At 36.0% G+C, this 72,089-nt stretch overlaps 1 protein-coding gene across 1 annotated transcript; it reads right to left on the reverse strand.

The window, feature by feature from the left end:
* Positions 1–38,052: 38,052 nt before the first annotated feature.
* On the reverse strand, positions 38,053–40,402 carry LOC131036331 (protein LURP-one-related 8). The gene is made up of 3 exons (XM_057968186.2): positions 39,944–40,402; positions 39,621–39,836; positions 38,053–38,681 (listed from the first exon to the last, which is right to left on the reverse strand). The coding sequence occupies exons 1-3, from the start codon at positions 40,184–40,186 to the stop codon at positions 38,511–38,513; spliced, it is 630 nt and encodes a 209-aa protein (XP_057824169.1). The 5' UTR covers positions 40,187–40,402; the 3' UTR covers positions 38,053–38,510.
* Positions 40,403–72,089: the final 31,687 nt, after the last annotated feature.

The following is a 72,089-nucleotide window of genomic DNA, read 5'->3' on the forward strand; positions in this document are numbered from 1 at the left end:
CACATCTAGAGTTAGCTACCAATGATATGAAATGTACAAGGGAAAATTATAACATGTCTGACTTACCCTTTTCGTTACTCATATTTTTGTTTTCTCTAGATTTGTAAAGCACTAACAAATTGAACTGCATCAAATTTAAGTTTGTAATAGTCAACATGAGGAAAGATCATAGTGGTGGAAGAAAAAATCATTGTTAAGCAAGAATTCAAGAACATTTTGAAAGCAAGGATAAATGTTTTGATTTTTTTTCCATGCACTTTGAACAATAATAATTTAAGGTATAATCTAAAATACAATATCATTTATGTATGGAACTAAGCATATAAGGCACATACAATTTATATCTTTTTTTACCTCAAGTTCAAATTTCCTTGGACTCTATAGGTTGATTGTTTTAAATTCACTTGTGGTTAGGAAAACTGGTGTTTAAGTATGTCACTCAAATACTTAGAATATAAATATTTATGCAATTTGATATCATGTGTTAAAAGTTGGTGCCTAACTACTGCTACAAAAGAATATGAATGTACCTTGTGGATGGAGAATTTGTTCTAGTTTCAACAAATGAGAGGTGGAAAAAAATGATCATTAAAATAAATATTTTGTTTATTTTCTACAATGAATTGTTGGAGTTGAGAAAATACAACACCACAGGAGCCCAAATGATCTCTGCAAGCTGAAAAACCTGTTACAAGGAGAAGCAAGGAAGCAAATCACAGAAGGAATAAAAACACAGGAAAAATATGCTCCAAAAGATGAGAGCTCAATAATAATCCTTCTTCATCATGCAATGAAAAGAAAGAACTCAACCTTTAATAGGTCAAGAAACCCTAAAAGGGAAAACCCTAGGTTTGCACATAATAATTAATAAAAGAATTAATTATTATGCACCTAAAGTTAGCTTGAGTGTAAAAGAGATAAAGGGAACTTAAATAATTAAACAAATATTGTTTAATTAATCAAGTAAATACCTGAATACTCTAACGCCCCCCCTTAAGCTAGACTTAGGGAGAAGCTAAAACCTAGAACAATTACTGGGTTTTCAGGTGCAGGTGGCCAGGGAGCGGCGCTCTGGTGGAGGACGAGTGGCTCCCTGGTGGCTGGGCGGTGGCAGGCCGGTAGCCGAGCGGAGCTCTGGTGGTTGGGCGGTGGCCGGGCGGTTTCCAGCGGGCGGGTAGACCAGCAGCGGCCATGGTGGTCGGGCGGAGCGGAGCGACAAAGGGCCCTGGTGGCGGGAGTTCCAGTGGCGGGAAGTGAAGCTGCCAGTGAGGACCGGTAGAGGTGCTGGCTGGTCCAACGGGGACCAGTAGGGGCTGCATGGAGACCAGTGGGAGGCCAAAGTCGGCAGGGGTCACATGGAGGTCAACAGGAGCCTGGAGCAGGCCGGAAGGGAGAAGCCGACAGTGGGGGCCAAAGCCGATGAGGGGTCGGTGCCGACAGTGGGCCGAAGGACGGTGACATGGGGCCCGAGGCAGGGGAAGCATCAGGGATCCCGTACTGACACCTGCAGGGGCCCCACAGTACCCTGTGTACCGTGGGAACCCCCTAAAACTTTTTTTTTGACCTTTTTTTTAAAAAAAAATTTAACTTTTTTTTACAAAAAATCAAATTTCGGCCTGCATGCCGTAAAAAGGCAAAAGAAAATTTTTTTGAATTTTTTCTCGATTTGCGTGCTAGGGTCGTACAACCTGAATCTGAGAAAAAAAAACTCCCAGAGGCTCAGGAACCAAAATAGGTCAAATTTTCTATGACCATAGGGGTTTTCAGGCCTTCTAAGCATGATGGTGAGTTCCTTGTAGGCCCAAAGTACTCAGAAAAAAAAAAGCCTATACCTAGGTGCATAAAAAAACTTTCTGAAACCCCAGATTTGCTTCCAATGCAAAAATTCTCAAAACAAGAACAGGTAGTTGCAGATCTGAAGCTCTGATACCATGTTAGAGTTGAGAAAATACAACACACATGAGCCCAAATGATCTTTGCAAGCTGAAAAACCTGTTACAAGGAGAAGCAAGGAAACAAATCACAGAAGGAATAAAAACACAGGAAAAATATGCTCCAAAAGATGAGAGCTCAATAATAATCCTTCTTCATCATACAATGGAAAGAAAAAGCTCAACCTTTAATAGGTCAAGAAACCCTAAAAGGGAAAACCTTAGGTTTGCACATAATAATTAATAAAAGAATTAATTATTATGCACCTAAAGTTAGCTTAAGTGTAAAAGAGATAAAGGGAACTTAAATAATTAAACAAACATTGTTTAATTAATTAAGTAAATACCCAAATACTCTAACATGAATTTGATAGCATAACTGAGTTGATTGACTTATTCATATATTATCTTTCTTACTATCCATGTATTCCTTCTCCTTATACTTTGCATTTTTTTTAGCTAAAGGTTAGTTACAATAGTGCATAATTCTATGGTGAAAAATAGATGGGCACAAAGAATGAGGGTCTAAAATGATCAAAAAGTAAAAAAAATAATTTGAAAAGGAAAGTTAGTTGTATCTTGGGTAAAGATTTGAAATAATTTTAGATAAATTATTAACATGGTGTAAAAATATTAAATGTATTTTTTTCTTATTTTTACAAAAGATAATGCATTTTAATATGTGAATGATAAAAGTAGGTTAAATAATTGATGTACAAAAGTGACATTTTAAAATTTTTGATTGAGACAAATACATGTATGTGTATGGTGGACCTGAAAACTAGTTGATGCTCTGCAAAAAGGATTAGAAAATCTGTTTGATGGCAACACACATAAGAGCACAAGAAACAAACGTTAGTGTTAGCAACAAAAGATTATCCTAAATAGGCATATCAAGAGAGATATTAAGCATGAAATAGAAAGCATATAAACATAGAATAAAATAGCTAATCAAGATGCTCATAGTTGCTCCTCCCTTGTTCCTCTCCTCTCCAAGTCCCAAATGAGTGTAGCTCTCAGCTTTTAGCACTAGCCATGGATGCCATATGGAGATTCAAGATAGTTGAATATGATAAGCAAATGCTATGCAAGTGTAGATAGTGATGCTATGAGAAAGCTCTATGCTAATGCCAGTATAACAACAATACTCTAATGCTTCCTTTTTTTGCTTGAGGAGAAGGGTTCTATTTATAGAAGAAATGGGGAAATGAAGGGTTAAGATTGAGTAATCTTAACAAGGGTTAGGATTGAAAGATATTCAATCCATGTGAGACTTTCAACCCAATCCCATGTTGACAAGTGTCACCATGAGGGGCTTGAGAGGAGAGATAAAGAGCATTAAATGCTTGAGGGGAGATGATGGTTACCCTAGTCAAAGAAATAAATGTTTTGAAGAGACACATGGGTTACATGAGGGTTAAGTTAGGGGTCAAAGTCCTTAACCATGGGTGAAAGTGGAATTAACCATTAATGGTCATGTAAGAGCCATAAATGGTTTGGAAGACTTTAGAAGTTAATTTGTTGAACACACAAAGCATTAATTGATTTTCAAAGACTTTGGAGTCTTTGAGAAGTGACTTCAATTTGCTTAGGAATGTGACAATATTTAGGGGATGGATTAGGTTAATTAGGAAAGGTTTAGAAGAATCTAGAAGGGGTTTAGGCGTGCAAGTGGATTTTGTAGGAAAATGCAAGTGGGAGGAATTTTGGTATTTTCAATTAAAATAAAATCATTTATTTCAATTAAATGGTGTAAGTTGCATTTGGATAAATATTTAAATAAATATTAATTTATTTAAATGAGAAAAAGAAGATAAAACATTAAATGCTTGAAGACTTTGAGGGAAACCATTAAAGGCTTAAGAAGACTCTAGAAGGAAGCCATTAAGTTTGAAGACTTTAAAGCCATTAAGTTTTGAAGACTTTAAGGGAAACCATTAAAGGTTTGAGAAGATTCTAGAAGGAAGCCATTAAGTTTGAAGACTTTAAGGGAAACCATTAAAGGTTTCAAGTGGGTGAGGATAAATAGGATTTTAAATAAATAATTTATTTAAAATAGTTGTGCAACTTGCATTTGTAGGAAAATGCAAGTGGGTGGAGGATAAAGGTGATTTAAATAAATGATTTATTTAAAATAGTTGTGCAACTTGCATTTGTAGGAAAATGCAAGTGGGTAGAGGATAAAGGTGATTTAAATAAATGTTAATTTATTTAAATGTGATTGGTGGGATTTTGGGGGAATTTAAATAAATATTAATTTATTTAAATGTGAGAGAAGATTTAATTAAACAAATATGATTTATTAATTTAATTAATGGTCTGAATTTGGTTAAGTGAATTAAATCAAATAAATTGAATAATTTATTTAATTAATAGGAGAAGAGGGTTAAGATGAATTAATTAAATATATTAATTTAATTAATTATTGATTGATGGTTAAATAATCAAATAAATACTAAATATTCATTTTAATTAAGTGGACAGATTTATGTGATTACACTAGTAAATGAACATATTTAAAATTAAAAAAAAATTATGGACAAATGCAAATGATGTTGAGGAGTGGAATAATTTTTTTAATAATTGTAAAATAAATATTTTCTTAGTTAATTGTTTAGTAGGGTTAAAGAGTGACTCTCAAACCCTTGGTATACGACCTTCGTAATTTAAAATAATAGTTTAAAGGAGTATGAAAAAGACACCAACAGTAGTAGAAAGAAAATATGATTAATATTTCAAAAATAAGCCCACTATTATAATCTATAAATGACATGATCTTGAAATGCAAGATGACTTCACTTTAGATAATAACCTCATCTTTCACATTGAATAAAGTACAACCCCTTATTTAAAAGCAAAGTAGACTTTATCATATTTAATATTTGAAAAAATATATCTATTGGTGTGCATGTACCTTTCTCTTTTCTTTTAATTGGTAGAGTATGTATATCAAGTATGTTGTATAGCTTTTATGAAAGTAAAGTAATATTTTGACATTTTTGTCAATGTAGATCTATCATATATAACATCTGTTATTGATATTTTTATAGTATCTAGCTCTTATACTATGTATAAATAATATTAACATGATTATTTAACAAACAAATTCATTATGTGTATTATAGATATAAAGTTCCTTTAAATTCTTTTCATTAAGTTTATATATTATGAACATTATTTATATCTTTTTAAAATGAAAATATTATATTGGAACTCAATCATACTCTTAATGCAGGAACTAATCAGATAAATTAAATTTCTAAACAATTTGTCTGAATACTTTTACAACTTGCCCAAATAAACAAATCTCTCATTAACTATTACACAACCATTATTAATTTGACTACTACTTATTTCACACACAAATCAAATATGCAACTAATATTATCCACCAAACAAGTTTATATAAATCAAAATCTTTTTTATCTTGCATTCTAAAAACTATATTCATGTAGTTGACCTCATTACTCCTACTTTAAGGAGGTTCACAAGGAAGTAGAACCAAGTTCACAAGTACAACCCACAAAATTTCCAATGTATATTTGTTTTATGGAGTATTGATGATGAGCCTAGATCCTTCAGAGAGGCTCTCTCTTTGGAAGAAAGTGAATCTTGGATGCATGCCATATAGGAGGAGATGATGGTAGTAGACATTTGTGACACTTGGGATCTTGTAAGTTTGTCCAAAGGAAGAAATCCCATTTGATGTAAGTGGGTATTTTAAAGGAAGTTTAAAGTAGATGGTCAGTTAGAGTGATACAAGGCCAAACTAATGGCCAAGGGCTACTCCCAAAGAGAGGGAGTTGATTTTGGTGAAATTTTCTCTTATGTTGTAAAGTTGAGTTCTATTAGATTTTTATTATCTATTGTTCTTTCTTGTGATTTTGAGATAGATAAAATGGATGTTAAAATTACTTTCTTCCATAGGGATCTTGAGGATGAAATTTATATGCAACAACCTACTGGTTTTGTTGTGAAAGGGAAAGAGCGATTGGTTTGTAGGTTAAAGAAATCCTTGTATGCTTTGAATCATTCACCTAGGATGTGGTACCATGAGTTTGATACTTTTATATTAAAGTTGGGTTAAATGAGTGAGAAAGATCATTGTGTTTATATCAAGGTTACTGATGATTAGATACTAATCATGGTCTTGTATGTTAATGACATGTTTATTGGTAACAACAAGGTGATGATCTTACAGAGCTCAAGGGTCAACTTTCTAGTACATTTGATATGAAGGACTTGAGGGCAAAAAAAATATTATTGGGATAAAAATTAATAGAGATCAAGATAACAGAAAGCTTGGTTAATCCACAATAAGTGTGTTGATACTATTTTGCATAGGTTTAATATGCATGATTGTAAGCTATTTAGTATTTCATTTCCAATTAGGTACTATGTTGAGTCTAGACATGTGTCTGAACTCTTATGATGATTATCTTGGGATATGTCTAAGGTTCCTTATGCTAGTGCCATTGGGAGTTTGATGTATGCAATGGTTTTAACTAGACTAGATATAGCCCAAGAAATGGGAAATCTTAGTAGGTTTATGTCTAGTCCTAGTAAATAGCATTGGAATTTTGTTAAATAAGTGTTTAGATATGTGCGAGGTACTATTGATTATTGTTTGGTTTACCATTGTACTAATGATATGATTAATTCATTGGACATACAAAAATTTGTTGATATGGATTGGGAGGGTGACTTGGACTATCAAAGTTCCACAAGTGGCTATGTATTTACTTTGTTTGGAGGAGTAGTGAGTTGGATGAGTAAGAGGTATCCCACACTTTCTTTGTCCATCATTGAAGAAGAGTATATGACTTATTCTCATCCTACTAAGGGGGTGGTATGGTTACATATACTTGGATTGGCATTGGTTTTTATTACAAGACCATGAGGCTCTGATGTGACAATTAGAGTGTTATATGTTTCATCTAGAATCTCAAGTATTGTGCTCATAATAAGCATGTTTCACTATTTAGTATCGCTTTGTGAGAGAGATGGTTAAGAATGGTAAGGTGTTGATAGAAAAAGGTTCACACTTTGGATAATGTTGCAAATTTTTGTATGAAGCCAGTGATTGCAGAAAAATTCTCTCAGTGCAAGAAGCCCATGGGCCTTGATCACTATACTTGATTTTATTCTTATGATCTCTTGAATGTAATTGCAATGTATAATGTCAAATGGGAGAATGCTAGGATAAGGGGAGATTAACCTTGCAATCCTAATCCATTCATATGTCTCCATGTTCCTTGGAAAGTGTTCCATAGGATATGAGAAAAATATTAAATATTTATACTTTATGGCTATTTGTAATTGTATTTTCATGAGGTACACATGAATACGTGATAAAGATAAATAAAAATGGATCAAATGTACACTCTTTTCTAAATCTGGATATTTAGACATGAAGGGTCATGCATAAGGATCCTAAGTTTGAGAAGAGAAAAGGTGTCCATTTGGGATCTAAATAGTCACTGAGAGCTACAGAGTACTCTAAATGTATAAAATCTGAGTGGCCTTGGGTTTGGCACTCAAAAAGTAGTCACTTGAAGAGTTTTATTATTTTATTATATATCTTGGCCATTCATTCTGCAAGGTGTTATATTTTGGCAAGTGGTTTTGGCTCCTTGTTTTATAAAAAAAATGATCATTTTCTCTCTCCCATTTGGCTATAAATTGAAGCCAAGGCATAGTTGTTTGTGTAAGAATTTGCCTATAGGAATCCAAGATCTAGAGGCAATGGAAAGTACAAAAGAAAGAGAGAACAAAATAGATAAGAACAAATTGTATTCTCATCAAGATGCAAAACGCCCAACTACGTACAATGCACATGAACCTTCTTATAAAGGCAAGGCCATAGGGAAATGAGAACACACAATCATGACGTGTAGCCCAATGAGATGCAAGGGGTGGGTAGGGGTAGTTAGGAGAAACAAACCTAGATAATTCCATAGTAGCATTAATCTTTTGGGGAATAAATCGGCAAACCAAAAGTATAAGATTTTTTTTAAGAATTGGAGAAAAATCTAGTAATATATAATATTATTATTATATTATATTATATCAATATATTATAATTATAAAATTATTATTTTAATAATAATAATAATAATAATATATTATATTATAATTATTGTGTTTTTGATTAAGATAAAAACAGGTTTTACGGGAACTCGAAACCCAAATCCAAAAAATAATAGAGAAACAACGAGACAGTCCAGAAACAACAACTAAACATAAACAAAATAGGGGCGCAATCCCACAAAGCCCTACAACATAACTACACTAAAGCACCGAGCCATCTAGCAAAAAAATTAAACAAAAGCTCCTGATTTTTCTCCACAAAGTTTTTATTAATATCTTCTAGTTCCTCCACGATGCTCCTTGTGGTGCTCTTCTCTTGGACCCTACTCCTGGTTCTTATAGATGGGTCTGTAGAAGCCTGTACCTCCGGAATACTGCTAATCGGTTGAGCATGATGGATTTTGATTTTCTCATTCAACTTTTTGATGCCTTCCATGTTGTTATTTAGAGCATTTTTGTTGATCTCAACTGACCCTTTTTAATGGATTATAATTATTATGTTATAATTATTATATTAATATAATAAAAAATTAACAATTTTTATTATAATATTATAAAATTACTATAGTATTAAATTATTAGTATAATGATTATATTAATATACTATCATATTAGTAATATATTAATAATTATTATATCATTATAGAATTAATAAATTATTATATTTTTTTAATCGGTATTAATATACTATTATAATATTAATATTTAAAATATAATAGTATATTAATACTCCAATTAATATACTGTTATAGTATATTATAATATAATAATTATAATGTAATAATAATATATTAATATATTTTTATTACATTAATATAATTATTATGCTATAACATATTATAGCATTATAAAGATTATATGAAAAATCAAAAATAAAAAGATCGATGGCAAGTAAAAATCAAATTGTTGAAAACAAATCAATGGTAGGTAAAAATCAAATCATTGAAAAACAGATTGAGGCAATATAGAGGGCATTCTGTAGGTCTGTGAAGAGTTGGAGCGGCTCAACAACAGTCATGATTATTGAGGGCATTCAAAGGAATTCGACAGTGAAGGAAATTCATCAAGACTCGTTTAGGGTTTTTCACGAGCCCAAGACACGAACCATATTCTCAGAATGACCTAGAATTATTGTGTTCAAATATGAAAATCCTTAAAATTCATCACAGAAAATGGTCAAAGTTGTTGGTTGAAATGATTATTGTGATTTTTTGGGGAAAATTTGGCATTCAAAAAGTTTCACAATTTTTTTCTGATTAATCCGTTTTTTTGCCAAATTTTGCTTCACTGGATAATTCCACTAAAGGTGGATCACCCACCAAAGGTGGAATTTCTCCTACAACCATATTCCCTAGATATATGCAATTTCCTAAGTGTCTCATATGCAAATTACTATGAAATGCATTATCCTAAGTCAACCTAAATAAAGTGTAATTACATGAGACATAAATTACACCAACATTTTGATCATAGTTTCTTTGAGGTTTCCAATTTGTTCCAAGATAATTTGGAGAAGTGAAGTGAAATATATTATTTTTGTAGTCTCTCTTTTGAAGATTATTAATATACTTGCCCTCATTATCTAGTGGATTTTTCCCCTAAAAGGGTTTCTCCATGTAAATATGATGTATCTTTTGGTATGGTTGATTTTATATTTATGTTGAATGGTGCAATCTCATGTTCATTTCAGATTTAGTTTTAGATTTGGTAATCCTTTTAGATGTGTAATCACATAAAAGTTAAAATTGCAAGCTTTCTTTCTTCACCTTGTTTCTCAACAAAATATACAAAACATGTAGAAATATTACAAACATGGGGAAAAATCATCATCACAATGCCACTTTGAGGGAAAAAAATCAAAATAGATAATACACTCCAATTACAAATATTCTAAAATGCCTTTTCAATTGACGAGTCATTATAATATATATAATTTTGCCAAAGGTAACTACTATTATCTTGCGTAGATAAATAATTTGTTCTAATAACTAGTGGGATAACTTACAAAATATATTCAACCAACTAACATTAGCTATCCTAAAATAGAAATGGGTAGATAACAAGATATATCCGAAGTATGTCATCAAGATTGTCAAGATAAGATTCTCCAAGAATGTAATGTATGCTTGATACATAAACATCTTGATAATCAAGAAAATAAATGTGAACTTGTTGAAAAGAATCTAATGAGGCATAAAAAAATAACGCAATATCTTTCAACGTAGCAAGTACAAGAGGAGAAAATTCCCCATAAGTCTATGCAAGAGAACACAAAGCATTCATGGGCATGAGATGGTCCAAGTATGAATTATTTGCAATTTGAGGGTCATTAAAATCTCTATATTATTCTTAGATGTTGATCCACATGTTCATAGGGCAAGCCATGTCAAAATAATCAATGCCAGTTTGATCACATGTTATTTTAATTACCCTGAGTAATTTTCTCTTATTATACATATAATCTTCCTTTTTCTTGGAAACATTAAGTTTAGGAATGTAACCACAGAGGTAGGGAAATAGTTCTTTCCACTCAAGATGTTTTGGGAGCCCTTCTTTTTAAAAAAAAAAAAACCATATGAGGAAAATGCAACAAGGGAAGGATGTAACACACATCCAAACCCCATAACGATTAATGATTAGATGCATAGATTAGTCAAATGCAAGACCAGACATGATGCCCATATAAAAATAAATGACAACACTTTATAAATAGTGTGATTATAATGAACACCCCTAAAATTATTTAATCAAGACCCCAACTTATACAATGTATGCCTCTTTATACAATAATGGTATTACAAAGTTGTTTGTCATTGAAAGTAATAAGGAGAATCAACAATAGTTTAGAGTAAATCCAATCACAACCAAATAAAGCTCATAAAAGTTTTCTTATTCTTATAAGAAATTACAAAACAAATACTTGAAACAAAAATTATATTTATTTCTATAAGAATAATCTTTTAAAAATATGTAAATACATTCTAAATCTGAAAAAACACTAAAATATTATTGAATTAATATTAATAATATGTTAATACAACAAAGTCTAACAATACAAAAATTGCTTATAGAAAATTATTTCATTTTAAATTTTGTATTATATGTGTGTATATGTTTTTCAAGAAATCCCCCAAAAATAAAATAAGAAAAGATATACATTCTCTTTTTTAAATAAACCTCATATACACTTTTCAATCCAAAATTCAAATACTCTTTAAGATTCCTATAGGGCTGACATAATAATTTACTGAGGTCATCTCAACATAATCACCACTTTCTAGGGCCCCACAAAATGAAAATTAAATGGGATACCTAGATACATTTATGTATAAAACAACCAAAACAAAATTCTGATTAATATATTGATATCTACGTTTCTTTTTTATAATTGCCCTTCAATTCACAAGGATTGTTCTTGAGAGCAATGGAAGGCTTTTGTGGTATTTTGCATAAGACTCATGATTTGAATGAGTAATATAGGTTCTAATAGGAAATGTAGTAATTTTAATAATGAAAATTAATATAAATATATAAAATACTATCATATTATTGTGTACAAGTGCAAGATTATAAGGATATGAATATGTTTTAATATATTTAATTATAAAAATATGAGTATTTATAAGAAATATGTAAGAAAGGTCTTATATATGACAATTAGGCGAGTCATCATGGAAGAAATCAAATAAAACATGACTTGTTAATAATACAATATGTTTCATGTGAATGTGACATGTGTGCAAAGTTAACACCTAAGCAAATTGATTTTATACATAGTAACTTTTAAGGACAACAAAATAGATATTTAAAAGTAAATAATATATTTTAATGTCATTTAATAATGTGGATATGTCTTATGTCTTATGTCACATGCCTTTATTGTATAATTCCTTGATACATTATATTTATATTCTCTCAACCAATGGGTTCACAACATGTGGTAGTTTCCTTTATTTTAATAAAAATATGTGAGTAAATGTTCAAGTGCAAATTTCAATATAAAGATAATGTTAACACGTCATAGATCAATGGATCAATATAAATGTTCAATGAGATTGACTATAAGGGTGTGAATGAAAAAAGAGAAGATGCTTGTAGCTTTATTTTACCATTTATCCTAGAGATGACACATAGCTCAAGTAATATTATGTTCAATGGTTTATGCTACTAATGATTTAGCTAAACTCCCTTCTTATTCTCTATCTATAAAATAACTTGAGGCATTCATTATAACCATTCACTTTGTCAAGATGTTGGGTGAGCGAAAAGATATAAGGTGGTTTGCACAATTGAAAACATGCAAGAAAATGTCGAAGCGCATTTAATATAAATATAATTTTAATATGTCATAGATCAACATAAATGTTCAATGAGATTGACAATAAGGGTGTGAACAAAAAAAGAGGAGTTTCTCATAGCTTTATTTTACCATTTTACCCTAGAAATGACATATAACTCGAGTATTATTATGTTTAATGGTTTATGTCACTAATGAATTAGCTAAACCCCCTTCTTATTCTCTAACTATGAAACAATTTGAGGCATTCATTATAACCATTCACTTTGTCAAGATGTTGGGTGAGTTGGAAAATAAATAAGGTGGATTGTACAATTGAATAGTACACAAATTATTTTCCACGAGCTTAATAATTCAGTTTAAAAAATTTATGTTCATTAAGAGAGGCCAAATGCATAATTCAAATTTGAAATTTTAAAAAGAGGGTGCTCTTATAGACTTCTAGCAAAAATGAATGCATGTAATATGATAATATATATAATATAACACTATATCATATTTAAGTTATAATTAAATATGTATTGAACTAAAATTTTAACTCAAGCAAGAACACCTCAACTAAAGTTAGATGAGACACAATTTATTTAAAATGGAATAAATGTTTTTTAAAGTTTAAGATTATTTAATAACAATAAAATTGATAATTTGAACTATATAAAATGATTAGCAAGATATAGAACTTGCTACCAAAAAAATAATTAGCTTGCAATTATTTCAAATATTTATCCTTGGTGATACAAATCTAACTTGATATGTTGGCTACCAATAGTATGAAATTTAAGGAAAAAGTATTATATATTTGAATTACCCTTTCAGTTGCTCATAGTGTACTTTGCTTCAAATTTGTAATGCACTAACAAAATGAACTGTAATAAATGTAAGTTTGTAATAGCTAATGTGAGGAAAGATCATAGTGACGTGGAAGGAAAGATCATAGTGACCTAGAAGGAAAGATCATTGATATGCAAGGATTCAAGACCAACATTCTAGAAGCAAGGATAATTGGTTTTCATGCACTTTAAGCCATAGTAATTTAAGGTATAAACTAAAATACAATGTCATTTGTTTATGGGACTAAGCATACGAGGCACATGCAATTTATTTCTTCTTTTATATCTCAATTTTAATTTTCCTTGGACTTTATAGGTTGAAGGTTTTAAATTCACTTTTGGTTGTGCAAAATATTGTTTGATTACATGTTGCTTAGATACTTAGAATGCAAGTATCTATGCAATTTGATACCACTTGTTAAAAGTTAGTGTCTAACTCTACTATAAAAAAATTGTGTACATTGTCAATGGAGAATTTGTTCTACTTTTAACAAATGAGAGATAGAGAAAATGATCATTAAAATAAATGTTTGGACAATTTTCTACGAGTTTGATAGCACAATTTAATTGATTGACTTGTTAATGTACTAGCTTTCTTACTATCCATGTGTTCTTCTCCTTTGCATTTTTTTTTTTGCTAAAGGTAGTTACAATAACGCATGATTCTATGGTGGAAAAAAGATGTGTGCAAGGTAATGAAGGTCTAAAATGATCAAAAAGTGAAAAAAATAACTTGAAAAGAAAAAGAAAAGCTAGTTGTACAAGGGTAAATATTTGAAATAATTTTAGATAAAATATTAACATGGTGTAAAAATATGAAATATAATATTTTTTTCTAATTTTCAAATATATAATGTATTTTAATATATAAATGATGAAAATAGGTTAAATAAAGGTAATACAAAAGTGGTATTTGTTATGCCTAGCATATCTGTTTCCCCATTTGGTCTCCTTGAGTCAAAATATGGCCCCCTCCTTTTTTATTTCTTTCTGGTTTTACCTTAGAACTTCGGAGTCCCGAGGTCCTTTTTTGTTTTACCTCGGAACTCCAGAGTTTCGGAGTCCCGAGGTTCTTTGTCGTTCCGACCTTGAAACGCCGGAGTCCCGAGGTCTTGGGTCTTTTGACCTAGGAACTCCGGAGTCCCGGAGTCCCGAGGTCCTCTTGTCATTCTGACCTCAGAACTCCAGAGTCCCGAGGTCGTGTTTATTGTTCTCGTATGGACGGGTTTTCGGGAGGCTATATATACGAGTTAATGAACTTTTAAGTTCATTTGTGCAATCGAACTTCTCCTCCCTAGCTCCAAGTCGCGAACCTCCGGTCTTTCGAAGCTCTCTCTCTCTCAACGTTTGTTGGTTTTTTGATTCACCAGGTTGGTGAATCTTCCCTCCTTGCATGTTTTTCTTGTTTGAGTGTCCTTTTTCTTTTTTGTCTTTTTTCCTTTCTTGTTTTGTTTTTGGGTGTGCCCGAGTTTCTGCCTTGGAACCCCGGGTCCCCGGAGTTCCGAGTTTCATCTTCCATGTCCACCTCGGAACCCTGGGTCCACGGAGTTCTGAGTTTCATCCTTCATATCCACCTCGGAACCCCGGGACCCTAGATTTCCGAGTTTCATCTTCCATGTTCACCTCGGAACATCGGGTCCCCGGAGTTCTGGGTTTTCACTTCCATGCCACCCCAGAACCCTGGATCCCCAAAGTTTCATGTTACCTTCTTGCATTCCTACCTCGGGACCCCAAAGTCCCAAAGTAGATTAAGATTTATGTTTAGCATTGAGGACTAAGACTTGGGTTTTGCCTACAGGTTCCAGGGGTTAGATGGACACATCCGCCAACAAGAGGGGCAAAGAAATTGATAGACTGCCAGCCACCATGAAGTACCAATATCAAGGATAGGTTCATGTTTCGAAGCTGGATGATCAAATTAGATGGGTCACAGACACCGAGATGGGACACATAGAGATTGGGGATATTGTAACCCAATTGGATAAACCCAGCCTAGATGCTTTCCATCGAAGAATAAAGAGGTCAGGTCTTGTAGAAGCTACTGTATTCCCACAGTCCCTACAAGCACCAGAGTTTATAATGACCATTGCCCCATTCTACAATTCAGACACCAGGAAGTGCACTAATGTAAATGGAAAAACTGTATCCGACTTGTCTCCAAATATGTTGGGGTTCGTCTTTGGAATCCCAACTAGGGAAGAGGCATTCTTATTAATAGAAGAAGAAGCTTTGAAGGCATGGAACAATAAGGTATCAGCCAGCAAAGGACACATGAATACCAACTGGCTGGAAGAGGAGAGGAAAACAGGGCTCAAGGCTACAGAGATCCTAAGGGCCGACTTCAAAGAGCCTCAGAGGGACTTAATTATCATGCGTAGCAGGGCCTTCAGCAAGCCAAAATGCAAACACTTCCATCCTTAGATGTTCCAGTTTATGACCACCATTCTGATAGGGAAACAATACTTTGACTGGCCACAGATCCTCTCTGACAATATCTGTAGGTAACTGAAAGAAGTGTAGCATACCCAGAAGTTCTTTTTCATGTCTTATGTCATTTGGGTAGCTGCCAGAGCCAGAAATTTCCCAGGCCTACAAGTGGACGGGCAGTTACGAGAGAAAGAGGGACAAAAGAAGATATGGGAATATTATTCCCAACTCACTCTAACAAATGCAAAGACACACTTTAAGAGGGTTAACGATGCTTTTATCTTCACTATAATCATTAAGTTGACCGGAGACACAGGATACTAGATTAGCCCAAAGGCTATGGATATCATCCGGGAGTGGGCGTGTTGGTTCATCCAGAACCCACATTCCACTTACATCAGAGTCAGTGGATTCACAGGGAATCCAATGTTGCTACCTCGTTATTGCAATGATAGGGTGATCCTGTTGGAATATGTAAGACAACTTGTAGGCCTCCAATCACTCTTGTCATCAAAGCATAAGACAGGAATTGATTTCTCGGTGTCCATTGGGTACTTCCCCTGCTTTAAAATACAAGTGGCAAAATTGGCCGAGCAAGAGCTTCAGGATTTGAACCTGAAAGAATATAATCATACTAGGGAGTTTTATGATCCCTACGGGAAGCTTAAGCAAGCTATGCATAAGGCATATGAGGGGCATAGGCCCAACATGGAAGACTTTTGGGCCAATTTGCAGGACAACTTTGAAGTCAGGGAGAAGAAATATAACAGGTTGTCCATACTGTAGATTAGAGACTTTGGCATCGAGACCAACCTCCCTAAAGACCTGAGGGATGATGGAGAGTTACTCGATATAATTTATAAAGAATCGGGGATAGAAAAGAGGACCCTCTCCCCAGTAAAATGGTTTGCAAGCGAGGAGAGTGATATGGAAAAGATTTCCCAAGTGGTCATCAATAGGACTAAGCAATGGTTGAGCCAGAGGGTAAGGTCGAGCATATCAAAGGTGAAACAGAAGGAATCCACTTCAGGGGTACCTCAGACAAGAGGCCATAAGGAGTATGCCCGAAAGACAAGGTCAACCTCAAGGCATAATACCTCCACCGACCCAGGTGAGGAAGATGAGCCACAAGAGAGTACTGAAGACTTGTTAAAGAAACTTCAGGAAAAAATGAGGGAGTCCGAACTGCTGAAAAAGGCTGCAGACTTAGGGGTGACTGATGGGCTAGGCGCGGTTCCACTTGCTAAAGCTCTCCCTCCAAGGATCGCTATAGGCCACACTGAAGAAGAGGGTACCCAGGGAAAAGAAGAGAACTTAGAGGCCACCAAGGAGGTACCTGCTCAGCCACCCTCCATAGGTACAACAGGTCCTTCAGACACCGCTACTGCCATACCACCATTTGCTAATGTACCAACATGGTAGCCTGGAGTGCAAGGTTTTACACCCACTACCGAGAAAGTGAATATTAGAAATGTCGAGTCTGACTCTAACCAGGAGGAAGAGAATCTCGACCAACAATAGCCTATAGGTAGTGAGCAAGAAGGAGGTGAAGCAGAAGATATTCTAAATGAAAGGTTGATTCTGACTCCTCAAGACCAAGAGGATTTGCTTAAGGATATAGAAGTTGGCCAAACATAGATGGACCTAGGGAATGAGGAAATGGCATTCAATGAAGAATTTAGTGGAAAGCTAGGAGAGTTACACAAACAACAAACTCTCCAAGCTATCTTAGCCCGCCAAATTTCATCATTTTAGGTTCCTGGCCAAATGTGAGCTGAAGCAAAAGAGCAGCTAGAGGAGTAGGGAGAGGTGCACATTATAACCACTGAGATCGTGTCACATCAAGGTGACAAAACTGAAGATATACTAGAATGGTTAGAGTTTACGTTTTGAAAGAAAAAGAGAAAAGCAGAGCTTCCAAAGGTCACTCTACAACAAGCAATCACTGAGGAACCACCAAAGATTAAGAAGATAAAGATGGTTCACCACCTGTCAAAAACTAGTTCCGGTGAAGTGATTGTAGATGTGGCGGTTCCATCACAAGCCAAAGGACAAGCTTCTCCCAAGTACCAAGTATCACAAGTAAACCTAGGTAAGCAGACCAAGTGGGGAGAGTTGGATACCTTGGAGCTAGCCACGAGTGTTGTCAGAGGGTGCGTGGAAAAAGAGCATAGTTCAAATGTAGAACTTAAAGCACAGCTTGGACAATATAAACATCTCCTAGTAGAAATGTGCAAGCCTTTGGACTCCTATAAGGCAGATGACCTACCTTCAACCTCATCATTGCTAGAAGGGGAGGTAAAGGCACTACTTGAGGTGAGATGAGTAGCTGCGGCCACCAAATCTTGGGCTCAAACAAATGTAGCCAAGATTAGATTATTTTTACAGAACACGATGGAAATATACCGCAAGGCAATACAGGCAGGAGGGGCTTTGGCAACCTGTTCCACACAATAGGAGTGGAAAGAGAACACCTTTAATAAGCAACTCTGAATTTTGAAAAGGATACTACGCTTAGGAGAAGAGCTGATAATACAAGAGGACCTCTTAGGAGGGGATAGTTGTGAGAATCTACAATCCTATGTATACATTCTGGAGTTGAAAGTAGAGATGTATCCGCACTATGCCAAGGAGATTACTGATATTCGGGACCCTCTCCTCAGAGAGATTTTGTCGTATGAGAATTTTTTGACAAATGTATTGGGGCCTTTTGGCATCAAAATAGCTGATACTAGAATAATGGACCAACAACAAGTTTTGAATCAATGGGATGCATATGAAGCACAAAACCTAGGATCTGCTGCCCAGTTCGATGCCACCCTAATGGATAGATACACACATTTGATTACTCAGTGTCAAGAGGTGGTGGACACCATGAAGGAGTTAAAGGAATAGGGAACACATGCAAATGAGGCTTTGAAGAAATATAAATTTAGAATTAAGCATGTGGCCAATCCGCTGGCCCAAGCAGTTGCATGTATAATTGAAAATTACAAGGCTTTTACCAATAAATAAAGGATATTGTCAGAATTCCTAAAAATAGCAAAGCTTTTTCTTGATTTCAAAACTGCTCCTCTCACTCAAGTCCCAATTTTGAAAGAAATTCTGCATGATTACGAAAATGTGGCTCACCCAGCATGGTCTTCGTAATACTCATGTAGTGTCAAATTTGTAGTTGTTAAGTGGAGTGTCCAAGCAGAAACTTGCAAGTTAACTGCGACTCCTTTTTCTTAGTTCTTAATTTAGGGGAGAGTTATTTCCTAAATAATAGGGTGAAAGAACTTCTATAAATTGAGAAGTTGAATTCATTTGTAAGGGTCCATGAATTGATGATTTGAGGTCCAATTAGAGATTTTACAGTATTTTTCAGGTTGTTAAGAAGTTTGACTTATTTCTGTTATACATTCATGGAGATTAATATGAAAAGCAGCTCGTAGATTGGCTGATCTACTTTATATTCTACCAAATTGTTCTGTGTAATCTGGTAATGTCTATTATTTAGAGTTAGCAACGTGGTTTAATATTTTTTTCTATCACTTTATGAATCATATTGCGCACGACAGTGGTGTATGAGAATTATTGTGATAGGCCATATTGTTGATGATTTTTATTTTCATAGGCTTGTAAAATTGATGATTTTGCAGGTTTGTTGGAGGTTCGTTGTTGAATGCTAACTTGGATAATATTTGATAATTGCTTGGATTGCAGGGAATTAATTGGATAATTCATTAAGTTGTCATTATATTGGTCCTTATTGTTACTTTCTTGATTCCCTTACGCTTCGTATTTTATTTCCCGAGAGAGTCTTAAATTGCAAAATACAAAAAAAAAAAAAGGAAGTACAATTGCTCATAAACCAACAGGATTTAGTTTTCACCAGCAGGCCCCTTTACAGGTATAACTACATCGGCCATTGAGCTATCCATCACCATCGAGACCCGACTATAGAAACCTTGGGGTAGTGAGTTCTTCTGAACCCGTTACTTTTCAGGAGAGGTGGTGAGTGTTTGCGTAAACTACCTGACTGTTTGTGAGTGTGTCAAAACATGCATCAACAGAAACTTGCACTAGAAGGAGGGCCCAAACTAAACCCCCTCGTAAGTAAACCACATTTGGTATTTCTAGGTAATTGAGGTACTAAGCTGGATCGTATATCATCTTTTTCTCCTGAGAGATTCCACCGAGTCTTGAGGAGTGGTTCTTCACCGTCATTTTTAGTTGAATTAGGACCCGCCACTAGGAGGAAGAAAGAAAAAGCTAAGAAACAACCCTCAACATCCTCACCAGTAGAGTCATCCATACCCAACATAAGAGACCAACTGATCCCCAGTCCTCAACCTATTGCTGCACCTTTCGTAACTCAATGTTCACCATCGTTACCTTCAATGGCTTACTTCAACCAAGACACTACACCGCTAGGAACCATACCAGGGGGTATACATGACCTACCTAGAAACCCTGACAAATTTTGCAGAAAATTTTATTATCTAGGTGGACAAATGGCTGATGAACATATTGAAGCATTTAAAAATGTGGTTGTTCATAATCATATTGAACATCAAGATGTAGTATGTAGACTCTTCCCATATTCACTTGGGGAGAATGAATACAATTGGTACTTAACCCTACCTGCAAACTCCATCACAAGTTGGGATCTTTTGGAGAAGGCCTTCATTGATCAATTCTGAGTGTATGTAGACCCTGGGTCTTTATACCATCAGTTTGCTTCTCTTAAGAAATTGCCAAATGAGCCATTAACGACCTTTAATACTAACTTCCAAAGGGCATTCAAGAGGCTTCAAGCCCCTTACCAAGTAGCACCTAATGTAGCCATCGACTCATATCTGAGAGTTATTGACCCTTGGACTGCTATGTTCATTAAAAAGAGTGTTCCTCAAGATCAAAGGGATACCTTAGCGAAGGTCTTCACATTAGCAATTAGCATGAACCAAGAGTTGAATCAAACCCCAGGAGGGATTGGGTATAACCTACCCACAAGAGTGAATCAAGGAAATTACAATCAACTCCCAGGTATACCCTCGTCTCTACCTTTTGGTGCCCCAACAATGAAACCCATGCCAATTTATGCACCCCAACCACAAGCAAGTCAACAGTTCGTAGCTCAAGAATCGACTTGGAAAAATGGTACCAATAACATTCCCACTCAGATGCAATACGCTGATCAGCTTCAAGCTGGAAATCAACAATTTGATAATATGCATCCAACAAACCAACTTCCAACTACAGCATCTGAGAATCAAGGATCCCATATATCTGCTGAAGTAGAGGATTTAAAGAAAATGATCTCACAGGTTACTTCAGACTTGAGCTAGCTAAAGATGAATCCTCTAGGAGGATATAATCAATCCCAACCCTACAACAATCAACAAAACTACAATAACCAGAACCAGAACCAAAGGTACAATAATAAACCTTATAATAGGCAATGGAATACGGGTCCGAATAACAGTGGGGTGAACCATGACCACCTGGGTGCATGGGATAACCCAAATCACACACAAAGTGTTAACCTTGCTGATATGAATCTACTAACAAATTGGTGCAGGTTGCATGACATGGCTTCCCATTCTGAGGTTAATTGTGCACGATTCGAGAAAATCATAAGAATTGCTCAAGCTAACTCTCAGCCCAAAGATTGTTCCAATGATGAACCAGATAAGGTTAATACTGCCATGTTGGTTGATACTTTCCTGTGTAAAGAGTTCCAAGCTGAAGCTAATGGTGAACCATGCGTATACGATGCTCAGGCCTTTCAGACCAGGAACAACTATAATCTTAGAAGTCAAGGCAAGGCTTCGTTAATAGAGCCACCTCCCCGGACAGGCAAGTTTGTACCTCCAGACGCTAATGCGAGCAACAATCCTCGTCCACCTCAAGCTTTCCAAGGAACACGCCCTAAACAAGTTCAAGGACAAGATTATGTTTTGAAAGGATCATTTGATGTTACTAAAGAGATGGAAAGGACTACCACTACTATGTCCTTAATGGAAGTATTGAGATATTGCCCCGAATAGAAGAAGGCTCTCCTTAGGAAGTTGGAGATGTTAGAGTCACAAAGTAATGAGGTTAAGATGGCGGATTTTAATGAAGTTAACGCTAACATTAGTAATGATGCAATAGAAAATCCACCATTTTTACTAAGTTTGAAGATATGTGGGAAGAATTTACATAATTGTTTGGTGGACTCAGGAGCTTCAAGAAACGTAATGCCTTACTCTATATGCCAACAACTTGGACTTCAACCGGTATGAGCGAATAGTAAGGTAGTACAATTAGACAAAACAGAGGTTAATGTCATCGGAGAATTGAAAGATGTATACATACAGTTGGGCATTGATCCTCAAATATCTCGCTATATTGACATTCAAGTGGTAGATATTCCAGAAGTATATGGGATGCTCCTCAGTAGAGATTGGTCCAAGACATTGGGAGGATATTTCTCAACTTGTTTTCCCTACTTATGGCTTCATTGGAAAGGGGTGAGCAACCAGATCCGAATTGATAGTGAGCCTAAATTGAAGAAATTGGTCACGGACTATGGTGCTCTTAATGAAGTGGCGTTTGTTGAGGTAAGCCCAGGGGTTTATAGAGTCAATGCGATTCTTACCTTTTCTGCACCAACCTTGCTTCAACCATTTCAAACCGATAGGACCTCATATAGAAGGCGGGTGAAAGAGTTCGTTACAATAGTACAATAAGGAATGTGCTTATTAGGAAATACTATGAAGATACAAGAATTGCTACTACCAAAGTGGTGTCGGATACACCATGAGGAACACTCAGAAGTTTCATGTATCCCATGTCAGAATGAGATCACAAAGTTGATGAATCTAGTTCCATTCGAGGAAGAAGATCATGCCAACAATACGGGGGAAGGTCAAGGTGTCGAATTAGAGTCTCAGATAATCAGAGGTTCCTTTGGAGTTTAAGAAGGAAGAAACACAATCTAAATTTCAACCTCAATTTGAACAGGAAGTTGTTTCGAATACAATTGAAGTGCCTATACAACCAGGGATTGAACAAACTCAATTATCACAAGGTCTTGAGCTTGAGAAGAAAAAATTCTCTCTGAGATCTGACCTCAGCATTAACCCAAAGGTGAAAAATACGAAGAAACCAAAAGATGAAATATGGTTTTTAAAGTTTGATGGGTCAAGATCCAAACAAGGCAATGGAGCAGGCGTAGAGTTAACCAACCCAAAAGGCAAAACTCTTTTAGCTTCTTACCGACTTCAATTCCCATGTACCAATAACGTAACAGAGTACAAAGCTTTAATTAGAGGATTACTTTTTGCTCATAAGAAAGGAGCAAAGTGTTTAAGCATGCAAGGAGATTCAGAGTTGGTGGTTAAACAAGTGCGAAGCCAGTACGCATGCCATGACAAGAGGTTAGTGGCATATCGGAATAGAGTGTGGGATCTAATTGAAGATTTTGAGGCATTTGACATTCAATTGGTACCCAGGAAAATAAATGGAATACCTGATGCACTGGTTGTAGCTGTTAGTACATTAGAACCAGTAAGCCAATCCCCTTTAAAGAAGTTTTCAGTGGAATTAATCTCTGCACCTGCAGTGCCTGATAATATCAAACATTTCCAAGTTTTCTTGGATGATGCCCATATCTTATCCTTTCTCACCAATTCGGGGACTTTTGAAGATCAAGTAATTGATGAGGAAGATAAATCTGATGATTTCAATAGCGAAGGTAACATGGATATTTTGAATTTGCCAACCAATGTTATTCCTAAAGGGATGGTCACCTTGGTGAGACTTTTCGATTCGGATCCGAGAGTAAAAGAGAGATTAACAACTGACTCGAATGCTGGAAAATACGAGCCTCATAATATTGGTCCTGAAGGGCAAGAGAAAATTGTTTATATTGGGAAGATTTGCACTCAAGGCGAAAGAGAAAAGATGATATAGATCTTGAAATAATTCATCGATGTAATAGCATGGGGGTATGAAGATTTAAAGATATTTGATACAACGATTATCACCCATGTGATTCCCCTAAAGCCAAACATAAAACCCTTAAGGCAAAAATGTCTTGTCAATGCACTGATAGAACCTTTGATCTTCAAGGAAGTGCAAAAGTTACTTTCCGCTAAGATAATTTTTCCAGTACGACATTCTACTTGGGTTGCTAATCTAGTACCAGTACGGAAAAAGAATGGAGAAATACGACTTTGCGTAGATTTTCATAATCTTAACAAAGCTTCTGAGAAAGATAATTACCCACTCCCTTCTTTGGATGAAGTGTTACAAATTGTGAATGGTTCACAAATGATGTCGTTTTTAGACGATTATTCATGATATAACCAGGTGTTGGTAAATTATGAAGATCATATGAAGACGACATTTACAACAAAGTGGGGAACGTATGCATATAAAAGAATGCCATTTGGATTAATTAATGTTGGGGAAACCTTCCAGCGAGCGATTGACACAACATTCAAAGAACTGATTGGAAAATGCATTATTATTTATATGGATGATTTGACGATATTTTCTAAAATTAGGGAAGATCACCTAGACCATCTCATAAAGGTGTTAGAAAGGTGTAGGAGATATGGGATTTCCCTTAATCCCAAGAAATGTGTGTTTGGAGTGGCTGAAGGAAAGTTACTAGGCCATGTAATTTCTGAGAGGGGGATCTCTATAGACCTAGATCGGGTAGAAGCATTATTAAAAATACAAATGCCCGGTAGTAAAAAAGAGATGAGATCTTTCTTCGGAAAGATCAATTTTGTGAGAAAATTCATTATTGGATTTGCAGAAATAGTCAAGCCTTTGAATGAAATGATGAAGAAGGATGCTAAGGTCGAGTGGACAACTAAAGCAAAAGAGGCTTTCACCTAGATCAAGAAATCCATCGCTGAAGCCCCTATACTAACTAGCCTAGATTATACACTACCATTTTACATATATTCTTTTGCTTCGCTACACTCAGGAGCAGTTGTTTTGATGCAGAGGCAAGTAGGAGATGAGAAGCCTATTGCATTTATGAGTTCTCCCTTTAAGAGTGTTGAGGTTAGATACTCTGCTCTTGAAAAACAAGCCTTTGCATTGGTAAGAGCAGTTAAGAAGTTTAGACATTACATCCTGAGGAGTAAAATTTATGCGATTGTCCCTAACCAAGCAGTAAAGTCACTACTCATGCAGTTTGAACTAGGAGAACGATGAGGGAAATGGATGACAATATTGCAAGAGTTTGATTTAGAGATGCATCCAATGAAATTGGTCTGAGGCCAAGGATTGTCTCAGGCCATGGTGACTGACATCCCTCAAATCCAGTGCCAACAGTATACATTGGAGTCATTCACTCAGGACCCCTAGTACACCGATATAGTGTTTATATTGTTGAATAATAGATGTCCTGAGGGGTTGACAACCACACAAAGATGAGCATTAAGGCTCAAAAGTGCCAATTATATGATCAAAGATTCGACACTTTATAGGAAGAATTATGAAGGTATCTACCTTCGGTGTCTGGATGATCAAGAAGCTCGTAAAATGATTGAGGAATTTCATGGCAAGTATGGCACAAGTCATGGGTCAACGGATGCTACTGCACATCAAATCTTGAAGGCTGGGTATTATTGGCCTAACATATTTAAGGATACGCATGAACATGTTCGTCATTGTCATACATGCCAAACTGCAGCCTCCCGAGAAAGAAATCCTGCCATGCCTCTCCAACTAGTGTTCGAGGTAAGACCTTTTGCTCAATGGGCGCCAGATTTTGTAGGTGTTATTAACCCTAACTCATCTGTAGGACATAAGTTTATTCTTATAGCAACAGACTATTGTACTCGGTGGACAGAAGCCTATTGAGGTAGTCCTAAAATTTATTGAAGAACACATCGTCACCAGGTTTGGTATGTCGTTTGCTCTGGTATGTGACAATGGCCCTGCTTTTACTTCTGCATAGTTGATGCAATGGTCATATGAATATAAAGTGATTTTAAAATTTTCATCCAATTATTACCCACAAGGTAACGAGGTAGCTGAATCCACGAACAAGAACATCCTAGATGTCATCAAGAAGCTGCTTGAGAAGAATCCTAGAGATTGGCATAATCAATTGAGATACGCCTTATGGGTTGATCGAACAAGAGTTAAAGCTGCCCTGGGAACTTCCCCATATTATCTTGTTTATGGCCAGACCCTTGTTTTCTCAATTAACTTGCAAATACCGGTCCTCCAATTAATGAAAGAGCTTGACATTGAGGATCAGGTAGAGGTTCACCTCTTAAATTTATTAAGACTTGATGAAAAAATGATTAATATGCTACAACACTTTGCCAAGCACCAGGCCATTGTTAAGCGATGGTTTGATAAAAGGGCCAAGGTGAAAGCTTTTCGGATCTCTGACCTAGTCCTATTGTGGGACAAGGCCAAAGAAAAGAAAGGTGATCATCACAAATTTGAAAGATTGTGGTTAGGTCCTTACCAAATAGCTGAAATTCTAGGCGAAAACACTTTTAGGTTGAGCTCATTGACTGGAGAACTGGTACCATTGCCCATCAAAGGCCAGTTCCTTAAGCACTACTTTGATTAAATCCTCAATCAAGCTGGACCTGTTGTATATAGTAGTTAGTTGTTTCTCTATTTGGTTGTGTTTCGTTGGGCCGTGTTGTGTGTTCTTCCTTTTGTGTTCGTTTTCTTTGCTTTTTTTTTGTTCTTTTGTTTGTTGAGTCGGGGGATATGTTTTGTCTTAAAGATTTTGAGAGGAACTAGGTATCCTTTGTATAACATCTTGCCAAATTCTGAGAGACTTCTACTCTCTGCTATTTATATTTTCATTGTCATTTGGTTGAGTTCGAAACCTTTGTCTATACTCGTTCAAAGTGGTATATAATCATTCCAATATGACATGAGTTTTCAACTTTCAATTTGGAAAAGGCTAGCTTGATAAACTTAGCACTAACTTCACATTAAGATACATTAGAAAATTTTTGTGAGATAGCAGATAAACTGGTATCAAGTGAAAAATCTGAAGTCAAGGCGTTTCACGTTATCCACTGTGGCTCCCAACCCAGTTATTGAACTTCAATGTTTGAAAGTTGCTTAAGAGATTATTGAAGAAAGAATTCATTCTCTATATCCTAATATTCTACATAATCCTAAAAAGAGAGAGAAAGAAATGATCCTCTTAAAACAACTCAAATGGGTATTTCAAGTAACCTCCACCGAGGCTATGGATGCCTGGCTGGCAGTGGAGCACTACTTGACGGGAGCCAGAGGTATCTCTGTCGGGGCTCTAGACACCTGACTGGAAACAGAGCTATGCCCAGGATAAACTTGCATGAAACACGGTTAATGACTTTACTTATGTAGCTTGCGCCTAGTTTCCTCTGATTATCTACATTATTGAAATGGTGGGGTAACAAATCATACACACACACTTAAGGGTTGATCATGTCTATTTCTCGTCTTGGTTGTTTGTTCACTACTTACTCATCTTGAATTCTTATACATCTTTTTGAATGATAATAGCCTTATGTATTGGGTTAACCAGAGATTCTGAAATTCTAAATTGCCTATAGCCATTTTTCCTAGATAGTCGCCATTTGTTATGCCTAACATATCTGTTTCCCCATTTGGTCTCCTTGAGTCAAAATATGGCCCCCTCCTTTTTTCTTTCTTTCTGGTTTTACCTCGGAACTCCGGAGTCCCGGTGTCCCAAGGTCCTTTTTTTCGGAACTCCAGAGTTCCGGAGTCCCAAGGTTCTTTGTCATTCCAACCTTGGAACTCCGGAGTCCTGAGGTCTTGGGTCTTTTGACCTCGGAACTAAGGAGTCTCGGAGACCCGAGGTCCTCTTTGTCTTTTGACCTCGGAACTCCAGAGTCACGGAGTCCCGAGGTCCTCTTGTTGTTCCGACCTCGGAACTCTAGAGTCCCGGAGTCCCAAGGTTGTTTTGTTCTCCCTTTCGTTTGGCCTCGGAACCTCGGGTCCCCAGAGTCCCGAGGTCATGTTTATGGTTCTCGTACGGATGGGTTTTCGAGAGGCTATATATACGAGTTAATGAACTTTTAAGTTCATTTGTGCAATCGAACTTCTCCTCCCTAGCTCCAAGTCGTGAACCTTCGGTCTTCCGAAGCTCTCTCTCTCTCAGCGTTTGTTGGTTTTTCGATTCACCAAGTTGGTGAATCTTCCCTCCTTGCGTGTTTTTCTTGTTTGGTTGTCCTTTTGTTTTTGTTTTTTCTTTTTTTTTTTTCCTTTCTTGTTTTGTTTTTGGGCGTGCTCGAGTTTCATCTTCCATGTCCACCTCGGAACCCCGGAGTTCTGAGTTTCATCCTTCATATCCACCTCGGAACCCCGGGTCCCCGGAGTTTCGAGTTTCATCTTCCATGTTCACCTCGGAACCTCGGGTCCCCAGAGTTCTGAGTTTTCACTTCCATGCCACCCCGAAACACTGCATCCCTGGAGTTCAAGGTTACCTTCCTGCATTCCTACCACGGGACCCCAGGACCCCGAAGTCCCGAAGTAGATTAAGATTTATGTTTAGCATTGAGGACTAAGACTTGGGTTTTGCCTACAGGTTCCAAGGGTTAGATGGACGCATCTGCCAACAAGAGGGGCAAAGAAATTGATACACTGTCAGCCACCATGAAGTACCAATATCAAGGACAAGTTCATGTTTCGAAGCTGGATGATCAAATTAGATGGGTCACAAACACCGAGGTGGGACACATAGAGATAGGGGATATTGCAACCCAATTGGATAAACCTAGCCTAGATGCTCTCCACTGAAGAATAAAGAGGTCAGTTCTTGTAGAAGCTACTGTATTCCTGTAGTCCCTACAAGCACCAGAGTTTATAATGACCATTGCCCCATTCTACAATCCAGACACCAGGAAGTGCACTGATGCAAATGGAAAAACTGTAATCAACTTGTCTCCAGATATGCTGGGGTTCTTCTTTGGAATCCCAACTAGGGAAGAGGCATTCTTATTAATAGAAGAAGAAGCTTTGAAGGCATGGAACAACAAGGTATCAGCCAACAAAAGACACATGAATACCAACTGGCTGGAAGAGGAGAGGAAAACAGGGCTCAAGGCTATAAAGGTCCTAAGGGCCGACTTCAAAGAGCCTCAGAGGGACTTGATTATCATGCGCAGCAAGGCCTTCGGCAAGCAAGACTGCAAACACTTCCATCCCTGGATGTTCCAGTTTATGACCACCATTCTGATAGGGAAACAATACTTTGACTAGCCACAAATCCTCTCTAACAATATCTATATGTAAATGAAAGAAGTGCAGCATACCCAGAAGTTCTTTTTCACATCTTATGTCATTTGGGTATCTGCCAGAGCCGGAAAGTTCCCAAGCCTACAAGTGGACGGGCAGTTAGGAGAGAAAGAGGGACAAAAGAAGATATGGGAATATTATTCCCAACTCACTCTAACAAATGCAACGACACACTTTAAGAGGGTTAATGATGCTTTTATCTTCCCTATAATCATTAAGTTGACTGGAGACATAGGATACCAGATTAGCCCCAAGGCTATTGCTATCATCCACGAGTGGGCGTGTTGGTTCATCTAGAACCCATGTTCCACTTACATTAGAGTTAGTGGATTCACAAGGAATCCAATGTTGTTGCCTCGTTATTGCAATGATAGGGTGATCCTGTTGGAATATGTAAGACAACTTGTAGGCCTCCAATCACTCTTGTCATCAAAGCATAAGACAGGAATTGATTTCTCGGTGTCCATTGGGTACTTCGCCTGCTCTAAAATACAAGTGGTGAAATTGGCTGAGCAAGAGCTTCAGGATTTGAACCTAAAAGAATATAATCATACTAGGGAGTTTTATGATCCCTACGGGAAGCTTAAGCAAGCTATGCGTAAGGCATATGAGGGGCATAGGCCCAACTTGGAAGACTTTTGGGCCAACTTGCAAGACAACTTTGAAGTCAGGGAGAAGAATTATAACAGGTTGTCTGTACTATAGATTAGAGACTTTGGCATCGAGACCAACCTCCCTAAAGACCTGAGGGATGATGGAGAGTTGCTCGATCCAATTTATAAAGAGTTAGGGATAGACAAGAGGCCCCTCTCCCCAGTAAAATGGTCTGCAAGCGAGGAGATGGATATGGAAAAGATTTCCCAAGTGGTCATCAACAGGACTAAGCAATGGTTGAGCCAGAGGGTAAGGTCAAGTGTATCAAAGGCGAAACAGAAGGAATCCACTTCAGGGGTACCTCAGTCAAGAGGCCACAAGGAGTACGCCCGAAAGACAAGGTCAACCTCAAGGCATAATACCTCCACCGACCCAGGTGAGGAAGATGAGCCACAAGAGAGTATTGAATACTTGTTATAGAAACTTCAGGAAAAGATGAGGAAGTCCGAACTGCTGAAAAAGGCTGTAGACTTAGGGGTGACTGATGGGCTAGGTGTGGTTCCACTTGCTAAAGTTCTCTCACCAAGGACCGCTATAGGCCACACCGAAGAAGAGGGTACCCAGGGACAATAAGAGAACTTAGAAGCCACCAAGGAAGTACCTGCTTGGCCACCCTCCACAGGTACAATAGGTCCTTCAGACACCGCTGCTCTCGTACCACCATTTGCTAATGTACCAACATGGCAGCCCAGAGTGCAAGGTTTTACACCCACTACCAAGAAGGTGAATATTAGAAATGTCAAGTCTGACTCTGACCAGGAGAAAGAGAATCTCGACCAACAACAACCTACAGGTAGTGAGCAAGAAGGAGGTGAAGTAGAAGATATCCTGAATGAAAGGTTGATTCTGACTCCTCAAAGCCAAGAGGATTTTCTTAAGGATATAGAAGCTGGCCAAACATAGATGGACCTAGGGAATGAGGAAATGGCATTCAATGAAGAATTTAGTGGTAAGCTAGGAGAGTTACACAAACAACAAACTCTCCAAGCTATCTTAGCCCGCCAAATTTCATCATTCCAGGTTCTTGGCCAAACGTGAGCTGAAGCAGAAGAGCAGCTAGAGGAGCTAGAGGAGCAGGGAGAGGTGCACATTATAACCACTGAGATTGTGTCACATCAAGGTGACAAAACTGAAGATATACTAGAATGTTTAGATTTTGCCTTTTGAAAGAAAAAGAGAAAAGCAGAGCTTCCAAAGGTCACTCTACAACAAGCAATCACCGAGGAACCACCAAAGATTAAGAAGTTAAAGATGGTTCACCACCTGTCAAAAACTAGTTCCAGTGAAGTGGTTGTAGATGTGGCGGTTCCATCACAGGCCAAAGGACAAGCTTCTCCCAAGTACCAAGTATCACAGGTAAACCTAGGTAAGCAGACCAAGTGGGGAGAGTGGGATACCTTGGAGCTAGCCATGAGTGTTGTCAGAGGGCGCGTGGAAAAAGAGCATAGTTCAAATGTAGAACTTAAAGCATAGCTTGGACAATATAAACATCTCCTAGTAGAAACGTGCAAGCCTTTGGACTCCTATAAGGCAGATGACCTGCCTTCAACCTCATCATTGCCAGAAGGGAGGTAAAGGCACTACTTGAGGTGAGATGAGTAGCTGCGGCCACCAAATCTTGGGCTCAAACAAATGTAGCCAAGATTAGATTATTTTTACAGAACACGATGGAAATATACCACAAGGCAATATAGGCAGGAGGGGCTTTGGCAACCTATTCCACACAATCGGAGTGGAAAGAGAACACCTTTAATAAGCAACTCCAAATTTTGAAAAGGATACTACGCTTAGGAGAAGAGCTGATAATACAAGAGGACCTCTTAGGAGGGGATAGTTGTGAGAATCTACAATCCTATGTATACATTCTGGAGTTGAAAGTAGAGATGTATCAGCACTATGCCAAGGAGATTACTGATATTCGGGACCCTCTCCTCAGAGAGATTTTGTCGTATGAGAATTTTGTGATAAATGTATTGGGGCCTTTTGGCATCAGAATAGCTGATACTAGAATAATGGACCAGCAGCGAGTTTCGAATCAATGGGATGCATATGAAGCACAAAACCTAGGATCTGCTGCCAAGTTCAATGCCGCCCTAATGGATAGATACACACATTTGATTACTCAGTGTCAAGAGGTGGCGAACACTGTGAAGGAGTTAGAGGAACAGGGAACACATGCAGATGAGGCTTTGAAGAAATATAAATTTAGAATTAAGCATATGGCCAATCCACCGGTCCAAGCAGTTGCATGTATAATTGAAAATTATAAGGCTTTACCAAGAAATAAAGGATATTGTCAAAATTGCTAAAAATAGAAAATCTTTTTCTTGGTTTCAAAACTGCTCCTCACTCAAGTCCCAATTTTCAAAGAAATTCTGCATGATTACAAAAACGTGGCTCACCCAACATGGTCTTCATAATGCTCATGCAGTGTTAGTTTTGTAGTTGTTAAGTGGAGTGTCCAAGCAGAAACTTGCAAGTTAACTGCGACTCCTTTTTCTTAGTTCTTAATTTAGGGTAGAGTTATTTCCTAAATAATAGGGTGAAAGAACTTCTATAAATTGAGAAGTTGAATTCATTTGTAAGGGTCCACGAATTGATGATTTGAGGTCCAATTAGAGATTTTAGAGTATTTTTCAGATTGTTAAGAAGTTTAACTTATTTTTGTTATACATTCATGGAGATTAATATGAAAAGCAGCTCGTAGATTGGCTGATCTACTTTATATTCTACCAAATTGTTCTGTGTAATTTGGTAACGTCTATTATTTAGAGTTAGCAATGTGGCTTAATCTTTTTGTCTATCACTTTATGAATCATATTGCGCACGATAGTGGTGTATGAGAATTATTGTGATAGGCCATATTGTTGATGATTTTTTATTTCCATAGGCTTGTAAAATTGATGATTTTGCAGGTTTGTTGGAGGTTCGTTGTTGAATGCTAACTTGGATAATATTTGATAATTGCTTGGATTGCAGGGAATTAATTGGATAATTCATTAAGTTGTCATTATATTGGTCCTTATTGTTACTTTCTTGCTTCCCTTACGCTTCATATTTTATTTCCCTATAGAGTCTTAAATTGCAAAATACAAAAAAAAAAAAAAAAGGAAGTACAATTGCTCATAAACCAACGAGATTTAGTTTTAACCAGCAGGCCCCTTTACAGGTATAACTACATTGGCCATTGAGCTATCCATCACCGTCGAGACTCGACTATAGAGACCTTGGGGTAGTGAGTTCTTCCGAACCCGTTACTTTTCAGGAGAGGTGGTGAGTGTTTGTGTAAACTACCTGACTATTGGTGAGTGTGTCAAAACATGCATCAACAATATTAAAAAAAAATTGATAGAGGTAAAAACATGCATGTGTATAGGGGGCCTAAAAAGTAGTAAATGAATGTACATATTTTTCAAAATATTTTTGTAGACAAATACAAATGATGTTGAGGTTTAGAATGATCCTTTTTTTGTTAATTTTTAAATAAATATTTTCTTAATCAATTCTTTAGTAGGGTTAAAGTGTGAATCTCAAACCCTTGGTATATGACCCTCTTTATTTGATATAAGAATTGAGTGGACTATGAAAAGACACCAACTTTTGTAGGAACAAAATATAATGAACATTTACTTTTAAAAAATCACTATTATGTATATGCTACATGATTTTGAAATGCAAGATGACTTCACTTTAGATAATAACCTCATCTTCCACATTGAATAAAGTGCAAATGTAGACTTATTAGATTTATTATTTGGAAAAAAATCTATTGGTGTGCATGTAGCTTTCTCTTTTCTTTAATTGGTAGAGTATTTATATTAAGCACGCATAATGGAAAGTAATATTTTGTTATTTCTTCCTCAACTGACCCTCCTTGGCCTTCTAAACTCTTTTGGCATATAGCTTGTCTTCCCAAGGCTGGGGCTTTTTCATGGCTTGCAGTCCAATAGAGAGTCCTTACTGGCATGAGATTAGATAGGCTTGGGGTTACGACTATTTTTCCTTGTGTATTATGTGGCTCTTGTTTGGAATCATCCTCCCATTTATTTTTGCATTGTCAATTTGCATCTGAATGTTGGTATTGGCTTTTTGATAAAATTGGTTGGTCATCCGCTCTTTGTCCATATCTCTTGACTCAATTTAGGGTGTGGCCTCTCTTATTCCCTTCTTCCTTTTATTCATATTTATGGGTGGTGGATCCATCTATTATTGTGTGGAACATTTGGTTAGAAAGAAACAGTAGAATTTTTAAAAAGAAGTCTTCTTCGTTATAGGAGGTGTTGACTAAAATTGAGGTTTCAATTTTAGAAGTTGTCCTTTCTTATGTTTATAAGAATCTTGATCACCTTACTTCTTTCTCTCATTGGGATAGTTGGATTACAAGATATTGGCTGGCTCTCAAATCCCCTCCTTCTCATGGTTCGGTTGCTACTCGTTTTGCCCAAATCATTAAAAGGAAAAACGCCAAATGGTGCCCTCCCCCTCATGCTAAGTTAAAATTAAATTATGATGGCACTTCTAGGGGGAATCCGGGTAGGGTGGGTATTGGAGTGGTCAATTTTTATCATAATTCTCAAATTGTGAAAGCAGGGTGTCATGATATTGGTATTGGGACTAATAATTATGTTGAGTTTAAAGCTTTGTCTTTTGGCCTGGATTTGGCAATCTCCCTTGGTATTAAAAATATCATTATTGAGGGAGATTCCATGGTTACATTTCAAGCTATTATTAATAAGAAAAGTCACTCCTGGCATCTTCAGTACTTGTTAGATCGAATTTTGTTGCAGCTTTCATTTTTTTTTTCTTTTTCCATTTCTCATTGTTACAAAGACGTTAATAGAATTGCTGATGTTTTAGCCAACAAGGCAATTGATGGACAAGCTGATAATTTGGTTGTTGTTGCTTTAGAAATTCCTTCCTCTTTGCTGATGGAAGGTGTTTCCATATGAAGTATTTGGTTTAAACATCTAAGGGCGAACATGATGATATTCAGTCTTGGGTAAGTGTCTGATATGTGGCCATGACCTGCGACCTGTGATTGCATTAAAATAATGGAAGGAGATCCTTTTAGTTGATTAAGGTTGGCCTTCTGCTTTGAGTATATTGATGATTGCAGATAATGGTATGACATGATAGCCTTTGCACTCCTCCAGATGATCTATACTTTATGTGTGCATCATTCGTATGGGTGCTTGCTATCTTCCTCTTATATATTTGGTTTCCTTTATGTTATTATTGAAAATTCAATGATATGAGTGGTCTATCATTATGTGGTTTCATGGTAACATTTTATTTCAAAGCATCACTGACAGATCTTTCTCTTCCTATTTTGAGGATTGGTTTCACTTCAGAATATTTGGTTGGCACCCCTTTTGAGGTTGATCACTTGTTTGAGTTGCATTAGGGGTGTTGTTGTCCATGTATTGAATATGTGGTTGCATTTTCCCTGATGTAATGCATTCAAGTGTTTTATCATTGGGGGGTGGTGTCTTTTATGGTTATCTTAATATGGAATTGCTTTTGTTTGGTCTATTTCTGTTATGATTACTCCATGCAGATTCTTTATTGCACCATTTGGGTTGTAATTATTACTATTTATATTGGTGGCCTCTAGTTGTTTCCCTGTACTTGGCCATTTTGGGATGTACACTTGTGACATAATGTGTGGGTTATTCTTTCCCCATGTCGTGTCACTGCAATTATTCTCGAAAATTGTTGGATGTCGTGGTGCTTTGTTTTTTCTTCTAAGTTTGTCATATCTTTAAGGATAATGTTTTTTAATTATGAATTTTAATGTTCATTTTTTCTGCTCGAGTCGATTCTCTTGGCTCGTGTGGGATGTCGAACATCCTTGCCAAGCAATATTTTGTTATAATGTCGCCTTTTATGAGGTTTGTGTTATATATGTCTAGGAAATATGAGCTCTGTGACATTAGTGTTTTCAGTTGTTGTTGTTCATCCTTATGTCGCTTGCTCATTCTAAAGCTTGATACATAATCTATGTTTCTAGAAAGTTTGGTGATTTTCGTGACTTTATTGCATATGAAGATGAGAAACTTGGGCGTATTTTTATTATGTGTTCTCTAGATGTTGTTTATGTGGTTAGGAAGGTGGTGGGTAAATCTTGGTTGGTGGAAAATGTAGGTGTTAGCATATTTGAAGTGGTTTCTCATTCTCTTACTGTTTGCATGAATTTTCTTATGGATACTCATTTGGTTCGGGCTCCAGCTAGTTCCTTCTTGGTCTCAACATCCTTCTCTTCTCTTGATGTGGATTATGCTCTGTCTTTTTACAGTTTTGATCATGGCTCACTCCCCTACGATGGTTTCATGCCTCTTAATGTGTTTCTTGCTAATGGATGGTTTGGAGAGTTGTTTTATGTAGCTAGGTGTGGACTATTTGGTGACTGCTATGATGATACAATTATATAATTTGAGTGGTTGATTGATCATGCTCCTTCTCCTTATTTAGTTGTTGCTCTTGATGTGTTTTCTAGGATCCACTCTCTTTTGGACATTCGGGTGGTTTTCTATGTCTCCTCTATTGATTCTTCCTCCTTGGGTGTTGATGTGATCCCTCGTTCTTCTTCAGCACCTCTGGAGGAATGTTCAAGCACATGGTGTCTTGAAGACATGATGTAATCTTCTTATGGGATCCTTTTGTTTGTAATTTTGTGGACTGGTCAATATGGGCGCAGGGGGGGAGGGGGTTATCGGGTTTTTTGGTTTGTACTGGGTTGGGTCGTGGGTCTTTGATCATGTATAGGGTGTTATTCAACTGGTATTTTTCAATGGGTTTTTGGTCAAGGGCTACAACTAGAGGTTTTCTTTGCCTGGTTCTTTCCTGTCAATATGCTCGTCCGAACTAGGCTTTTGTAAACTTTTTATATAAATATTAATAAAATTATTCAGTGGCTTTGCCACTTATATATATATATATATATATATATATATATATATATATATATATATATATATATATATATATATATATATATATATATATATATATATATATATATATATATATATATATATATATATTCCAAGCAATGCAGACTTGTCATATATTTAACATTTGCTATCAATATGTTTATGTTGTCTAGGTCTTATGCTATCTATAAACAATGTTAATAAGATTATTTTTAAAAAAAAATCATTATACTTTGCATTTTTTTTTTGGCTAAAGGTTAGTTACAATAGTACATGATTCTATGGTGTAAAATAGTACATTTTTTTATGTGCAATTGATGTTGAGGCTTGGAATGATTTTTTAAAAATAATTTTTAAATAAATATTGGCTTAATTAATTCTTTAGTAGGGTTAAAGTGTGAATCTAAAATATGACCCTCTTTATTTCACATAACAAATGAATGGAGTATGAAAAAGACACCAATAATTGTAGAAATAAAATATCATGAATATTTAAAAAACAAGTCCACTATTTTATATATATATATATGCTACATGATTTTGAAATGCAAGATGATTTCACTTCAGACAATAACCTCATTTTCCACATTGAATCATGCACAAACTTTTATTTGAAAGCAAGGTAGACTTATTATATTTAGTAATTGCAAAAAACATCTATTGGTGTGCATGTACCTTTCTCATTTCTTTTAATTGGTAGAGTATATATACTAAGTACATTGTATATAGCTTTTTTTGAATGAAAAGTAATATTTTGGCAAGCGACATGTTATATTTAACATTTGCTATCTATCTTTTTATGGTGTCTAGCTTTTACACTATCTATTAGCAATGCCAACATGATTATCTAAGAAACAAGTTTCTTATTATGTATTAATCAAGTTAATTATGTTCAAACACATATGCACATTTCTCCTTTCCTTTCATCAAATAAAAATATTATATACATATTTTGAATTAAAAATGATATTTTGTTATTATAACTTGACCATACTACTAACATTTTGATTAACCAAATAAACTAAAATTTTAAATATATCATATAGAATACTAATACAACTTACTCAAATAAACAAACGTGTTATTAACAATTACACAACCATTATCAATTTAACTACTACTTTTTATCGTTCTAATGGAAGAATGTTCATCCACAAAGTCGATCTAGCTATCCCATACTAGAACATGACTCTTAGACTAAAACCTCTTCGACTAAGGGCCAAAAACGAAAGGATATTGATTACACTGAATACTAATACAACTTACCCGAATAAACAAATGTGTTATTAACTCTTATACAACCATTATCAATTTGACTGTTACTTTTTTTTTTGGAATGATCTTCATCCACAAAGTCGTTCTAGCTATCCCATGCTAAAAAATGATCCTTAGATTGAAACCTCTTCGACTAAGAGCCAAAGACAAAAGGATATCAATTACATTAAATACTAATACAACTCATCCAAATAAACAAATGTGTTATTAAATGTTAAGCAACCATTTATCAATTTGACTATTATTTTTTATTTGTATTTTTCATGAAAGGATCGTCATCCACAAAATCGTTCTAGCTATCCCATACTAAAGGAGTAACCTTAGACTGAAACCTCTTAGACTAAAAACCAAAAACAGAAGAATATCCATTTCACCATATATAAAACTAATACTAACCACCAAAAACTTTATTTATTAAGCTAAATCAAAGTCTGGGATTTCTAAAGGAGCAAAAGCTATTACAGTAAAATACACACTATAACAGAATCCAGTTTGTCCGTACTTTACATAGTTATATACAAGAAGAAGCAGGTTGCAGATGCTTTCTCAAGAGGATGGTCATGGCAGGGGGAAAACTGACACATCTGTAACTCTGGAAATGTGCAACGAGCTTGGCGGGAGTCGAACTGGGTACCTCATGGTACAAACATACTTTACAGACTGGCTAAGGTTAAACAAAGCGATTCTGAATCTGAATGGCACAAGTACACTACGGGGCTGGGCTTTTTGCTTCAGGTGAATCCTTTGCTTGCCCTGCTCGAGCGCGTTTACCACTCTAATTTCACCTGCTCACCTTATTTTACAATCGTCTTAGGAAAGTTGGTTTCTTGCTTAGACTGTCAAGACTAATTACGAATCCCATCACCATTTTTTGGTCATATCCAGGGTGCACCACTAAACTGAATACGTCTGCCTGTAGCATGCAGTTGCATGCACTTGGGCTCGTCGTTGCAGCTTGCTTTCTTTTCACCTGAAACATCACAAGAGTTGTAAGCATAAGTAGAGTTTCATTCAACACACTTGTTCACAATGTGAACCATAAAGCATCTAAAATTATGCTAGTTTTTTTAAAAGTAGGATTTAATTATTAGTGTGATTTCAGATAAATCATTTAAACGAATCAAAATTTAGGTGTTGTTTTTAAAGGAATAGTTTTGAACGACATTGACATGTTTGATAATAAGATTATTTTATGCTGCTGTTTATATTAGAATAATTTTTTCAGAGTTTCATTCTTTATTTGTTTGTAATTTGTAAGAAATTATTTTTTAATATTAAATAATTTAATCGTGAAAGATAATAAATTTCAGTAAAAACTAAATGATTATTTGTTATTTTTTTAAGTAGACAAATGTCAATGAGTCTTTGGTTTGTGAGTAAAATTGAATACTTTCGTGAGAGTCTATCAGGAATAAGTCTTGCTGAGCGTCGGGCTTTAACACTGTAAGGGAGGTCTTAATACTATAAGGGACTAGACCTTGATCGTGCCATGACAAATTTTAAGAAATGGATACCCCAAATCCTTGACTCTCAACTGAAAAGATTTCAATCTAAAACTCATACTTTAATATCCAAAGCAAAATCCTTCCTAAAATTAATAAAATTACCGTACGATTTTTTAATTTTTTTTTAACAATATGATATTTGATTAGAGCAGGGGAAGAGGAAATCCAATGGTATTCATGTCAGAGTATCTGTGATTAGCTATAGCACCCACAAAATTTGTAAACACCCAGGATCTGGCCGAAGTAAGATGGGCATACTCAGTTGAATTCGGTTATCGGTAGTAAATATGTCTAAAACTTCTGCGGTTACAGGGCTGATTAAATTTGTTGAAAAAACTCTGTGAATCAAGGATGTCAGACATTAAAAACATTCTGATTCAATTCTATACAACAATAAATTTTACCTCTGCAACGACGCCGCCTGCACTGTTGTAAACTGCACAAGATTTCTTGGAGAAAGATCCTTCAACATAAAATTCTGGATTCTTAGATGAATTCAGGGAGATCTTGGCCAAAGTTTTCTTTTTTCCACTTAACCACCATCTACGAGTGGATTTTTTCATCCTAAAGATCCTATTATTCTCACAAAAACCCTGCCACTGCCTCCGAATGCTAAATCTCTGTTAACACACACACAAAACAAGATTGATTGTTAATCAACAGATTATCTAACATACTAGTCAGTGTATTAAGAAGGTCTTCAATGGGGAAGAAGGGTTTAACATGCCTTGCGTTTCAGTACAAGCAGATCATTTCCTGTGGCATCCATGAGAATCATCTCACTGGTGGGATTGCAAGCATAGTTATCAACTCTGAAAACAAGGTTGCCATTGGAGTCATAGACAGTAAATCCTTTACTGTTAAACAGAAGAGATTTGTTCCACACAGTCAAACTAACAGGCTGAGCTCCTTCCTCAGGGGCCCTCTGATTCTCTGTAATTTCAGGTACTCGAGGATGGATCTTCGCCATTTTTAACACAGTTCCAGGAAATTTGAAGGGTTTTTTTCTCTTGGAAGTTGAGATTGGAGCAGATGTGATCTTCTTTTTCAGTCAAGATTGAAGCAGATGTGATCTTCTTTTTCAGTCAAGATTGAAGCAGATGTGATCTTTTTCAGTCAAGATTGAAGCAGATGTGATCTTCTTTTTCAGTCAAGATTGAAGCAAAGATGTGGTCTTGCATTGAAAGTGAGGAAAACAATGGAGGAAGGACAGTTATAAAGAGATAGAAAGTGACCTGGCTCGCTGTCAATGACGTGCGATTTGGTTCAGTTTATATGGAGGACACATGCGCGCAACGTCTTGATGTGGGTGGAAGATACCATTTTTGGTTTACTCGTTTCTCGATTGCCACAACTTTCTGCACTTAGACTCGTGACTCCTTACCACCACCACCCACTCCTCCCCCATTTTTTATGCTCTATAGTCTTCTAGGGTAGAGAAGAGGACCCAATTTGGACAAATTAGTGTGGTAAAACAGGATTTTTGATGTGTATATTTTTGGATTTTTCAAGTGTTTCTAGGTTAGAAAACAATTAGTTAATATGGGTATTATCATTCGGAGATCAAAAGCTTTAAGCATTTATTGTGGTCAATTGGTTGAACACAATTGGTCAGGGTGATGGTATGTTTTTGATTGGTTATCCATCAAAGTTCATACCTAATACAATTTATAGTGGTGGTGATATGTTCTTGATTACACCATACATGTAAGTCAATTGATTAGTGTGGCATGTTCTTGATTATGCCATCCACCTTGATTCTTAGTTGAAGAGCCATTAAAAATAAATTGTGATGGAAATTTGACTTGCCTAGTACGAAATTGGTCCATTAGAATAGTGCATCCTCTTGCCCATGACATTCTTAGAAATTCTTGATTTTTTGCTTGTAAAGTCAATATGACTACTTTATTTGAATTTCAAAAGCTTTAAGCATTTATTGTGGTCAATTGATTGAAGACAATTGACCATAGTGATGGTATGTTCCTTGATTACACGAACCACCAAGGTTCATGGATTGTTTTATAGATGACTTTGGAGGAATGGATACCATACGATCCTTGATTTTCAATCGAAGAGATATCAACATAGATTTGCACTCCTATGCAAATAGCAAAAAGAACTTTGTATGATAGATAGATAATAGGTAAGTAGATAGATCTTTTTAAAGTCCACGAGGCTAAAAATAGCCTATTGGATAATCAGCTTTGTCATTTTGATTTATGTGTTTAGGCGTTTTCTTATTCAAGGAGATGATAAGCATCCTCATCATCTCAATGGTCTTCTCATTGAAAATTTGTGAAGAAACAATTGTCATTAGATTGGCATGTTTGTCTGTAATGTCTCCAAAGACATCACACTCCATAATTAAGTGTTTCTCGATTTCATTGTTCCGATATTAGGATGATGGTATGTTCTTTTATTACATCAACCGCCAAGGTTCATGGATTGTACTCCGGATGACTTTTGGAGGAACAGGTACCCCACAAGCATTGACTTTCAATCGAAGAGATATGAACATAGACTCGTACTCTTATACAAATAGCAAAAAGAACTCTAAATGATAGATAGATAGATATATCTTTTTAACATTCGAACATTGAAAAATAGTCAATGGGACAGCGAACCTTGTCATTTTGATATTGTGCATTCACATCCTTTTCTTATTCAAGAAGAGTATAAAATCCTAATCATCTTAATAGTCTCTTCCCTGAATAAACTATCGCATTAGATTGATATGTTTATCTCTGATGTCCTTGACTACATCACACTCCATAATAAAATTATTTTCTGATTTCACTATTCCGACATTACAAAACTACACACCCTTTCTCCTTGTATGTCTTCGTATTTCTTGAGATCTTTTCCACCTCCCGTTTCACATCAACCCTGACAAAAAGTTGACTTGCCATCAGAATACGGAATTGGCCCGTGAGAACACTGTACCCTGTTGCCCACGGCATTAAAAAAATTTCCTGTGTTTTTTTTTTTCCTCTAAAGTAAAACGTGACAAGTTGTGAGTGTTTGAGCCGTATTGAATCCTGCAGGGTGCACGTAATCTCCACTGCAAACAAGTCTTCATGTTTTGTTTTTATAATGTAATCTGTCTCCATCTGTTCCTCCAATAACATACACAGACAAAACTCTGCATCCAACCATTGTTGGAGTCCATCTCATTTTGGCTAAGATTACCATAATATTATAACTAAAGTGCCTACACCACTTTAAACATCTTAAGTTTCCACTGTGATAACCACCACATATGTTCTTTCAGTTTCAATTAATTATTAATACTCACTAAAGTAGTTTCCTTGGTCCATGATGGAGAATTCTGTAGATTAATTCCACAGTTGCCTAGTGGCCCAAAAATTCTCTGTCCATGTCCTCCGAACTCATTGGAATGAATCTCCACCTTCCATTTTATGAATCTGTGTCAGTTCAACAGAGGCCATTGAGATCATGCTTCCAACTCAGACAGAGATAAAAAGTAAACGCAGAGAAAGATTATTTAACTCCAGAGAAATGTGAAGTAGTAACATGGCTACGAAATGTCAAAAAGTAGACAACGAAATATGTTTTTAAAATACAAGTCCCCATAACAGAGAAACTATAAAAGCCATGAAAATGAAATTAAAAACTCCAGGAAATTGCAAGTGGAATGTAAAATGTCAAGGTCGTAAATAAAAAACTCTGTACCTGCTTACAATGATAAGCACTGCAATTTCATTGCATTCTACACTTGTGATTAGGACTCCTGTCATCATAACGTACATTTTTTTTGTTTGAAAGAGAAGACTGTCTTGTAGTAGATTTCGAGATAAGATCATGTGCGAGTTTTTAAATCTAAAAACTCTCACACGATCTTATCCGGAAATCTACTACAAGAAATTCTATAGATTGTGGAAATTTTATATCACTAAGAGAAGACTGTATTTGTATCCTGACAAAGAATAAAATGAGAGTAAACATTAAACTAAAGATTTTGAGCAAAATGTGAGTAACATCCTATCAACAAAAAACAAAGTGTAGAAACGCCATACAAATATCTAAAAACTCGCACATGATCTTATCCGGAAATCTACTACAAGAAATTCTATAGATTGTAGAAATTTTATATCACTAAGAGAAGACTGTATTTGTATCCTGACAAAGAATAAAATGAGAGTAAACATTAAACTAAAGATTTTGAGCAAAATGTGAGTAACATCCTATCAACAAAAAACAAAGTGTAGAAACGCCATACAAACAGAAGGAATAGTAGTTTAGAACAAGGCACATAAAATACTGAAAGCTTGTTTCACACTATAGAAAGCATAGAAATCAACATTTCATATTTCAATTTTTTATATTGACTTTATAATTGTAGATAGTATATTCTAACACTTTTTGTCTTTAACCTAACACTTCCATATATATTTTTATTTTATTATATGTTATCTTTAGTTTTAAAAAATTTAAGTTGTGTCTTAAATTATTCTATACATGAATGGATCACATTGTATTTCACATGTTTTTTATTAATATTTGCAAGTTCATGGTGATCTTTTTTATCTACATCAATATTATATTTGAAATAAAGACGAAAAAAATTGATGGTTGCAAACTTTGGTCTGTTTGGGTTTTATTCTAGCGGTTTCGGAAGTTAGGGCTTCAACCCAAGGGTTTTTGTTGGTGATGGGTGTTTTTGGAGTTTGTCTTTGTAGAATTTTGTGGAAGACAACATTACTATTGGGGTCAATTCTTCATTGGCATTTGTGGGTTGGCCAAGGATGTGTGTTGAGGGATGGTTATCCTATGGGAGATTAGCCAAAGAGCGCTCTGCCTCCTTTGTGCTCACATCTATCGTAGAAGATGGTTTCCTTTGGTGGAAGTTGGTTCCAGAGATTACTTTAGTGGCGAATATTTGCCAATGGCGATTTTTTCACATCGGCCCTGTCGAAAATGGCGAATATTTTGTACCGTCTGGGGGTGGCCATGTTGCCAGAACATTATCAATTTTCGTCAACGTCACGGCCCGATCTCCATATGTTTTATGCAATTAAATGTTTCTATGCGATGATTTCGCCAATACAATGTATGGTGGACACACGGTAAATTTAATTATTTCGCCTACACTCTCCAAGGTTGCCTTAATAGATAACCTTAATTCGCTTATAGGCATGTGAAGATTTGTTATCCGGGGGGACCCAATTCGCCCGACATCTTGCCGATGCGTGTCTCCAGTCACCCCAACTTTCGCCAACTATATTGTATTCGCTATTCGCCTATTATTTGGACGACCTATAATCGCCTCGAAAATTACGTAAGTCATATTTGGACGACCTATAATCGCCTCGAAAATTACATAAGTCGTATTTGGATGACCTATAATCGCCTCGAAAATTACATGTCATGTTATAATTACACATGATTCGCCAAATATTTGTATACTGGTAAATTCTCGTGGAATTTGCCATATAAGGATTGGTATAAATACATGCAAAGATCAGATCTATCTCAACACAATCTGGTGGGTTCTAGGCTCTGAATTCTGATCAATAGTGAAGTTTCAGACCAAGGAAATCATTGTTGTTGACTGTATTGGCGATTGCTAGTTACCTAAAGCCTAAAGGTGAGCGATCATATTTTTGAACTGGTATATTATACATTATAGTCTATTATTGCTTCTTCAGCAAATTGATATTTTTTTGGCAACCTTTATTTCATTGGAGATGTCGAACAGAAAGAGGGGTAGGAAACCTGAATGTGGGGAAGGCCAGGAGAGGCCAACAAAAAGCAGAACGTTGTCTTCGTACTTTGGCATTGGAAAAGATTGTGGTACTAGTGAAAATCAGGAAGGTACATCATCACAAGTACAAGTACAAAATTCGCCACCTGCACCGCATGTTGAAGATGGTGGCAAACCTGATATCTCAAATCAGGACGATCTTGAAGAAGATTATCTGGTAGATACCCAAGTTAGCCGGAATGATATAATCGACTTGGGTGATAATTCCATTGATGATAATGCATGAAAGGGGAAAAGAAAAGCCATATCAAAAAATGGTGAACCACAATCAAAAAAGGATCGGGAGTGGGATATGTCAGTCAAGAATTTTCAAATTAATTGGGCATCGAAGTATCCATTCATGGAACCAGTGGAGAATCCAATTGAAGGTGAGCCTCCAATAGAATGCAGGTGTAAGATTTGCACTTGGAAAAATAAGAAGGAAATTAGGTTGCAGCTAAAATTTGACACCATAGAAAAGCATATGGGTAAAGTTTATGAAAAACAAATGATAGATGGGGTTGAAAAATCAGTGATAAGATGGAAAACAAAGGATGAATGTAAGCATGTGAGGAATGCCAAAGAGTATTATTTTCATGAGAAATTACAGATGAAGCCTGCTGAAGTTAAAGGTTCTATTGAAGCTGTTTTTGGAAAAGCAATGCAAATAGAACAACTGGGAAAAGTTGTTTAGTTAAGCGTTGTTTTTAATATTTTGAGCAGAGGGTGTGCTATGACAGATTTCCCATCAACTAGTGGTTTATTACACTTTTTGAAAGTTCCTAACTATCCTAATAAACACTGGTCAGTAAACAGTGGATGGGAATGGGCAAGTTGTCTTGCTGAGGTTGAAATAGAAGATGTACAGGAAAAAATAAGAGAGTCAAACTTCATTGCATTTTCTTTAGACAAAGTTACGGCAGTAGACAATACTTCATGGATATGCATGCATGTTTATAATGTAGAGAATCATACCCGCCAACCTCATCTACTATCTGTTGCTAAAATGAAGGAGAGTGTGACAGCAGAAAATTTATTTCAACTAGTAAAGAGAAGTTTAATTGAATATGGAGGTATGGATGACATGACAGTAGCCAAAAAATTGGTTTGTGTTGGAGCAGATGGAGCTTCAGTAATGCAAGGTCACAGGAACAGTCTTTGTACAAAGATTGAAACTTCATTTGCACTGTACATTACTGCAATTCATTGCATGGCTCACAGAATGAATTTAGCTTTTGGAATTGTGAGCAAGTTTACTTCGGTTAAAAAAATTGAAATTTTAATCAGAGAGCTCTACTCACACTTCTGTTGAAGTCCCAAGCGATTTATGGAATTTCAACACTTTGCTGATGGATTAACTGATGGGAACAAGCTTCTCAAGGATAATGATACCAGATGGATCTCTTTGGATGGTCCAGTGCATCGAGTGTTTTCAGAATATCCATCCTTGATTGGACTATTTCACACAACTCGTGACAAATCAGATCAACTGAAATTTCCTGAACTTCTTGGCAGGTTAAGTAATTTAGAGACACTCTTAACTTTAGTAGCTCTTCTACCCATGCTAGAGGAAATGAGGAATATTATGAAGGCTGCCCAAAAAAGAGCTTTGTATATTGCAGAATATGCTATGCTGCGTAAGATGGCATGCATGACCCTCAACAATCTCTATCGAAATCAACCAACACTATTTGATGAAAAATTTGTTAAGTGGCAGACACTCACAGATTTGAACAATCCTGATAACTTTTTACAAATCGGTGCAGACGGGGAGGTATGTGCCAATGTACGGGGAGTTGAGATACCAATGCACTTCTATGCCATGGTTGACCCTGAGGAACCAGGAAAGTGCCCCAGGAAGAAACTAGCAAAGGTTACAAAGGAAGATTTCAACAAGATTGTTGAGACTATAACTACTTCTGTGAAGAAAATTGCATATGATCTTTCCTCAGAAATTAGAAGCAAATTCCCTCCTGACAACCTACTCGAAGCCATGTCTATTGTGTTTCCTCATTATTGGAGCCTCAACAGTGCATCTGATTTTTGAAGTAAGCTACTGACTTTGATAAAATAATTTTGCATATCCAGAGAATTGAATGGAGTAACTATAAATGGAATATTAGATGAAACTCATCTTCAAGAGCAATCATCTCGTTTTGCATACACTATGAAACAACAATATGCCAAAATGGAGAACCCCTGCGAAGAGGGATCAGTAACAAGGGTTTGGAAATATATAGCCGAGAACGCATCCTTGCGTGATTCAATGCCAGAATATGTGAAGCTTGTTGCTTTATGTCTTACCATGATATTGGGTTCGGTGGAAGATGAGAGAGTTTTCAGTGCTTTGGGGTTCCTAAAATCAAAGCTAAGAAACAAACTAGACAAAAATTTGGAAAATTGCTTGAGGCTTTATACATCTAGGTATGATGTCCACACTTTTCCTTACGATAGGGCACTACAAATCTAGAGGTCCAAATGTGAAAGAAGAGGTTTGGGCAACACTTCAAACCAAAGTGCTAATGGGACTAGTGGACCTACTAGTAGCATTGAGATGCAGTTTGGTGAAGATATGCAGACTCAGTCTCAGAGTAAAGAAACCACAGACGAGAATCAAGAAAGCACTGAATTTAATGAGGATGAATGGCAACTGTAAGAGATTGGTATTTATTAATCTTATTACTGTATCTCATCATTCATATTACAAAAGCATATTACTTTTTGCAATTAGAATTTAATATTGATTTGTAATTTTATTTTTCAACTTTCTATTTCCAAATTTAAAATAGCATAATAAAAAAAAACCATAATGTGTTTATTGATACAGAGATGTTTATTGTTTATTTATACATGTTTGAGTCTCAAATCTGTGTGATATATTTTAGAACCATATGATAAATTTCATTCAATAGTAATACACATGTCGAGAACTTAGATTTTCATTAATTCTTTCAAAATATAGCCATATGATACAATTCATTCAATAGTAATACACCAATCTATGTGATTCTACATGCCAATTGCAAAAGTGAATAGTTTTAGAACCCTTTGCAAATGACCTTGAATTCCCTTTTATAGAAACAAGAGAGCAACAACACTCTTGTGTGATTCTCCAATGTCCATGCAAAAGTGAATACAAAGTTTCAGAACCCTTTGCAAAATTGCAAATGACCTTGAATTCCCTTTTATAGAAACAAGGGAGCAACAACAGCTTTAGGTCGAATTGCAAGTTTGCAACATGTGAACACTGAACATCAAAATCACAAACTCAGCACATATTTATATGGCCATCACAGGCCGTATTAGCAATTTAACATCTGCTACATGTTTGATGTCTCCTGTTCAAAAAACAGAGTTCAAAATTAAATATTAATTCACACCATGAGTCATGACAAATTAAACATAGATAATAGCTATAGCAGTGCCTAAAACCTACTAATCAGAAATAGAGAAATGCATAAATGTTAGAGCAAGGGAGAATTTGAGAATACAAATTTACTAGTTGAAGTTTTGCACTGTGCATCATAGATTCATAGGCTGGATTAGCAAAATAGCAATAGCGAGTGCTATTTTTTTCCTATTCATAAATTAGATTCATAGGCTGGATTAGCAAAATAGCAAACAGGAAAAAAAAAACCTTGAAATTAAGAATAAAAGAAGAAAATTGTGCAATACATACTATGATTCTTAAGAATTATGTGCTAGTTTTTGTAGGGTGCTCCACTCTTTGTCTGATGAAAGGTCAATATTCTGTAAACTATGGAAAGTCAACTCCAACTTCGTCAACATTCCATATTTAGAAGATTTACTTGACATCATTGTTTCATCCAATAACGAATTTAGAGTTGTAAATGGTTGGATGAATTCCAGAAAGCTTTTGGGAGTTGTGTCCTTTGGAAGCAAGTCTAAATCAGACTTCATTTTTTTCTCCATGATTTTTTTGTAAGCTTCTTCTCCAATGAATTTATTTTTTGTGTCAACAAGCTCAAGCAAACCAAGTTTAATCAAATTATTTTTGTTTTCTTCCAGCTTCATTATCTTTTTTCCACAACTGTCCATAACTTCTGATGTTTCCCTTAGCTTCTGGCATTTTTGAATGATAGATGATGTCTTAACTATGGCATCAATGCGGCTCTTAATTCCCTTGGATGCCAAGTAGTTGTCACTGGAATTGTAGACTACTTTCAGAATCTTTTTTTCCATTTCCTCTTTTGAATAAACATGTGTGCTCTTCTCATAGTGCCCTTTGATTTTTAAAAAAATTTGTCTCATACTTTCAGTCAATTGAAACCATTCACACAACTTCCCACTCCTCTACATTATTTGCTGCCAAATGTTTTCTTGTATATACTTCATTTATTTTTCATATTATCTTTCAATCTATCATCCAAACTTTTTATTTTATCATTTGCATTGTGCAGGTCTTCTTTCATTTGTGCACATTTTTTTCTTTCTTCCTCTACTTCCTCTTGCAAATGTTTTTCTTTTTCCTTCCCATGATCCAATAGGTCCTATAATTTTTTCATTTCGGCGGTAGCAGACTCATAAATTTTGTATAATTTTTGAAAACTAGCTTTTTCCTCAACAATTTTATTACTACTTTTAGCCAGTTTTTGTGTCAAGTCCTTCAATTTTGCATCCTTCTTGTCCTGCTCTGCAATTTCTACTACAGAGCCCGAATTTTTTATCCTTTTCTGTAATTCATTGCACTTGCTATCTTCTACTTTCCTCCTTGATTTTTCGTTTTCCAGGTCTGCCTGTAACTTTTCTATTTGTTTCTCCAGTTTATTTTTTTCTCTCTCCACCTTTAGCAGTGAAGTGTAGACCACTTCGTTAGTCCTTTTTGACACACTAATTTTGTCCACATTATGTACTTTGGAGAAATCCATTTGGAGGGTGCTAACTTGAAATTGAGAGGGATCTATCTGACTGTGTGGTGGATTTTTATCTTTAGATGGGCCCGGGGGCATAACAATCATGAACTCCATCATATCTTTCTGTGGGCCATATGTTGGAAATACCTTGTTCCTTGCAGGTTGTTTGTTTACAACTTCAGACACGAAATTCCTATGAAATGCTTTCTTTTTTTCTTTATTTGCTTTTGTCGTGTGTTCAAATTTTTCATAGTAATCACGAAATTGAAAATCTGGGGTTGTTGAAGAAATTAAATGTTTGAAAGGTGACATAGGAATACCATAGGCTCCAGTTCCACTTATTCTTGTGGTTTTAACTAATGCTTGACCAGGATTAGGATTACCAACAACAGTTCCTGATGTTGTCCCACTCCCACTGACACTTTCATGTGTAGTTTTCATAGTCTTTTGAGGTGTGTGATCCGAAGCTGTAAATGATTGATTTGTAGTGTCAGTGGCACTTGATATAGGATTCTCAATAGTATGAGATTGAGTATCTAACTCTAGTGGCCTCTTGCGAGAGATATTTTGTTGTTGCCCTTGTCCAACACCAATCACAGCGACACTTGACTGAACAATAATAGGAATACTATCCCCAGATTCCCCACCAGTGGTAGTGGCACTTAATTCACCACCAATGGGAATACCATGATGTGGTGGTGGTTGTGGATTTGAACCAGAAACAAATGTAGGTGGACCCTGAGGGTAATGAGTAGTACCTATCCCTGATGAATCTGAAGAATCAAATCCAATGACTGGTCTATAAGGACCTTTTGATTTTGACCCTGATGGATTTTGTACCTGAAGTGGATACCAAATGCCCTCTCCTCTGGGACCTAGACCACAACCTTCAAATCCCATTTTTTCCACAATGCTTGACCCTTTGATATATTTGTCTTTCATTGCCACATTGACTGCACCTAATATTTTAGGGACTTTAGTAGTTGTTTGAGTGGGCTCAACCTTAGGCTCATACTGATCAACATCTTCACTCTTGTCATATGATGTTGTGGGATGCTCCATATTCCACAATATGCTAAACTCTTCTTCCTCGTCAATGCTATCAAATTCTACACTTGTCTTTGGTTCACCGAGATTCCTCCTCATAGTCCAAAAATCATTTATTTTGGTTTGAGTCCAGTAATTCTCTTCACATTCATGCAGAATTGATTTGGGAATAGTTTTCTTAGATGGATTAGCAGATTTTATGTAGAAATTGTAGGACCTCCTATTTTGGATGCCCTGGCCCTCCATAATTTGTGATGAAATTTCTTCTTTATTGTGAGTTGCAATTTTCTCCATCTCTTTTTTAACCTCATCCCAGGAGTCCTTGTTTCTAAGCTTTTCTAGCAATGGTTTACTTTCATGTTGACATAACGCTGAAGAGTTTCCATTTTTCTTAAGCCTTGCTTGAACTACACCAATTGGATCATACTACCGGAGACCCTCGTTACCAAAGTTAAAAACTGTCAAGAAATCATGTGCCACAATGAATGCTTTTCTCTCAAATGTGAACCCTCCACATGAGAAAGGCAAGGAAGGAAATATGCTCTTCTTTTGCTAACCATGGAAGTGCCTATCTGTGCTCTCCAATTGTTTTACATACTCTAATGCAAATACCCTCTCTGTCACATGTATTGGAAGTTTGTATGGTTTTACTGCTAATCCATAAAACCTCAACACAGTGAATTCTTCCATGAAGAACCAATCAGCCAATTCTATTTGACTTCCGAGTTGAATGCAATCTCTACAAGACATAGGCAACCTAGGCATTGGAGTGCTTGTAATTTCATTATACATTGGTGCCAAAAAGAAGTCTACAAAATGGTTGTAGTTCTTTTTGTTATCATGCATCCTTATCTTTGGGCTCCAATCATATATTGGACAGTCTATTCTCTTCCCAGTCTTCTCATCAATCTTATAGCTCACAATTTGAAGCTTGTTGGTCTCAAATATTGCACGATACTTGGATAGAAGGAGATAGCACAAGTAGGATGAGAACCTAAATGTCTTACAGGAACCTTTTTTGATCATAAGTAATTATTTTTGCATGGATTTTACAATGTGATCAATAAAATTATATCTTACTGGCTGACTTGCACAATGGATATTATAAATCATTTCAAGAAGGCTTGCACCCACTTCCCTATCATTTTCCAATCCCAGGCAAAATGACAGCAAGGAAATAGTATCCTCAACCCATGGAACAAAAATTTTAGAATCATAAGGAGGCTTATGATTCCGATCCAACACAATACTAGTACCAATCTTTATTAGACCTTTGATAAATAAATCTCTGCGACTTGGATCAAGACTCTCATAATTCCCTGCCAGCTTTTCAAGGTCAATTTGGACATTTGAATTTTGGGCTTCAAATCCTAGGTTCAACAAACAAGCAAATTCTCCCTCGTTTATGGATAGAATTTCCTCTTTTGTATTTTTATTGACAATTGTTTTTTTATCTTCATCATAATTTTCAGCGCAGACCATGACAAAATCAGGGCAAGGGAATACTTCAGGTAACACCATGCTTCCCAATCCAACATCCCACGATGCGATTTTATTTGTTTTTTGTTGTAACATTGGGTTGAAAACGGTAAATTTTGCCCTGGATGCATCTGCCACCTTACTAGACAATGTATATCTAATATCTATGATACGCTTTTCACCATGGATAGCAGGGTCATAAATATCATGGTATTCATCAGTGAAACCTGGTGTTTTAACCAGTTCGGTTAGGTTAAGGTACATTTTGTTTTTCACTTGGCTTCTTGTTCAACTACTACTTCCCATTTTCCCCATCACTATTATTGTTAATAATTCAAAATAATGCTAGGCAGCTAGATAAAAACCTAAAAATGCTAACCCTCAAATTGGACCATGAGATTACCAAAAGCAAAAAAGGTGGGATGTAGGTGTTCTAGATTTTACCCGGAAATTAGAATTTCTATTTCACTAGATTGGCACAGACAGTCTCTGTTGCAACTTGCATTCCTCAATCTAGTAGCTGTTTCTGAATCTCCCTCGATTTACAGGTTTATCCAAGAAATGAAAGATGATTATGATTTACAAGTCTTATTTTGAAAACTCTAAAAAGTAGAAAAGTAAAACCTAAAGGGCAAAATATCAAGAATCATGTTGTAGTTTTATTAATTACTATTAATAACTATTCGATGCCGAAGGACAAAACATTCATTACTTCAATATAAATTCCGAGGACATTAAGAATCATGTTGTAATTTTATTAATTATTATTAATAACTATTCAATGCTGAAGGACAAAACATTCAATACTTCAGTATAAATTCTGAATTTCTGAGGACATTAAATGTAATACGTTCAATTCCGGGCGAAGTTCTCCCAAATGTGTTCACTTCCCACATTCGGGTCGAAATCCACCCTAAGCCGTTGATCTTTGCTCATCCAACGGACGAGGGACCAAGGTACCTGTTGTGACTTTACGAGTGTGTTTTTAAGTCTGTTTAATAATTTTAAACTTCCGTCCAAAAAAGTGCTTTACAGACTTATATTTAATTAAATTTAAAACGTTTCAATTCCAGGCGACATTCTCCCAAATGTGTTCACTTCCCACATTTGGGCCAAAATCCACCCTAAGCCATTGATCTTTGCTCATCCAACGAACGATGGTACCTGTTGTCAGTTGTCATGGGTCCCATCACTTCTACCAGTTTTCAGGCACGTCACCATACTCGTGTCACTTTTCCGGTTTGATTTTTAGTCTATTTAATCATTTTAAACTTCCACTCGAAAAAAAGCTTTATAGACTTAATTGTATTTAATTACATTTAAAATGTCCAATTCCGAGTGAAGTTCTCCCAAATGTGTTCACTTCCCACATTTGGGCCGAAATCCACCCTAGTCGTTGATCTTTGTTCATCCAATGGTCGCGGGTCGATGGTACCTATTTTAAGATGTAGTGGGTCCCACGACTTCTACCATTTTTTTGGCACGTCACCATACTCATGTCACTTTTCCGGTTTGATTTTTAGTCTATTTAATCATTTTAAAATTCTGCCCAAAAAAGAGATTTTTAGACTTAATTATATTTAATTAAATTTAAAATGTCCAATTCTGGGCGAAGTTCTCAGAAAGGTGTTCACTTCCCACATTTAGGCCGAAATCCACCCTAGCCATTGATCTTTGTTTATCCAACGGTAAATGGTACCTATTTTAAGATGTAGTGGGTCCCACGACTTCTGCCATTTTTCTGGCACGTCACCATACTCGTGTCACTTTTCTGGTTTGATTTTTAGTCTATTTAATCATTTTAAAATTCCGCCCGAAAAAGAGATTTTAGAATTAATTATATTTAATTAAATTTAAAATGTCCAATTCTAGGCGAAGTTCTCAGAAAGGTGTTCGCTTCCCACATTCGAGCCGAAATCCACCCTAGCCGTTGATCTTTGTTCATCCAACGACCGATGGTACCTATTGTTCGATGAAGTGGGTCCCACGACTTCTACCATTTTTTCTGGCACGTCACCATACTCGTGTTACTTTACTGGTCTGTTTTTAAAGTCTACTAAATCATTTTAAAATTCCGCCTGAAAAAGAGATTTATAGTCTATAGAGTCATAGACTATAAGTATAGACTTTCACTTAATTCTATTTAATTAAATTTAAAATGTTCAATTCTGGGCATTGGGCAATAGTTTGAAATAACTATTAAAAATAATGTTAATATTATTTGTAAAAATTTTAAATTCAAAAATAGTATTAAACATGAAACTTAGTTTCTAGAATAAAACAAATAACTAAATAAAAATATAAATTTTGATATGCAATTTGAAAGGTAAAAGTTTAATATTAAAAAGAAAACATTCAATATTAAATCTAAAATATTAATTTATCGTTTAACAAAATTCTTTGAAAATATGTATACGATATATCATTTTCAAAAATAGTTTAAAAATATATATAAAATTTCAACATAAATTTAGTCTATTAATTTAAAAAAATGTGCAACTGCAGTCCTCAACCTGTTAAGGCGAGAAAATTTGGAAAGTACAAATGCCAAGGTGGCGATTAATTGTTGCACAAGGAGTTGTCTGTGACATGCCGCACAAAAGGAGGAAGGGGAGGAAGGTAGGAAATCTTTTTCCTGATCTCATGGCATTAATGTCTTAATCTGCACATTCATTACCCGGCCTATAAGAGTTAAGAGGAAGGCAAATTTTTTACCTTTTCATCTGTGTACCACTTTTTGCTTTGAAGCAACTGCAAGTGCAGAACAAATCTATAGTTTGTAGTTCATAGAATCATACCTTCTGTAAGACAATGGAGGCCAATTTCACACTTCAAACAGACAAGAAGTTGTTGCCCTTTTTGAGCAAAGTATCTGATAAACGAATGCAAGGACTATTCAGGTTTAAGGAGGAGAAGTTGTGGGCGGCAACTCGACTGATTCTTGCAGAGGAGGTGGCACATATCAGTCACCGGTATCGAACTAACATGGAGGTTTACTCTCTGATTATGGCGTGGGCCTGTGAATTCGAACCGGAGCTGGAAAAGGTAAAACTCACATTGGTCAAATTGACTGATGGGGAGTTTTTGATTAACTTGGATTCAATCTTGGAGTGGGTGGTGCCGGGAGTTGGCATTCGAATTATGGAAGGGGATGACCAGGAGGAATTGCTTCTTTTTTTCATGGCCCAGAGGATGAAATCAAATACCAGTGCCGTGAACGAGCCCGAGTGGGGTGGGAAGCGATGAAACTCTTTGTTAAATTAATGAGGGTGGATGAAGTCCTGAATGCTTTGCATGTGGTGGCAAGGATGGGGGTTGGTAGGGCATTGAGAGATAGGGCTGAAGAAGGAAGGGCCATACAGCTACTGGCAAGCTTGGAGGGTGACCCTGACTTCGGGTTCCTAAACTGCATTCCAAAAATGAAAGCTGAAGCGGCAAAAGGGAAAGCCAAAGCATCGACCTCTGAGGAGGGAAGGGACTGGGAGGACCAGGGGGATAGTGAGACTGAGTGAGTGGCCTATCGGCAATGAACTAGTTTTTTTGTTTGCTTGCTATAAGCTATGGACAAATTTTGTATCTTGAAACGTTTCAATTAATTGAATGAAAAAACCTTGACCGATAAACTTTTGTATCTTGCAACTTTGAAATTTTGTATTTCGAATGACTATATAGTAATAGTATATATTTATAAAATTATAATCAACCATAATCAATGTACAAATAATTAATGGAACAAATTGAATTTTTTTTTTATAGCATTACATAAAAAGATCACGGTATTAAATTTATTTCCATTATTTAACAAATAATTGAAATAACATAGCTCATATACAAAAAGCGTTTGAAAGAAATTAATTAATAAAAATGAAATATAATTATAGAAAGCTTTTTTATATCCATAAGAATGTAAGAGGCAAAGTGAAACAAACTGGAATTTGAAAAATTATCATTAAATTATTTATGCTTTTGAAATTTACAATTTTTTCGTCAGAGACTTAAGTCCCCCAAAAACTTAAAAGCCAAAATGAGTGAGCCTCTAGCACTCAGCCTGTTAGGGTTCAAGGACATAGGGAAAAAAAACTACAAGTAGTGGAATTGTTTACAATTTTTCCCTATGAATCTGGCCCTCCTTCCATGTAGAATTCTTCAGATAGCATAAGCTAAGAGAATTATTCAAGCCACATGTAGTTTGGAAAGTCGTCCAGGAGGAACCATTTCTGGAGGAAGTCCCTGCCAATCCGCACCCATTTTCTGTGACGCATCAGCTGCTCCGCATTCAGGTTTAGGAGAAATGGTTGCCTGGCCACTGGCAGTGTTTGGTCAGGGAGGAGAAGCTTGGATAAATCACTCACCCAAGGGATCCCCACCCCTACTTCTGCAAGAACGACAAGAGTAATGTCATCTCAGAGGAAGTCTTCCTTAAAAACCTTCCTCAACAACATCAACATATCCACCTTGTCTCCTCCCAAGTCCAGAAGAGACGCTAAGAAGCGGGATGTAAGGTCCGTGTTAACACGGTACCTATTTTCGTTTCGCAGAAATTCTTTGCCCAGCACCATCCACACAGCTTCATTGGTGAACGACCCAACCTCCTTGCAGACTGATTGGAGGGTTGGGTCTCTAACGGAGCCTAGAAAGGCCCTCTGGTCCTCTGCAGAAATGCTTCTCAAGCGGATGGGAGTCTCCATCTTGAGAAAATAGATTAACAAATTAAACAACCTAAGCAGTGAGCCTATAAACCTAAAATACCGTGAGCTCTGACGATTTATCTACTAAATGGCAAAGGCTAATTGAAGATGAAAGAAGAAAAGATCGTATATAAATTGTTGAAGCTCTTGATTGTAATAATTACTTCTTTAACAGTCTTAACTACTATAAATTTTTTTAAATCTTTCGTATCTCTGCAAATCTTTCCCATAAATGCATGAGTGTGCAAAATTGGAAACAGCTATGAACCAGTACCAAATTGGCAAGTATCACATTGGAAGTCATGGGGACAGAGTGGATTGTCGTAAGTGAAAAGATATATATTAAATGAACAAAATTATCGATCGTGATTCGTGACATTTGATACGTGTCTATTGAATCCAATTCCATTCTAGGCACTTTCTGGTGAGCTATGTTCTCTTCAGAAAATTGGGCCGAAATAAAACTTCAGCCATTGATATACAATCATCGAACGGTTTAAAATCATTGATAGATTTTAGGTATGTGTCACCCTTTATGTGTCAAAGAGGCCGCGCTTATTGATACATCATGCAGAGTCTGGACTCAATGTATTATGTGATGTGATGTACTGATGTGATGTGATGTGCCTTGTCTATTAATGGCAATGAATTATATATTATACCATAAATAACAAAATATTCGCCAAAACATTTAAATAATTTTCAAGCGGTGGATAAAAATCACTAATACATTTAAATAATATTCAAGCGGTGGATAAAAATCGCCAATACAATTAAATAATTTTTCCTTCGGAGTAAAAATTTTCGCTCATACAATTATATATTTGTTCCTTTTAACAATAATTATTCGCCTCCCACAATAAATATTTTCCCCATAGAACAAGGTATTATTCGCCAGAAATTTATGGCATTTTTCGCACACTAGAAAAAAAATCGCCAATACAAAATAATTTTTTCATCATTTAAAAAAAAATTTTCACCATCAATATGAAAATTTCCCCCCGAAAATAATGTCTGATTTGCCAGGATTTTACACAGTTGCCCGGGGGGTGGGGGTGGTTTCTTAAAGTTATCCCTAGTTGGTTCTTTCATGGGTCCATGATTTTTCCCCCTACTCCATCCATCATCCAGTGTGCTTTTCTAGGGTGATTCTCTTTGGTTATCTTGTTCAGAGATTCGATTGGGATCTTATTTGTCCTAGATGGTTAGGGGGATATCTTCCTTGCGTTCCTTCCTTTAGGGCTTGCGTTCCTTCCTTTAGGGCTTGCGTTCCTTCCTTTAGGGCTTGCGGTCCCTAGAGACACCACTGATGGAGGACCTATTGAGGTGGTCCATGATGTTTAGTTTGCAGGGTTATCCATAGCTGGCCAAAGGTTTAGGGATTCCTTTCAAATCCCTTTGAGTTTTTTTGTGCTAGTCCATTCAATGATTACTCTATTTAATGCTTTCTTGTTTGGATTAGGTGCTTCTTTAGTCACAAGTTTTCTAGGTGTCTCCAAGTTGTTGTGGTCTCCCTCCTTGATAGAGTTGCAAGGTGGTCTTACAAATAAAAGGTTGCGGGAAGCCTTTCAAAACTTGTTGCTTGTTGTTTGTTCCCTTGGTTGCATCGAATTCAATGCAAGGAGGTTTTCACAAAGATGGTTTAGGACTCCTTCCTAAGCCCCTCTATTCTGATTAGGTAGTTTTGTTGTGTCAAGGCCCTTGTTCCCGTCAGTTTGTTTCTCTAGTCAAAAGCCTCCTTTCAAAAAAGGTTTTGTCATTTTTTGGTCTAGTCTCATTGCTTGTGATTTCCTCCCTTTTGTGCACCTGTGTGGTGATTTTCTAATGGTCCAGGCCTCTCCCAATTTTATCTAATCAAAACAAAGAGGAAAAAATTAAAATATATATAGTCAACAATAATATTATAAAATAAAAATATTAATAATAAAATTATGGTTTTTATGTTGTGAAACATGCTTCCATATTATGTGTAGAGAGAACCAAAATATATATTTAGAAATAACCATCATTGTCATCATCATATATGTATGTGTGTAGACACACATATATGCATATATGTGCATATCTATACATATATGTATAGGTATATATGTGTGTATATGCTATGTATGTATGTGTATACATATGTACATGCATACATGTACATTTATATGTATGTGTACATATATATGTATATGCACATATATATGTATATACACATATGTGTGTGTATATATATACATATATATATATATACATATATACATATACAAATATATATATATAATATATATATGTATATGTATATATATATGTATATGTATATATGTATATATGTATATGTGTATATGTATATATGTATATGTATATATATATGTATATGTATATGTATATCTATACACACACACACACACACACATATATATACATATACATATACATATATATACATATACATATATTTATACATATATATATATATGTATGTATGTATGTATATGTATATATATGTGTGTGTTTGTGTGTGTGTGTGTGTGTGTGTGTGTGTGTGTGTGTGTGTGTGTGTGTGTGTGTGTACTATACATATATAGGTGTGTGTGTGTGTAACTAACCAAGTTTTTAATATTTAAATTTTAGACTCATTATGTGTGTGTGTGTGTATATATTGTTGGCAATATGGAGGAATTGATTATGTGTTGCATTGATGTTTTGTCATTGATGTCAACACTAGTTGTTATGGTTGGTTACCGCCAGACAAACTTTGATTATCGACAGAAGATCTTGTTGGCATTTGATGAACCGGTATGTTGGCACATGATGATATGATAATAATGTATGTTGTCATTGATGTCAATAAGTATAGGTCAACTAGTATGAAGATTGGAAGTAGTTGTTATTTAATGATCAAGTTGAAGAACTGGTATGAAGAGATATAGTGAACCAGTGTCGGGGTTTCACTAAGTGTGACTATTGGTTGGTAGTCTCAGCTCTAGGGTTTCCAGTTTGGCAATCTAGCTTGTACGATGCAACCGATGATATTTTGTGATGAGTTAGCTAAGAAATGAGAATGAGATCATGATGCCACGTCAGTTTTGTGCACGTGAAATATTTCCTTGAGGATCTTGCATGTGAAGGATCGACTGCATTAAATGTCTACCTTCAGAATGAACATTTTTCTTAGCGGTATGAGAAGAAAGCGTGATGGGTTACTGATTTCTATGTGCAGTGAAGAATAGACGATACAGAATGACTTGTGATATGTTTGAGATTGTTTCATTCTATATAAAATGTTTGAATAGTTAGAATTGGACCGCCTGTAATTGTAAACCTAAATGATTAGGGTTTAGAGTTTATGCTACTGACCTAATTGTTGTCTATAAGGTCGATGATGTTTGTTATTGTAAGTTGTTGGTAAAAGTTGTGTATGTATATGAGTGATGAGATACTTGCTAGACCAGTGAGAGAAAACTGCAGTGTGATTGTAGAGTAGAGGAACTGAAAATGATCAGACTTAGCATATAGTGTTGTTATCAGATCAGAGTTTTACCTTTTGTCTTCTAACCATTTCAACAGAAGGAAAATCCCTTTGTTGGGTAGCTTTAACAGGCTTATTGTAAATCCTCTAACCAGGTGACTCAAGCTCATTGAGTTCTTTAAATCCTCTAGCAAAGTAACCTTCAATAGGGTTTCAACCTTTAATAGGGTATATAGCCATTCCTTAACTGGGTGATCTTTAACAAGATTGGTTCCTAGCAGAACCTTATTGTAAAGTCTTTAACCAGACTAGGCTCCTAACAAAGTGATCTTCAAAAGAGTTCAAAACAAGCTTGTGGGTATTCATCCCCACCATGGTTTTTCCCATTTGGGTTTCCATGTAAAAACATTTGTGTCATGAGTTGTGCATTTTCATGTGATGATTAAGTATTCTTTGTTTAAGTGATTATGCATGCAGAACTAATGGTTATGGTATTGCTGATATACCACATGCATATGTTTATGGGCGAAGTAGTTATCAAGTATTGAATGTATTTGAAGTATTCAATTTTACCTGTTTATATTTTTTGAAGTCTTACTGTGTTTAACCGGTATTTCCATGGTTAAGTTCAGTAATGAAGATAACCAGTTAAGATTGTTTTAACTTGATAAGTTGCGGAGAGAAGTTTTTGTGTGTACTGATTCACCCCCCCCTCTCAGTACCAGTTAGGGTATCTATTGTTCATCATTATGTATCAATTGGTATCAAAGAAACTCCAGGTCGTCAGTGATATAAGCTTAACCGCTTGAGGAAAAAGATCCTGCCTTAATGATGAAGAGGGAAGGTCCTAAGTTCAATAGAGATAACTTTAAAATATGGAAGGACAGAATGAAGATCTATATCAAGAGTTTTGGTGCTCAACACTGGAGTTGTGTTGAGAATGTCTATGTAATCCCCACTGGCACTTTAACCGATGATCAGAAAAGAGAGATTCAAGAAAATGGGCAAGTTATGGAAGCTCTTATTAGAAGTTTGTCCAATATTGATTTCATTGATGTACAAGATAAGGACACTCCTAAGGATGTATGGGACACTTTGGAAACTATTTATGGTGGTGATGAGCATGTCAAGCAAGCTAAGGAAGAGAGTTCGAGAGCGAGATCGGGGTGGGTGGGGAGAGAGAAGGTTCATCGCCCCCTAGAGGAAAATTTGAAGACATGAGGATGGTTGAAGGTGAAACCATTCAACAATATGGCATAAGGATCAAGACTGTTGTTGGAGATATCAAGAGCATTGGTGGAATAATTGATGATGCCACCATTGTCAGTAAAGTTTTGAGATCATTATTACCAGTCTATGCAATTAGAGTTGCTACTATTCAAGAAATAAGGTCTATTGACAAAACCAAGGTATCCTTAGACTCCATCATTGCAAAGTTGACTGCATATGAGTTGAATAGCTATGATGGAAGTGTTTAGAAGACTGAGTCAGCTTTTAGAGCATCTGTTGCACCAACCAGAAAAGGAAAAGAAGTAAGTACTGGCTATGAATCCATGCAAAGCAGAGGTATGGATGATGAAGAGATTCTGATGGAGTTTGAAGCTCTTCTTGCCAAGAGACTTCCAAAAGGCACTGGAAAATACAAAGGTAAGCTTCCTTTAAAATGTTTTTCCTGTAATAAGATAGGATATATAGTTGTTAACTGTCCTGATAATGACAATAAGGATAAAATAGAGAGGTTTAGAAAGTATAAAGGAGGAAATAGAAGAAATTGTCTTGTTGCAGTGGATGAAGGTGTTATTGATGAAGAATCTGAGAATGAAGAGAATTAGGACATAGTGTTTGTAGCTGTAAAGGAAGAAGTGTCTGACAAGAAAGCACTTGTCACTCGCATTGACAACTCTAATGAGTGGATTATTGATAGTGGTTGTTCTCACCACATGACTAGTGATCGAGGAAAGTTTTTGTCTCTAGAAGAATATGATGGAGGTGTTGTCAGATTTGGCAATGATGCACCATGCTTGGTAAAAGGAAAAGGATCCATCTCACTGAATGGAAAGAGTAGTGCGAATGATGTCTACTGGGTAGAAGGTCTTAAGCATAACCTATTAAGTGTTGCTCAGCTAAATGATAAAGGACTCGTTCTAGAGTTCAAAGGTGGAGTCTATAGTATAATTGGAAAGAGTGGTGAATTATTGCCACCAGTAAGCAGACCAGAGGTAACTTGTTTCAGCTAAATGCCAAGATAAGTCGGTGTTTGATGGCAAAGTTTAATGACAGTTGGATATGGCATAGAAGACTTTGTCATATGAGCTTTGATAATATTGTAAAGGCGAGTAAGATCAAGGTAGTAAGAGGATTACCTTTGTTGAACAAAGTGAAGAATGCTTTATGTAGAGAATGTCAACTTGGGAAGATGTCTTCCTTAACTTTCAAAGGTAAGTCTTTTTCAGCAAAAAACTTACTTGATCTTGTGCATACTGATTTGTGTGGTCCTATGAAAACTAGAAGTATTCAAGGAGATAGGTATTTCATGATTCTTACTGATGACTTCTCAAGAATGATGTGGGTCACATTCTTGAGAGACAATTTTGAGGCGTTTGGAAAGTTCAAAGCCTTTAGAGCATTAGTAGAGAAGGAAAGTGGTCAAAAGATAAAATGCCTAAGAACTGATCAAGGAGGTGAATTCACTTCTGATGAATTCAACAAGTACTGTGAAGATAGTGATATCAAGAGGCAGTTGTCTGCCCCAAGGACACCACAATAGAATGGCATAGTAGAAAGGAATAACAGGATTGTAGTTAAAGTGGCCAGAACAATGCTGATCCAACCAAAGGTTGCTCGGAAGTAGTGAGCACTACAGTCTATACTATGAACCGGGTACTCATCAAGATAGGTAGAGTTAAAACCCCTTATGAGTATTGGACCGTGAAGACTCCCACTGTGACTTATTTTAAAGTATTTGGTAGTAAGTGTTACATCAAGAGAGGTGAGCATCTGAGCAAGTTTGATGCTAAATGTGTTGAAGGAATATTTTTGGGGTATTCCACTAAGAGTAAAGCTCTCAAGTGCTACAATAATAGAAAACGAAAAATTGTTGAGAGTATCAATGTTAGGGTTAATGAATCCCCTAAGGAACCTGAGGAAACTTGCAGCAAGGAAGTGGAAGATGAACCAGGTGTAGCCTTCTGGGAACTGATTAAGAAAGAAACAAGTAAAGATCTCAGTGTTCGTGTACCGGTAGAAGCTGCAGTAGGTGAAGAAGAATAAGTAAGTGAAGAAGAAGAGGAAAAGTAGGCAAAACCAGCTAGAGTCATTCTTAGATATGTGAAACTACATCATGATCTGAAGCAGATCATAGGAGATAAAGATGCGGGGACACTCACAAGAAGAAAGGTGAAAGAAAACTCTTGCATGATTTTTGAATTGGAGCCCAAGACTTCCAAAAAAGCACTTATAGATGAAGACTAGATTAAGGCAATGGAAGAGGAGCTAGACTAGATAGAAAAGAATGCAACATGGTCCTTGGTACCCAAACCATAACATAAGAATGTCATAGGTACCAAATGGGTTTTTCAGGAATAAGCTAAATGAAGAAGGCACAATTGTAAGAAACAAGGCAAGAATTGTATGCAAGGGATACGCTTAGGAAGAGGGAGAAGACTATGGAGAAACCTTTTCTCCCATTGCTAGACTGGAAGGTGTCTGAATGCTACTTGCATTTGCAGCATTCAAGGGATTTAAGGTATACCAGATGGATGTGAAGTTTGTGTTCTTAAATGGAATCCTAGAAGAGGAAGTGTATATTGAGCAACCAGATGGGTTTTCCTTGTCAGAAGACAGTAACATGGTGTGTAGATTACACAAAGCCCTATATGGATTGAAACAAGCACCTAGGGCATGGTATGAATGATTACACTCTCATCTTGTGAAAATAGGATTTCAGAGAACAAGTGAGGATAGAAACATCTACCTAAAACCTGAAGGTGATCAGATTCTGATTTGTGAAGTATTTGTAGATGACATAATCTTTGGAGGAGATGATGAAATGAGCCATGCATTTGTAGATGAAATGAAGAAAGAGTTTGAAATGTCTCTGATTGGGGAGATAAAGTTATTCATTGGTTTACAGATTCAACAAATGAAAGAGGGTATCTTCATTACCCAGTCCGAGTATGTCAAAGAGGTATTGAAGACCTTTGGCATGGAGGAGAGAAAACTGGTTGGTACACCGATGGTGATTGACTATAAACTGACTAAGGAAGATGATTCAACATTAGTAAATGAGGAGTATCGGTCAATGATTGGTAAGTTGCACTATGTGGTGCACATAAGACCAGATATTGCTCATGTAGTGGGCATTGTAGCTCATTTTCAGAAAAGTTCAAGAGAATCCCACTTGGTAGTAGTCAAGAGGATTCTTAGATACCTGAAAGGGACTATTGAGTATGGACTGTGGTATCCATACAATGGTGATTTTAATCTCAAGGCATTTACCGATGCAAATTGGGGAGGTAATGTGGATGACCGGAAAAGCACAACCGATGGAGCATTTTTTCTTGGTGGAAGACTAGTCTCATGGACAAGTAAGAAGTATAGCTATACTTCTTAGTCTATAGCTAAAGTGAAGTATGTGGCAGCATTTATGAACTGCACTCAGACAATATTGATGAAACATGTATTAGATGGTTTCAAAGTACCTATATCTGAACCGGTGAGTATATTTTGTGACAATACTAGTGCAATCAATATTTCCAAAAATCTGGTATTACATGCTAGAACTAAGCACATTGAACTCAAGTATCATTTCTTGAGAGAGAAGGTTCAAAACAAAGAGGTTGTATTACAACATGTTTCCAGTAAGGAGCAACTAGCAGACATATTCACTAAGCCCTTACCAAAGACTACATTTACCTATTTGATAGGTGAATTAGGGAATTTGCCCCTTCATGAAGTCAACTAAAGATGTGTGCTCCACATTAGTCAGGTATTATAGTGACAAATCTTTTAGGATTGATGTGCTGAAGAATGCTACATCATAAGGGGAGCAACATAGTGGAGTATAGGAGCTTGTGCCTCCACTTTGGCATTGTTGTCAAAGGGGGAGAAGATATATAATAAGGAGAGAAGATATGAGATAGGGGAGAAGATATCTGTTGTATGATATTTGATGTAGATATTTTTGTTGGCACTGGTCTATGATGTTTCTTGTTGCAATGCTACGCTAAGTAAGTATTGCCATCAATGCCAAAGGGGGAGATTGTTGGCATTTGATGATACGGTATGTTGGCACATGAGGATATGATAATAATGTATGTTGTCATTGATGTTAATAAGTATAGGTCAACCGATATGAAGATTGGAAGTAGTTGTTATTTGATGATCAAGTTGAAGAACTGGTATGAAGAGATGTAGTGAACCGGTGTCAGGGTTTCACTAAGTGTGACTACCGGTTGGTAGTCTCAGCTCTAGGGTTTCCGGTTTGGCAATCTAGCTTGTACGATGCAACCGATGATATTCTATGATGAGTTAGCTAAGAAATGAGGATGAGATCGTGATGCCACATCAGTTTTGTGCACATGAAGGATTTCCTTGAGGATTTTACATGTGATGGATTGATTGCATTAAATGTCTACCTCGGGAATGAACATTTTTCTTAGTGGTATGAGAAGAAATTGTGATGGGTTACTAATATCTATGTGCGGTGAAGAATGGATGATGCAGAATGACTTTTGATCTATTTGAGATTATTTCATTCTATATAAAATGTTTGAACGGTCAGGATTGGACCGCCTATAATTGTAAACCTAAATGATTACGGTTTAGGGTTTATTCTACTGACCTAATTGTTGTCTATAAGGTCGATGATGTTTGTTATTGTAGGTTTTTGGCAAACTTTGTGTATGTATCTGAGTGATGAGATACTTTCCAGACTAGTGAGAGAAAATTACAGAGTGTGATTATAGAGTAGAGGAACTGAAAAGGATCTTCCTTAGCATATAGTGTTGTTATCATATCAGAGTTTTACCTATTGTCTTCTAACCATTTCAACAGAAGGAAAATCCCTTTGCCAGGTAGCTTTAACAGGCTTCCTATAAATCCTCTAACCAGGTGACTCAAGTTCATTGAGTTCTTTAAATCCTCTAGCAAGGTAACCTTTAATAGGGTATATAGCCATCCCTTAACTGGGTGATCTTTAACAGGATCGGTTCCTAGCAGAGCCTTATTGTAAAGTCTTTAACCAGACTAGGCTCCTAACAGAGAGAGCTTCAAAAGAGTTCAAAACAAGCTTGTGGGTATTCATCCCCATCGTGGTTTTTCCCATTTGGGTTTCCATGTGAAAAAATATGTGTGTCATGAGTTGTGCATTTTCATGTGATGATTAAGTATTCTTTGTTTAAGTGATCATGCATGTAGAGCTAATAGTTAAGGTATTGTTGATATACCACATGCATATGTTTATGGGTGAAGTAGTTATCAATTATTGAATGTATTTGAAGTATTCAGTTTTACTTGTTTATATTGTCTGAAGTCTTACTATGTTTAACCGGTATTGCCATGGTTAAGTTCAGTAATGAAGACAACTGGTTAAGATTGTTTTAACTTGATAAGTTGCAAAGAGAAGTTTTTGTATGTACTGATTCATCGCCCCCCTCTCAGTACCATTTAGGGTATCTATTGTTCATCATTATTCATCAGATCTAGTGTTACCGACAAAAGGGACTATTAGTTGGATACAATCGGCATGTTTGGATCAATGGAATATGTTTGGTTTAATGCGTTACATGTTTTTGGAGTATGTTTTGGTCAGTTGGTATTGACTTGGTGATTGGATTCTATCACACACTCTAGTCAGCCTATATCAGTAAGGGTTTAAGGTTTTACTGGCAGAGCTTTTACTGAGAATCTTTGATACGACGCATAAGTGGTGTTGGTGCGGCTTCTAGATGGAATTTAGGATGTTGAAGGTGATTGTGTTCGTACCTCAACTGATTGGAGACATCGCTTTGGTGTGGTGGACCCAGATTAGGTCTGTTACCTGTCTAGGTTATGAATTAGTATCATGTAACATGTTCCCTACATGTTACCGGGATGAGTTTTGGATTGGTTAATATTGTTTTGGTCTAAAGCCGACATGGTATATAATTGTAATATGGTTATATGTAATGATCTTATTGTAATATCTTTTAGGTGGCCGACCTAATTGGTTTAGGCCTTAGGGTTTGTATAAATTGTTGTAATATCTCATTGTAGATCATGACATGGGATTAGGAGTGGTCATGAAAAGGAATGTAATGTGCGAATAATTTAATATTATTCAAGCAGAGGATTCGGTCGAGCATTGAAGATCAAATTGGGTTTATGTAAGAGGTCAAAGGCCTCTGGTATTGAGCTTAACCGAGATTGTAATCAGGCATGGTAGATGCTATCATTGGCAGTTCATTCTCCTGAATTGTTGTCCAATTATATTGAGGTGGTTATAACCTCTCTGTATCTAGTGTGACTCCTTTGTAATACGTAGTCTGCTCTAGGCAGTGTGCCTTCCTGCATGTGCAGGCCCCTCATTGTATCACATACTTTCTCTAGAAGTATTATCTGACTATGAGTAGGCTTCCCACTGTGGTTTTTCCCTTTATCAGGTTTCCCATGTACAAATCATAGTGTTATGTGGTATGGTTGCATTGTGTTAATTCTCTGTTTCATTATTAAGTTTTATTGCTTACCGGTATCTGAATCTGCTATTCCAGTATTCATTGTTTATGTGCTCCGATTAAAGGTTATTAAGTGGTTTGATTAATATAATATGTTGACAACTTATTCAACCCCCTTCTTAGTTGTCCACCGGTTACTCTAACAATTGGTATCAGAGATTTGGTCCTCTTTTGTGGAAGCTTAACTGCTTGAGGTAGATCCTATGGCAACTAACAATTCAAATCCACCGACAACTATTTTCAGAAGAGAAATTCCTAAGCTTGATGGAACAAACTATGGGATATGGAAAATTTGAATGGAGACTCATCTTAGATGTCTTGGCAAGGATATTTGGGAGATCACTGAGAAAGGATACACACCTTATGATCTAGCATCTGGTAATCCTTGTCCAACAGACTTGGACAAAAATATTGAAAATGATTGCAGAGCTAGAGAAGCCCTCTTGTGTGCACTTACTTATCAACAAATCATGGGATTGACTGATAAATCATCTGTAAAGGCTATGTGGGATAAATTGCAAACTCTGAATGAAGGTGACCCTACTATCAAAATTGCTAAACTTGATGGTTACCGCATAAGGTATGAGAACTTGAAGATGGAAGATAATGAAAGAATTGCTACATTTATGGAAAGAGTAAATGAGATTGTCATGGGAATTCAATGTTGTGGAGGATCTTTGAGGAAGATGAAATAGTTTCTAAAGTTTTGAGAGCCCTTCCACCGGCTTACAAGATGAAGGCTATTGCGATTAATGAACCAAGAACAATGGAAAACACTTCAGTTAATACAGACATTCTGTTTGGGAAATTATCCGCTTTTGAGCTTGAAGAATTTGGGCCCTCTGGAATTGTAAAATTTGAACCTTCTTTTCATGCATCATCATTTACTGGAAAAAGTGATTGGAGAGCTCTATATGCAAAAAAATTGGAGGATATGAGGAAAGAGGATGAAGAATTTGAGCAACTTGAAGCCTTATTTTTTAGAAGAGTACCTAAAGGATCGACAAGAAGTAAGTATGAAGGAAAAACACCTTTTAAATGTTTTGCATGTAATAAGATTGGTCATTGTGAATCTAGATGTCCTGAAAGGAATGCAAGATTTGAAGAAAGAGTTAAGAAATCATTTAAGCATAATTAGAACAAATATAGATTCAAGAAAAACAAACAATACTACATAGTGGATGAGGAAGGCATCACTGATTCAGATGATGAACCGGCAAGAGACTCTACTAGTGGATCCGATAATGGAAAGGAATGGGTGTTCTATGATATAAAGGAAGATGAACCAGAACCAAATATCCAGAATGAAGAAAAGGCCCTGGTAGAAAAAGTTGAAGACAAGGATGAATGGGTAATTGATAGTGGATACTCACATCATATGATTGGAGATAAAAGAAAATTTCTATCACTGCAAGAATTTAATGGCGGTCAAGAAAGATTTGGAGATGACAAGCAAAATACTAATAATGTCTATTATGTAGAAGGTTTAAAGTATAATCTTTTAAGTGTTGGTCAATTGGTGGACAAGGGATTCCAACTTTAGTTCAAAGATAGAAAATGCAAAATCATTGATAGAATTGGTTTGGAGATTGCAACCGGTACTCAGACTAGAGGTAATATCTTTCAGTTAAACACTGGTGATAAGATATGTTTGATTGCTCATATTGATGAGAGTTGGTTATGGCATAAAAGGTTGTGTCATGTTAATTTTGATTTTATTTTTAAGATCAGTTCAACAAAGGCAGTTAGAGATATACCTAAGATTATAAAGCCTCATAATCCGGTATGTAAGGAATGTCAGCTGGGAAAGCAAGTTAGAACTTCTTTTAAGAGCATACATGAAAAATCTAATGATGTGCTTGATTTTATTCATATTGACTTATGTGGTCCAACAATAACCAGAATCTTTCAAGGTGATAGATATTTCATGCTAATAATTGATGATTATTCTAGAATGATGTGGATGAATTTTCTATGGGAGAAGTCTGAAGCTTTTGAAAAATTCAAGATCTTTAAAGCAATGGTTTTCTAAGATTAGATCAAATCGATGAGTTCACTTCTCATGAATTTAAATGTTATTGTGAGACAAATGGAATTAGGAGACTGTTATCTACACCCCAAACTCCTCAGCAAAATGGAGTAGTGGAAAGGAAGAATAGAACCATTTTGGATGCAAGAAGAACCATGATGATGGAAGCCAATTTGCCTCACATCTATTGGAGAGAAGAAGTAAGTATAACAGTCTACACATTCAACCGAGTTCATATCAAAGGTGAAACTAGTAAGACCCCTTATGAATTATGGTTTGGACATACACCCACTCTTAAATATTTCAAATTTTTTGGAAGTAAATGTTATATTAAAAGGGATGATTCAATTGGGAAGTTTTATCCTAGAAGTGATGAAGGGATATTTCTTGGATATTCAATTAAGAGAAAAACATATATATATATATTATAAAAAAAGATTTCAGAAAATTGTGGAGAGCACAAATGTGAAAGTGGATGAGAAATACAAAGATCAATCTATATCATATGACAGAGAATCGACAGTGGAAATGATCATAAGTAATCCAAAAATGCCTCAACCAGTACAAGACACTGAGACAATTACACCAGAACTATCAGAAAATTCAACTATGACTGATGATCAAATCAGAGAACCTGAAGTTCAGAAGACACCAAGGTATGTAAGATTAAATCATTCTGAAGATCAAATCATTGGAGATAGGAACAAGGGAGTTATGACAAGAAAAAGATTGAAAAATGAAGAGGTATGTCTTATTTCTCATGTTGAACCAGCATTTGTTATTGAAGCTTATAAAGATGAATATTGGTTAAAGGATATGAAAGATGAATTAGATCAGATAGAGAAAAATAACACTTGGACTTTAGTTCCTTGGCCTAAAAAATAAGAATGTTATTGGAACTAAATGGGTTTTTAGAAATAAACTAAATGAGGATGGTCAAATTATAAGAAACAAGGCTAGACTGGTTTGTAAAGGATATTCTCAAATAGAAGGAATTGATTATGGTGAGACATTTGCACCTGTAGCTAGAATTGAAGTTGTTAGACTATTTCTTGCCTATGCAGCATATAAGAACTATAAGGTCTATCAAATGGATGTTAAATGTGCATTTTTGAATGGCAAACTTGAGGAAGAAGTATACATTGAGCAGCCTGATGGATTTTCACTGACAGATAGCAAAGATATGATTTGCAGATTAAGGAAAGCATTATATGGATTGAAACAAGCTCCTTGAGCTTGGTATACAAGGTTGGATAAATATCTTTTGAAGATTGGTTTTACTAAGGGCAATGCTGACAGTAATTTATATTATAAAATCACTGATGATGATATTCTAATTATTGAAGTATCTGTTGATGATATCATCTTTGGAGGTGAAGATAAATTGTGCATGGAATTCTCTAATAATATGAAGGATGAATTTGAAATGTCTATGATTGGTGAAATGAGATTTTTCTTAGGTTTATAGATTAGTCAAACTGACAAATGCATTTTTATCTGTCAAACTAAGTATCTAAGGGAATTATTGAGGAAGTTTTGTGTTGGCATTTTTTATGATGGATGATGTGATTGTCATTGATGGACACACACTTGACTTGAGATCACTTTTTGTATGTATAAGTTAAAGCTCAACTGGTATTTGTTCCAATCAGTATGATGTATTATAGTCTTTAAACTATCGGTGTTTTGCAGAAAGTGTTTACCGATCTAAAGCGGTATGAAGACCCCAAGCGGTTTGAGGATCTCAAGCGGTATGAAGGAACGAAGTGGCACAACTCATATTTCCCAGTCTTAATTTTGTCAAACCGGCAACCGATATTTTGCTT

Source organism: Cryptomeria japonica, chromosome 7 (assembly GCF_030272615.1).
Source record: "Cryptomeria japonica chromosome 7, Sugi_1.0, whole genome shotgun sequence".
Taxonomy (NCBI): domain Eukaryota; kingdom Viridiplantae; phylum Streptophyta; class Pinopsida; order Cupressales; family Cupressaceae; genus Cryptomeria; species Cryptomeria japonica.

Bases quoted from the DNA above. Each gene is read 5' to 3' on its own strand.
- LOC131036331 (XM_057968186.2), bottom strand. From the start codon at position 40,186: ATGGCGAAGATCCATCCTCGAGTACCTGAAATTACAGAGAATCAGAGG. The intron at 39,837-39,943 runs GCATGTTAAACC...GTGTGTTAACAG, and splicing joins TGCTTGTACTGAAACGCAAG to AGATTTAGCATTCGGAGGCA. The intron at 38,682-39,620 runs GTAAAATTTATT...GTGATGTTTCAG, and splicing joins CAGGCGGCGTCGTTGCAGAG to GTGAAAAGAAAGCAAGCTGC.